The 72,089-nt window shown below is 36.6% G+C and overlaps 1 protein-coding gene across 2 annotated transcripts; it reads left to right on the top strand.

Annotated features, from left to right (window-relative positions):
* The first annotated feature begins 15,778 nt into the window (after positions 1–15,778).
* Positions 15,779–50,021, top strand: LOC131159393 (ras-related protein RHN1). 2 transcript variants are annotated; one of them, XM_058114274.1, is made up of 8 exons: positions 15,779–16,171; positions 16,301–16,378; positions 16,701–16,868; positions 17,151–17,199; positions 30,149–30,222; positions 34,027–34,120; positions 47,633–47,730; positions 49,608–50,021. In XM_058114274.1, the coding sequence occupies exons 1-7, from the start codon at positions 16,133–16,135 to the stop codon at positions 47,728–47,730; spliced, it is 600 nt and encodes a 199-aa protein (XP_057970257.1). In that variant the 5' UTR covers positions 15,779–16,132; the 3' UTR covers positions 49,608–50,021. The 2 variants fall into 2 exon arrangements, with proteins under 2 accessions (XP_057970257.1, XP_057970256.1); XM_058114273.1 differs by having other exon boundaries at positions 15,835–16,171; positions 49,580–50,021.
* Positions 50,022–72,089: the final 22,068 nt, after the last annotated feature.

Below are 72,089 nucleotides of genomic sequence, written 5' to 3' on the forward strand. Positions count from 1 at the left end.
TACTGCAACATCTTTATCCTTCTTTCTTTTATTAACCTTAGAGGAAGTTGCTATGTCAACACTTTCTATATTTTCTTTCTTAATCCTTTCCTCTTCTTGCACACTATGAGCAATGAGCTCATTCAAAGTCCACTTATCCTTCCAAGTGTTATAACTCACAACGAACTGACTATATGGTGTAGGAATGGAAATTAAAACTAAGTGCACGAACAAGTCATCAGACAGCTCTAACTTAAGTGCCTTAGCATTGAAGCGATGTTAGACATTTCCATAATGTATTCCCTGATATTACCTTTTCCTTTATACCTCATTGAAACAAGACTAGCCAAAAGGTTGCTTGCTTAAGCCTTTTCATGTTTTGCAAAACGTTTCTTTAGTTCCTCAAGGAATACCTTAGCATCATCCTCATCAATCATTGCACCCCTAAATGCTTCTGGAACAGAGCGTTTCATGATTATTAGACTCATGCGATTGTAACACTCTCACCTCTCCAAGTCCCTCTTCATATCAGAGGTACTTATATCCATAAGGGCATGAGGCCGTTATGTTCGTAGCGCAAGATCCAGATCCATACAGCCTAGAACAATCATGACGTTCTCCTTCCAGTTTTTAAAGTTGGAGCCTTTAAGCACCGGAATGGAATTTATGTTGGCAGAAATCGTAGTAGCAGATGCAGTAATTAAATGCAGAACAAAACCAAACAACATGCTTAGTTATAATATACAAGTCATATTATATTCCTAAATCAATTCCATATATACATGATAGGTATTGTCACGACCTGCTCATTTTTCATATATTTTTTTTATTATCAACATCATAAAATCAATACTACATATCCCACAATCCAACTCAGCAGGTCACCATCCACCTGGACTCGTGGGTACCAGGGATATAACAAAACATACAACAGAAGCCTATGCAGCAGAAAGTATAAAATTATATACATCTTATCATAATGTGCCCAATACGTACTAGAGTACTATAAACACTAACTCTCAGTATATATATACATCCCAAAATAGAATCTAGGGACAATTCCCACAAAAACCTAACTGTCCCTACCAAAAACTTACCCTTCGTAGAGAGCAGATAAACAACACTAATTCTGCGAGGCTTTTCCCGCTCTCCTATCCGGGGCTCCTGAAAAATGTATAAGATTTAGGAGTGAGACACCTCTTAGTAAGGGAAATAAACTAATACTAGTGTGTGGCAACATGAGTAATTCGTGTTCAACATATATTATATATAACACATTTAGTACTGTTTCATCAAATCTGGGAAAACATATATATATATATATATATAAATTAACATGGCAGAACATACTGCATTTTCATAACATATCTCAACTCATGTCATAATAATAATAACATAAAACAATCCTGGTAGGTTAGCTGGCTGCTGTTATGTATTACCCCCACATGACTGGGTTGTGTGGCCCGAAGGCAGGACCTGACAATGGTTGGCCGACCACTGCCAAATCAATAGTCTAGTTTGTAGGTTCGATGGGTCTACCCAGACTGGTCCGTACACTAGGGGCGATAACAGCACACTTCTCGAACATAACCACATCGACCATCCAATCCCACACCACTCCGTACAGCGGCATTAACACAGATATCATGATCACGAGGACCATGGACACATAGCAACGGTACCGTGCAAGTGCTAGCCTAGACCAAGCCAACCAGGTTCTGATATCATATACATATACTAAAATCGTGATACATAAATATCTCATATAATTTATTTTCACATCAATCATATCATTTCACATATATACGTGTATCATGAAAATCATCAGCCCGTACGCCAGTATTACACATTTTAACATAGCACGAATCGTACGCAGGCAAGTCACATAGCTCGACCCGTACGCCAGCAAATCACATAGCCCAGCCCGTACACTGGCAAATCACATAGCTCGGCCCGTACGCCGGCAAATCACATAGCACGACCCGTACGCCGGCAAATCACATAGCACGGCTCGTACACGGGCAAACATATCCATATATATATATATATATATATATATAAACATCTCGGCCCGTATGCCAGTTTTCCATCATAAAAATCCATATCATCCACATTCCTAGAAAACAACATTTCACAACATTTTTACTCATGCCACACAGTAGATTTTCCACATATTCAACATACAATCATTTTTCACAGTATTTTGCAAATATAAAACATATATATATAAACATATACATTTTCCGTAAATCAAATGATAACTATATATATATATAAGCACTTTTCAAAACAGTACTAGCTTAGTTTATCCCCTTACCTGATTCCTGGAAAGCCCCTAATAAAACTGCCCCGCACCCGTAGGGTTCCTAACTCAACACCCTGAAAATGAAAAATCCCAGAATTAAAGTTCAGTCTTTCGAGGCATACAATATTTTCCTCAACTGCCAAAAACCTAAATATTGGGTAGAAAGTTTTCACCCAAAAGCATTCAAGTCTAACTCCTGAGGGGTTCCCTGACCAATACTCCGAAACTGAAAACCCCCAGTATTAAACTTCAGTATTTTCATGCGCACAACATTTCTTATAACTAGCACAAGACCAAATATGGCTTAAAAAGCCTTACCTCAACTCTGGGATGATTTCCAACTAGCTTTCTCCCACGATCCACTCCAGCAGATTTGGAGAGAACTCCGTCAGGAGCGTCGTGGTGACTTCGGATCGTTAATCTGACGACTGGTGGGGCTGGAAACGTAGAGAGAAGGGAGAGAGAACCGTAGAGAGAGAGAGAGGAGAGGGAGAGGCTTCGTACAAAATGATATTTCTCCCGGATTTTTCATTCTTATAAAACAGGATTTCATCGACGAGCTCGACCTTTGTCGACGAGTCCTTCACAAATTTCGTCGACGAGACCCTGTATTCGTCGATGAAATTCAGGCTACCTCAGAACCTCTCTCGGTATTTTCTCCTCGACGAAGCCTTGTGTTCGTCGATGAATTCTCTTAAGCCTTCGTCTACGAATACAGGGGATTCGTCGACGAAGCCCTGAAACTCCCCCTTTTTGTTTTTCTCTTCTGAAATGCAATGTCGTCAACGAATGCTCCGCGTTCGTCGGCGAAGTCTACGGCCTCCGTCTGTTTCCAGTTTCCATTTCCCTTTCCTTATTATTTAAATTTCATTTTAAATTAGGGTCATTACAGGTATGTTAACAAATAAAAGTGGGCCCCATCTAAAGATACCTAGTACAACATTAATATTCTATCTTTATACAGAAATATTAACTTGTTAGTGGTGTCCTTCATTCAGTGATCAAATACTTACAATAAGTCCTGTTAAACAACAAGTCTTTCTTTGAACCGACTTATTATTCACATGGATAACCTAACAATTGTAACGTATTTATCACCGCAAGTTTGCAAGTTATTTGGCCTAACAATGACCTTCTTTTGGGCCGATTATTACTCGCATAAACAACACATATATGTCCCTAATGTTTTAGCATAAATGCATCTATATAATAGAGGTTACTTTAGCAACTTAATTACTTCAATATACTTATACTGAAACACTAAATATACACAAATTACCTTAAAAATAAATTTTTTTTTAAGGCACTGAACCCTGAAGTCCCTTTTTTTATTTTTATTTTTTTTATATAGCCAACGGACTCTGAAGAATTTCTTTATTTCCCCTTTTTTTTTTCTGTTTCAATTGGAATTACTCAAAATTGATCCCAAACCTTAAAAATCCCAAGTTAGGGTTGGAAAAACATGATTTTAAATATGGCGAATAAAATTCCTTTAACCCTAAAACATTATGATCCATAAAATCATGTAACAACACATCAAATCTAGGTTTTCTTTAAATTTTCTTATGCAAAACCTAGATCTAGGGTTTTAATACAATCAATATCAATCCTAAATCAGATCATGCACAGTTTTTTAATCAACAACATGATTTGGCTCTGATAATACTTGTTAAAAATAACTTTAATCCATAAAATCTAATAACCCAAGATCATCATGTTATTCAATTAATAAAACTAAACGCGGAATAAATACTTGAATCCATAGATGTGTTTAATTTGATTGTCTAATAACTTTCAGCGGAGAATTTTGATCTTTCACAGTCAAATCCTTAAATATCTCACTTGTGTTCCTCTCTTTTAGATGGGAAAAGAAAGAACATGAAACTACTTTTGATTTGACTTTAGGTTTTCCTTATATATTAGGTTATTTTAGAAGTCCATCAGTCATAAATTAACTTAGTGTTTAGTTTCTACATATTGCAAAGTCCAAACCCAATGGATGTTAAAATAGTTCAGTAACATAATTGCTTTTAAATATGTGAGCCTACAATAAGAAATTAAAATTTTCTAACATTATAAATATATTTTTAAAATGGGAATATTATTTTAAAATAGATTTGAGATAATTTTTAGTTCAAGGATAAATATTTAGTGATAAAAAATTTGGATTTGAACCAAATAACACTTGCATATGTTGCTCCCTTCCCCCTGAAAAATAGAGGTAAAAAGGGAGATGATTTATTTGAATTTTTGAAATTTAATTGATTAAATACAAGAATATGCATTTCTCTTATTTTTGAGGAGATAATGTGTAAAATATGAAAGATATTAGAAGATTTTTTAAAAATAAAAATAGGTAAAAAATAAGGATAATTGAAAATCATTGAGTATTTTGTTAATTAATATGAAGATCATCACATATTTTCAAAATTATCTTTAATGAGTATAATATCATTAATAGTGGCGCCCTCATATAGTCCCATGCATTTTAATTACATGTTTTGAAAAATATAAAAAAAAAAATTGATTATATTTTATTATTTATATATTTCTTTGCCTCTAGTAAAGAAAATTTGTGGGTACCCCACTACTATCATTATATGTGACAAAAAATACATATTTGTAATGTTATCTTTATAAGTTTTATATTATTATTTTAATTAATTATGGGTCCTCTATATTTTTTAATTTGCTATTTTTCAAGGGATAACGAAAATTGAAAAGATAATAAAAATTACTGATTATTTAAAATTTTAAAATTTAAATTATTTTATTATCTTTTCAATTTTTGTTGTGCCTTGAAAAATAGAAAATTTAATTACTAATATATCTATCTAAAAAAATACTATGGATGTGAAAGTTATAAATAGATTTTAATATTTTAAAGTTATGATCACATTTCTATTTTTATGACATGGCAGGCAAAGTTGAGATAATTGAGAATTATGAAAATAATGTTTAAGATAGAGTAGAGAAATATTTTTTTAAAATAGATTTGAAATAATTGTTAAATCAAAGATAAAATTTTAGTGATAAAAAATTTGGATTTGAGCCAAAAAACACGCTCCCCTCGCGCCCCCCCAAAAAAAAAATAAAAAAATAGAAAAAAAAGAGATGGATTATTTAAATTTTTGAAATTTAATTGTTTAAATATAACATTGTGTATTTAACCTTATTTTGAGGAGAGAATAAGTAAAATATGAAAATCATTGTAAAATTTTTTAAATAAAAATGAGTACAAAAATAAGTATAATTGAAACCATTGAGTATTCTCTTAAATGATAACATAGATTAGCAAATAGGTAAATTTCACCACATATTTCCAAAATTAACTTTAATGAGTAAAATATTATCAATAGTGGCAGGCCCATATTCCCCACTGAAATTTTAAAAATTTAAAATGGTAAACTAAGAGACCACCCTTATTAAAAATATTATTTTATCTTTTCTCTTAAAAACAAAAGTTAGTAAAACTTAAGAATTTTAAATTAACTGACCGAAATTGGTTGGTTTGGTCGGTTAAAAAAATTAATTCGGTCGATTCAATTATGCTTCTCCAAAGTTCGGTGAATCTGGTTTAGATTCGGTTAATAGGAAATGTTAATTCGGTTAATTGATTAACTGATTTAATAATTTATTACATTTTAAATATAAATTAGTATATGTTAATTTGTTAAAGGTGAGATGGGGGAAAAATGGTGGAGCGGAGAAGGGCTAGGGTTTACTGTTCTCTTAATTTATTCATTCACTGTTTTGAGTCCTCTACACCGTAGCGAAGCTTCTGGGGCTATTTGGGTTCTCCATCTCCATTCTCCACTAGTCCACTTCTTCCTCATCCTTCTCCACTTCTCAGTTTTGTGGTTTTCCCTCTTCGCGAATCACCTCTTCTTGGCTTCACCTAAGCCCCTTGATTAGATTTTATCTAAGTAGGGATAAGACACCTAGAATTCAAACTAATTTGGTTAAATTTGGTTACCCGAATAACTAAAAAATGTAATTCGGTTGGGTTCAGTTCGGTGAGGTCCCACGGTTCAGTCGATTCGGTTAATTCATTTAATTAACTGAATTTGGCCGAACCGATCGTTTACTCACCCCTATTTTAAATATTATAGGAAATTGATCATAACAACATATTAGGAAATCCATTTTTAAAAATATTTTAAAGTTAATGGATGATATGTGCACAGGGTCGGCTCTTTATAATATGGGGCCCTAGGCGAATGATTTAATCAAGGACCCTTAATATTTTGTTTAATTTTTATTTTTATTTAAAATTAATTTTTCTAACTTTTTGAGATACAAAATCACTAATTAAAGTTTTATATTCAAGATTTTCAAGTATTTCTTTTTCTATTGACAACATAGCCAATCCATTTAATATTTCTTGTGACATAGTTGATCACAAATAATTTTTTATGAGTTTAAGTTTTGAAAAACTTGTTTCTGCAAAAGCTACTGTCACAGGTATTGTTAATAAAATTCTATAAGCAATAAATGCATTTGGAAAACAATCTACCTTTTTTATAAAGTTCAATGTTTCAATTGGTATACTCGTTTCTTCCAAACTTTCTTTTAAAATTTTCAATTCTGAAAATAAATTAAAACCATTAATATCTGAATGTGTTCCACATTTTAAAATATTCTCAAGTGTCAAACATTTTTGTTTCAAATTAATATTCTCAAGTGTCAAACATTTTTGTTTCAAATTATTCTCATCTAATGATTTTAATATTTTTAAATCATATAAAAAACCAAAAATATTCTCATATGTTTGAAATTGTTCAAATCTACTCTCAAATGAAATAATGGCTTGATCTATTATGTATAAGAAAAAATTAATCCTAAAAGATTCCTCAACTGAGTGTGTTGTATCATCATTAGCATTCTCATAAATTATTTTTTCCTATTAATTATACTTTTTTTACGAAATATAGGTTCAATATTCATTTCAAATGCAATCTCTTTTACTAAAATCATAGAAGATATAAATCCATTATCCCTATAATTTTTTAGAAAAACAATAAGACCTTTTAATTGATTAATGGCGACATCAATACACATATCTTTTGATTGTAAATTTTTACTAACATAATTAACAGCAAATAGTATGTCATACCAAATAATCATTCCTAGTAAGAATTCAAAATTTTTCATTTCATAAGTTGCTATAGAATAAGATTCACTCTTTGTTTTTGGATCATCACTAGTTTTTTTCTAATTGAAGTAAAGCATCTCTAATTTGAGAAGCTTGAAACCTTATTGCCTTAATACTCTCTATTCGACTTTCCCAACGTGTTTGTGATAATGATTTTACAGTTAAATTTGGTACATATTCGGTTAAAATTTTCCATCGTTTCGTAGAAGAAGAAAATAATGTATATATTCGTTGTACTACTCCAAAAAAAAGTTATAACTTTAGAACAACAATTAGCCATATCATAAAGTACTAGATTAAGACTATGACAACCACACGAAGTATAAAATGCTTTAGGATTTATATCTAATAGTCTCTTTTGTACACCTTGTTGTTTTCCTTTCATATTAGATCAATTATCATATCCTTGCCCTCTTATATTCTCAATACCAAGTTTAAATTTTTGTATGACATTTATTAATTCATTAAAGAGTCATTCTCCTGACGTATCATCTACTTTTAGAAATTCTATAAAATGTTCTTCTATTTTAATTGGACTTGTAGAAAGATTCAAATATCATATTATTAAAGACATTTGTTCTTAATGACTTACATCCGGAGTGCAATCGAGTATGATTGAATAATATTTTGTTTCATTGATTTGCTTTATAATTTTCTTTTTAATATTAAGAATTAATAAATTTATCAATTCATTTTACATATTATGACCAAGATAATGATTATGAATTTCACCATGTTGAAAACGTCGAATATGTTATTTCATTATTGGATCAAATTCTGCTATTGTTGCAACCAAAAATTAAATGACCTTCACGATCCCTGATCACGACCACCTGAAAAGAGATAAATAAGCAAGGCTTGGAGGACCCGGGGTGTACTCCGGGGGATCGCTCCGATGCCTAAGTCAGGGATTGACTTGAGAGGTTTTTTATGCAACAGTAAAGTAGAGTTTAGAATGAGATACCTTAGCCTATTCTCTGAATCCCCATTTATAGTGATGGAGTTTGACCCAAGGGTGATGTGCCATTTATTAGCGAATTATGGCGCAAACGTGAATCGCTCCGATTGTTATAACGTTGGCGTAGATTGCTTTAGTCATCATGGAGCTGGCGTCAATTGCTCTGCCTGAGCAGTTGACTTAGGTGGTAATTGTCCTCATCAATGCTGAGCTCTAGTCTCCTTTGGATTTATGGTAAGTGATATATTTGGGGTATATCAATTTTCCCCCCTTCAGTTTCGAATTTTTGAAGCTGGCTTCCAAAGTTCGAAAGTTGTATTTTTTTTTTTTTTGTCGAGCAGCTTTTCTTGAGACATTTTGGGCTGCTTGTGGTTTCATGAGTCATGCTTTTCTTTTTTGTCATTTATGGCCTAATGAGCTGTGCTCATATTTTGGGCTGTTTTTAGGCCTCACGAGCGTTGCTCATCAGTTGGGCCAATTCTTCTTTGCCTAATGAGATGTGTTCATTTTTTGGGCAGTCTTCTAGCCCCACGAGCGTTGCTCGTCAGTTGGGCTAATTCTTCCTTGTCTAATGAGTCGTGCTCATTTTTTGGGCAGTCGTCTGGTCTCATGAGCGTTGCTCGTCAATTAGGCCGATTCTTCCTTACCTAATGAGCTATGCTCATTTTTTGGGCTATATCTTCAGTAACATTTTGATAATTTATGATGTTGGGATGGTTGTTCAATTCGACAGGTTCTTGCAGTTTTGACTTCATTGGGGTTAAAAATGTGAGGTCTGGTATTTTCAATATCAGTTAGGATTCTTAATCGGTTCGGGATGGATTTGTTTCAAAGGGTTTGGATGTGTATGCACCAAGTGTTTGATCATTTATGGCAAAGGGAACTGCAAGTAAGCGTGCAATGTTGTCTGTGTCATATGTGGGGTCTATAAACTCAGATCATTCGATTGTATCCCAGTTGATTCGTGAGTCCCATGTTGGATGGGGTTGTGAGTGCAGTGGTAGATTGAAGTTTGAGATTGAAATCTGCGAGATGTCTACCATTGATGACGGTGATTTTGTTACTATTTGTTTTGATTATGGTGTGGATTGTTCAGCTGATTGGGCTCCAGGTGCTCGACAGAATGTGACTAAGGAGCTTGATTTTTCTGTTTGAGGTTTTGCCGATTGTAGTTGCTACAATTGTGCAATTATAATGTGCGTTGTAATTTCAACTCAAATTCCCAATAGCAATTTCAAATTCATTATTCAGAGCACTGTTCAACGGATATGAATGTGCAAAAATCATTATTGCCAAACCCATGGTACATTCGGCCAACCCATTGGAATTTCAAAGTTTGGCTTTGTTTATTTGACTTGCAGTGCAGCTATCATGACCCCACTATGCATTTGGTGCATAGGTCATTGTTCAAATAATTAAATAACTTGAACATCCTATTAATTATTATTAGCCATTAAGATGGAGCTTTTCAAGGGTTGAAACTATGACATCTATTTGTTTTTTTTTTAGAATTATTATTGTATGATGGAGAAAAAATCATACCTTGAGAATAGGCACGTTGGCTACATAAATCTTGCGCATAGAAACATCAATTGATGTCGGATTCGTATTAGATCCGAAATTTCCAATATCGCAAGCTAGGTCCCGGTTATTGGTCCGTCAATTTTATTACTTGGCTTTTTCAATGCGAGTAAAGCGTCATTGACGTGCTTGAACGTAATAAACCGGTACCCTTTACTTTTCTCGGTGACCTTGCCAAGGATCGCGATGGCTTCTTCGAAGTCACCATAGGTGAAGAAGAGATTGTGGAGGTTCTTGATGGTAGTGTCCCATCCAATTCCGCAAATGAAGAGTTTGCACTGGGTACCAATTGGCGATGGATCGGATGGCATCAAGTACGTCTAGGTGTCGGACGGTGGTATTTCGGACGATCTTAATTGAGCCAATGCATCGACCTTCAATTATCTGATATAGTCATGATCAAGGATTGAAAGAGAAAACCTCTCAAGAAGTTCCCACAGACGGCGCCAACTGTTGCAGCCAAAAATTGAATGACCTTCACGATCCCTGATCACGACCACCTGAAAAGAGATAAATAAGCAAGGCTTGGAGGACCCGGGGTGTACTCCGGGGGATCGCTCCGATGCCTAAGTCAGGGATTGATTTGAGAGGTTTTTTATGCAACAGTAAAGTAAAGTTTAGAATGAGATACCTTGGCCTCTTCTCTGAATCCCCATTTATAGTGATGGAGTTTGACCCAAGGGTGATGTGCCATTTATTAGCGAATTATGGCGCAAACGTGAATCGCTCTGGTTGTTATAACATTGGCGTAAATTGCTCTAGTTATCATGGAGTTGGTGTTAATTGCTCTGCCTGAGCAGTTGACGTAGGTGGTAATTGTCCTCATCAATGCTGAGCTCTAGTCTCCTTTGGATTTTTGGTAAGTGATATATTTGGGGTATATCAGCTATCATTTCAATTAAACTTAAAAAAATTCCATTATTCTCTTGATAAATTCGTTCATTTTTCCCACGAAATGCCAAATTATTTTTAACAAAAGTTTTCACAACAGAAATAATTCTCAATAATACTTTTTTCCAGTGTTCTTTTTCTTTGTTAATTTGTTCTTCTATATTTTTATCAATTGTTGTATTTTTTAACAATCTTAACTCTAAATCAGCCCATTTACTCATATTGAAAATATGTTTTTCACTAATTTCGTGACTTTTAAGTTTAGTACTAAGATTTTTCCAATCTTTACACCCTTCATTAGCTAATTGTTGGTTATTTACTTTTTGACCAAATAACTTACAACAAAAACAAAATACTCTATCTAAATCTTTAGAAGATATAAGCCATTTTCTATCATGTTTCTTTCCATTTGATAATTTTCGAATATAATATATATTTGAAAAATGTCTTGAATTTTCATCTTTTGGAAAAATTAAATCATTATCCCTAATAGGACCTTTTTCAACTAGTAAATTTCGTAATTTGGTATCTATATTTTCCCAATATTTTGGATCATAAATATTATCATCATTAATTTTTTTTCTTCTATATTGTTAAAATGTTTTTCAAAAGAAATATCATTAGTGAACATTTACTGTATATCAATGTTATCTTTATCATTATAATTATTATTATTATTATTATTATTATTATTATTATATTAGATTCTAATTTCATCTCTGGAATTGATTGCTCCTTTCTTGGAAAATTTTCATCTTGCTCATTTATATTTTGCTTAGAACTAAAAATAAATTTATCAAGAACTCCCTTTTGAGATAACACTAATTCTTTTTTTTTTTCTTTATTCGTTTTTCATATTCGCATTTATATTTTCTCGTTGACATAATTAAATTTCAAAATTAATACTATAAATTGACAAATTAGGTAAACAAATAAAAATAAATTTAATAATTCTATAGAAATAGTAAATTGAAACAATATAATCTGATTATTATTATTATTACAAATCGATTGGTGAGCGAGACTTTAGAGATATCGGATTCTTTCCGGATACAACACTTTAACCTCAAAGCTTCCAAAATCTAAGAAAAAATAGAAAAAAAAAATTAGAGTGAAAATAATAGAAAAATAATATACAAACATTGAAATCAAAATTAGAGTTGATGAAAATTATAGAGAATCGGAGGCCCGAAGATGATGAACACAGTAGTTGGAGCAAAAATCATAAAGAGACCAAGAGATGAGTGTAACGATCCGAATTTTTAAAATGGAATTTAAATAATAAAGAGAGATGGAAATAGAAACAGAAACGGAAGGAGGCCGTAGACTTCGTTGATGAGAAAATACCGAGAGGGGTTCTGAGGCAACCTGAATTTTGTCGACGAATACAGGGTCTCATCGACGAAATTTATAAAGAACTCGTCGACGAGTTCCGCCGCCTATAAATATGAAAAATGCAATTTTTATTTCATTTTTCGCGCTCCTCTCTCTCCCCTTCGGCTCTCTCACTCTGTCTCTTCGATTTTGGGCTAGTTTTACGTCGGATTGAAGATCTGAGGCTACCACGACGCTCCTGGCGAAGTTCCCTGCAAGTTTGCCAGAGCGAATCGTCTGGAAAACGGAGTTGAAAATCATCCCTAAGTTGAGGTAAGACTTTTTAAGACAAATTAGACTTTGTGATAGTTATAGAAATTGATGTACGCACGAAAATACTGATGTTTAGTACTGGGAGTTTTGAGTTTCAGGATATTGAGTAGGAAATCCTACGGGAGTCAGACTAAGATTTTAGGGGGCTTTCTCAGTAGTCAGGTAAGGGAATAAACTAAAACAGATATTTTCCATGTAAGTTATTATTATTTATGAGCACATCTATTTTTAGAAAAGCCTATGTTATAATTGTTTATCATATATGAGACGTATGTTTGTAAAATACTGTCATTATGAGAAAAATGTATATGTATGTATGAGATGCCAGAAAATCATGATTTTGGTATGACTTTTAACAAGAGCATGTGTGGCATGAATATTATTTTACGTGAATGAGATAAGATATGAACGCTTTTACAAGTAAAACACATTTTCAGGTATTATGAAATGATGAGTTATATTGTGATGGTTTTGACGATCGTATGATGAACGATGTGTTTTCATAATGTATATACCTGAAACAATTTTGGCGCGAGGCCATATTTGATGTTATCGGCGCGAGGCCGTATTTATTGATGTTATCGGTGCAAGGCCGTATTTATTATGCTATCGGCGCGAGGCCATATTTATGTTATTGGCACGAGGCCATATATATATATATATATATATATATTTACTATGATTTTGGCACGAGGCCATACGTATGATTTCGGTACGAGGCCGTATCTATGTTTTCGACACGAGGCCGTAATGATGTTATGTATGATCATGTATTATATGTTATCACAACTAGGATGTTAGTTTAGTTTAGACCAGGAGCTCGGTACCGTAGCTATGGGTTGATTTTGGCACGAGGCCTTATTAGTGCTACTATCCCACGAGGGAATGTGAGATGGATAGTCGATGAGGCTTTCAGTAGAGTGTAGACGTCCACCTGACAGTCCGAACCAGGGTGCGGCGGGCCCATCGTACTTACAGACATAGTTGATTCGGCAGTGGTCGGTCAGCCATTGTCGGGTCCCGCCTTCGGGCTGCACAACCCATCATGGGGGGTAATACACGACATTAGCTAGCTATTCATCTTGGGTTGATTTCAGTATTACGAGTTATAACAGATGTTTATGTATGTTATGATTTATTAACGAATATGAAAATGCATGATTATTCAGCATGATATTATGATTATTTCCAGAATTATGAAATGTATTGTATATGTATAAGCACTTTAAATATTCATGTTGACACACAGTTGTATTTAGTTTACTTTCCCTTACTGAGAAGTGTCTTACTCCCATCATTATTAAATTTTTCAGGAGCCCCTGAGAGACCGGCGGGTCAGGGCCGCCGTTGAGTTAGAAAGATTACCCCGTGAGGAGGGTAAGATTCTTGTACTAGGGTTAGAGTTATTTTGTGTAACCCTAGAGATATTTTGATGTATATAGATATGTACAAGAATACAGTATTATAATGTTATAAAAGCTCTGGTATTATGTTTTATGGATGGATGTATGAATTTTTATGTTTACTGTTGCGTAGGTTTTCCGTTATGTATGACAGGAGTCCCCGTTACCCACGGGTTCGGGTTGACTATTTATTTGTTATGTTGTATTTTATTGAGGGACGTTACATTTGGTGTCAGAGCAAAGGGCTAGTTACCCCGATCCCCGAGAACTCTCGCTTATGAATGATTGTGGCGAAGTAAGACTCTCCACCCGGGGGCTTACTGAATTGAGGGACGGCGATACGTAACGCCTCAATCTTAGTGAGTGCTCTGATAGGTACTCGTTGTTGCCACAGACGCGAGGCCCACAAGGTTAAGTGACAACGCCCGAAAGGGGAATGTTACAATGAGAGTGTGAGAGATGAAAAAAAATTTTTAGAGAGACTAAGAGGGAGAGATGGGAGTAATAGATAATTTGAAATACAATAAATGTGTTAGTTGGGAAGTATAAGACTTGAAAAAAAAGAATTAAATTGTATTTATTTTATATTTTTAAAATATAATTTAATTTATTTGTTAGTTAGGAAGTCAATTATAGGAATAGAGCATAATAAATAATATTAATATTATTTAATTAAAAAAAATATTGAGGCACAAAAACTATATTATTATATTAAGAAAAAATTGAGGGGCCCCAAAAATTTGGGGGCCCTAGGCGGGTGCCTCAATTGCCTAAAGGCAGAGCCGCCCCTGTATGTGCACATTAGTTACATGCTTCAAAAATATAAAAAAAGTATTTATATTTTATTATTTATATATTTATTTGCTCCCAATGAAGAAAATATTTGGGTTGTGACTACTATTATGATTTTAAGTGCGTATTGGTACTAAATTAATGATTTATGTGTTGTGGTCTCGTGAGTCTGTGGCTGCTTGTAGAGGTGGCAAAACGGGTCAAAACCCTGGTCGGTGATCCATGAGCCGCCCGTTTTAATCAGGTCTGGGTTCAATACAAGTTGACCCGTTTATAAACGGGTAAACTTGAACCCGGCTCGTTTAATAAACAGGTTGGGCAGTTTGGGTCAGGCACCCGTCGAGTGACCCGTATATATGTTAAACCTAACCCTACTCCTCACGCCTCATGACCTCACTGCCTCAGCGCCTCACCCTCACGCCTCACGGCCTCAACTCACCCTGCCCTCTCCCTCTCCCTCTCCCTCAGTCAGTAGTCGCTCTCGCTCAGTACCTCACCGCACTGCCACAATCGTAGAGTGCCAGAGTCGCAGACTACAGACTCGTCACTCGACTCACTCCATAGGACCACAACTCCACTCTTTAGTTTGTGTAATCGTGTTTGAGAGTTCAAGACTCGAGTATTCGTCAGTTTGAGAAGGATTGAAGGTAAAATTTGGTTTTTCTTTGGAAAATTCAGTTTATGAAGTTCAATTTTCTAGGGAAATCAATTTTTGTAGTTCGATTTTGTAGGGGATGAGATTCTCCGATTTGATTTGATTTTCTGAGGCATCATAATGAATCGAACTAGTTGGTTATGTTTTTGTTGGTCAAAGCTGATGGGTAACCCTCATTCCCCATTTCCCCCCAAATCCTGTTCATCCTTTGACCACGACAATCAGTAGTTCGACGCTTAGAAAAGTGAAAACCCTAAACTAGTGAAACCAGTTCTATCATCTCGAAAGTTTTTTTTGTCTTGTCTTCTCTTACAAGTAAATCCGATACCAAACCCTTTTAATTTCTACTCATTTATGATCCGCTTGAATCCGGGTCGTTAACTCGTTTTACCACCGCTATCGGTTTGGATCAGCCCATATCCAACGGTCCGTATTTGGATCAGTTCCTCCAAGATGGGTCAACCCATGAGGTCTAACTTTTCGCGTGCGCGGATGCAGAAGTGCCGGTCGCCAGAGCTCCGTTGACCGCCGCGTCAGCTCAGACCGCGGGGCCGTAAACCAGAAGGAAACCAAATACTATTTGGGTCTTTCTGAAGTTTCTTTTTACTTCCCTTGCATAAAACGAAACGCGTTCCTCATTCGCATCTCCTTCTTCATCCAGGATTCCTGATCACCTCCTAATTCCTCTGTACGGATCACTTGGGTGAAAGAACTTCTCTGCGAATTTTCATCACTTTTCAACTCAAATCTTTGCTTGATTTTCCATATGGCCACGATCGGTCACAACAATCTCAATGCAAAACTTGTGAGTCCTGTGTATTACAGTAGGTTAGGGTTGCAGTGTTTTGTTTTTGTTTTGATTTTCCAATTTGGGGCTTAGCTTCTATTCTGTGGCACCAAAATTTCGCCTTGAATTCCTGGGATGTGATCTCAGGTTCTGCTCGGTGACATGGGAGCTGGAAAATCGAGTCTCGTCTTGCGCTTCGTCAAGGGCCAGTTCCTCGAATTTCAGGTGCGTCTGCTTGTCCTCTGTTTGTCCAAAAAATTGAGGTAAAGGATGGGATGTTGAATTTTTGAACTTTTGTCGTCTGTGTTGTTTGGATTTTCAATGAGTGAGAAAATCAGAAAATCACATTGGCAAGGCACTATATTTGAATCATGAACGATTGAGGGATTTCTCTTCCTTGTCTTCCAAATATTTAAAAGTACATCCTTCCATTTTCTAATTTCAGTGTCATTCAAAGACTGATCTCGCCTTTGACTATTTCTTTTGAATGCTTTTGTTCATTGACGATTATGATGATCATGCTAAGTCACGGTGATGATGATCTTAGGAATCGACGATTGGAGCAGCATTCTTCTCCCAGACGCTAGCAGTGAATGATGCGACTGTGAAGTTTGAAATATGGGACACAGCTGGGCAGGAGAGATATCATAGTTTGGCACCCATGTACTACAGAGGGGCTGCTGCTGCCATCATCGTTTATGACATTACTAGCACTGTATGTTTTACTTAGGTTTTGAATTTTGACTTTCTAATGGGATGTGCTTTTAGGTTCTGTCTATTCGGTGAGAGTTTTCTGTGATGCTCTTTGGTGCATTGCTTGTCATGCTAATAGTTTAGCTATTTCATTTGATCATGTCACCGGATACGACATTGTATTGAACATTGTTCACTAAATGAAACTTTGGATTGATAACTTGTTTTTTGTTACCTTTGAATGTTTTTGGAGATGTGGTCCTCTGTCCTGGCTGATTTATTTTCCCCATTTTTGAATGACCAGGATTCGTTTGAGCGGGCAAAGAAGTGGGTGCAAGAACTTCAGAAGCAAGGTGCTTTGGCTTAATTGTTTGATTTACTACTGAAAATATATTAGATGTAAAAGTTCCTTGGTTTTCCTTCATTATTTGGTCTTACTCTCTATGCTGTTATTGACAAGAGAAAAGAAAGAGAACATAAAATTCTCAAGAAATCAAATGTTTCATAAGCATTTTCTTTTATCTCTTTCTATTTTTGAGTTTATTCTTTGTAGATTTAATTTCCAATGTTTTTACTTGTGTAGTTGACTTTATAGTTGACATTCTAGAATCTGTAAGAGATTATCATAGGGAGTATGCTGTCTTTTTCATGTTCTTTAAATCTTCCAAAAAGAATCATTCCATGTTCATCTTCCTCCAGAAATAACTTCTGTGGGCGTATATATGAAAAATATTTCTGAACTGAACCCAATGAATAACTCTAATGAATAGTTTATTCTGTTCTTAACTGCAAATGAGACACAATTACCACCTTGCTTCCCACTCGAATCCCTTGCACAGGATCTTGCTCCACTGCCCTATCTATCAACCTACTTAAAACATCACGAGCAAACAAAAGAGGGACAAAGGATCAACTACCTAACGCCAGTTGAAGCTGTAAACCAGGTTTTGATTATCCATTAATGATGACTGAGAACAGAGCACTAGACAAGCAACCTCTTCATCCAAGACCTTCCTGCACGGTTGAAGTCCTTCATAAAATAAACTATATCTATTATCTAAAAAGCTCCAATGGACATTTTTGATCAATTTTTAATTTTTTTAATAAAAAATTGGACATAATCATATGCTTTTTCGTAAATCAACTCGAAGAGTAGCCCTTGTCCTTTTCTTCACATCCTTAACCACCCTATTCGCCACCAAAATGGCATCCAAATTTTGCCTACCCCAACAAAATAGTATTGCTCAAAACCACACTCGACCTATCAGTGTGGACATTGGCGATAATCTCATACACACTAGCCCCAAGCTTATAGGCTTTATATTCTTCAACTTAATATATCAACTCGTCTTAGGCATCAAATGATCAAAGTAATAAAATTCGAATTAGTGCTCTTACCAATCTTCCCATTTGCATAAAACTTGTTAAATACCTTTAAAGGCTCATTCCTCACGAAAAAATGCCATGTTAAATCCATAACCTTCCCTAACCCATTTAAACTTGGTTTTTTCCTCCAGCCCTTTTCTTCCTTAAAAAAAATCAAATAATCCAACTTTGTTATACAAGCAACATGTGTCACTGCCTCCCCTTCAAACCACCCCTAAAAAAATCCCCTCACCTATACAAGCTCTCAATCTCATTTAGAATATTAGTTTTCTTAAGTTTGACATTTCCAAGAACTTATAAATTCTAACTTTTCATTGCCTCCTTGCTTCAACTTTTTCTTCGACTTAAACCCTTTCCACATCATCATGAAAAGGTCTCTTCTAGTCTCCTAAACAAAGAATTGAAGGAGTGACAAGTCAACCACATTCTTTTAAAATGAAAAGGAGTAGGACCCTTTTTGATCTCACTGGATTCTAATATAATTGGAAAATGATCAGTATAAAAAGTACTTTTTTGAGAGAGATTAGGAAGCCTAGTGAGATCTTCAGTTGGAAAAATCTTTTGGGTTTGAGGAGGATCACAAAGGAGTGTTTGGGATGGAAAAGAGATAGGGTTCAAGGTGCATTTTTTGCCATTATAGTTGAGAGGTAATTAAGGATGATATTTCGGGGTTTTCTATTACCTTTATGGAAATTAGGTGGTTGGGAGGAGCATGAATTCTAGTTTTATCCCTCTTATTCCTAAGAAGGAAAGCTCTGGTATAATGAGAGCTTTTAGCTGTAGCCTGCATGGGATTGTAATTAAGGTTTTATCTAGGAGGCTTTGGGATGTATTAGAAGGCTTTGGGATGTATTAGAAGATATTGGGACTTTGGTGCAAAGTTCTTTCATAAAGACTAAACTGATTTTAGGTGCATTGTTGTGTTATTTTCAAATAGGATTTTAAGAAAGTCTACTATAATGTTTGTTGTTGCCGTCATCGTCGTTGTTGTTGGATTTTTTTTTTTTTTAATAATAGAATGGGGCATTAGAAAAGAAGATTTTCAGTTTGTTTGGAAAAATCTGTATTTTTGATCATGAATTGGTTGCCTAGGGATGGTTTAGTGTTTCTTAGGGGTTGAGACAAGGAACCTTCTTACTTCTTTTCTGTTCACTTTGGTGGTTGATATGTTGAACATAATGATTTCTCATGCTTAGGGGCTAGGGATGATTAGAGAGCCTAGAATAGTTAGGGATGAGGTTGAAGCACCCCATATTCCTATCTTCATTTTGTTTTCTTTCTAGAGGATAGCGTTGAGAAACTCCACGAGGTTCTTTATTTGTTAGAAATTTTTGAGAAATATTCCAAAATTGTAGATCATTGTGTCTTAAGAGTTGCATAGGCGGCCATTAATTTGGAACATTTTGAGTTAGAGGAGTTTATGTCTTTAGATGGGTGCATTATCTTGCCTTGGCCTTGTCTTCTTTAGGTCTTGCTTGAGGGGGGTAATTGAAATGTGACTTTTTGGGTTTTTGTGATTGGGAAAGTAGGTAGGAGATTTGAGGGTTTAAAAAGGGCATGGTTGTCCTTAGGGGATCACATTTCTCTTACTAGTGTTTGTCTTTCAAATGTTCCCATTTATTATTTTATCTTTTTTTTAGAATCCTAGATAGTCTTGCCAAGAGTTTAGAGAGGATTGTGATAGACCTTTTATGTTTTGGCATGGGCGATATTAGAAGGGATAAGAAATACTCAAGAAATGAGAAAAAGAAAAAGAACCTAACCAAAAACTAGATAAGAAAGCCCCTCTTCAAACTTTTTCCATTCTAATTCTCAAAGTAATGCAGATTTTCTAGTTTCTGTGTCCCTTGTTCAGCTTTCTTTTGCCTGCATCCAAACAAACTTCATTTAATCTAAAATTAAATGGTTACGAGCTCTCATATTATTCATCAATTATTGAGATTCAAAATCCTTCCCATTAACTTCCTCTGCAGGAAAATCCCGTCTTTACATTGCTTCTATTTACCCATTCAATTATCCTTTAAAAAAAGGAACACCCTCCAAACCTTCTGTGAGAAACACGAACTGAAAAGGTGAAATTCTTCGTTGAAAGGTTGTATTGTGTAGAGCTGAGTGTCTAATGTTTCTTTCAACATTTGGATTCTTAACTAGCGGGCTGGCGGGACTAACTTAGATTCCAAAAACCAAAGTAACCCTGACAAAAAAAGCCCGGAAAAAAAGTATCAAATAATAGGCTTGTCTCGCCTTGGCTGGCAGCCCCTTCCTAGTAAATCTCATGATTTGGAAACATAGCCATATTGTTCCTTAACCTTATCAAAAAGAAAACCAATATCACTTGTGAAGTCACTAGCATCATTACTATCTCTATCTAATGCATCACCCCATTTTTTCTTCTCCTTTCCGTTGCTCACCCTATCATTTGTAGCACCATGCATAATACTCACAGATTCCATAATATACAAATTTCCTTCATCTTTTCAGTTTTTGTTGTTATCCTGTCAGAATTTCCTATCTTTTTTTCAAAGATTTATTTTTATTATTTTCATTATTATTTTTTTTAATTTTTTATTTCAACGCCCATCTGCACTGCGATCTGACAAGTACAAACCTTTGCATTGCTAACCTGGTCATAAATCCTTCCCTTGCCCATTGACTTATCCCCTGCATCATCAACTTTACAGCATCACTACCACCCTTGGCATCACTGACAAACCCTGAATAGGAAGTGAACCATATCTTCTCATGTCAAGAAGAGGTCTTTAAAAAATTGGATTGAGCCAGTTCACTCTTCAAACTGTCCAAAAACGGTGAAAAAATGGTCATAAAAGGCCAATTTCCTTCAGTGCAAGCCTACAGCAAGCTGGATTATGGAATCAAGCCACGTTGCCAAAGTTTGCAAGAGAGGAGATCTTAAGATGTTGTTGGGTTGGTCAGCCAAATTGAAAATATCTTTACTGAGTGAGTTGTTAGAAGGTTTGAATGTCAGTTATTTGTTTCAAGAGCCTTGCATGTACCATGTTGTGTAGAAGATAATACGAGGCATATAATAGAAAATAATTCATCTTGATCAATTTTGAGTGAGAGATGCCCTTTAGGTTTTGTGTATTAGCTCACATGATAGAGATGTTGTATGTACATGCTTGAGTTGCACAAATTGGATGCTCAAAAATCTTTCCCTCGATACATTAGGGAACTTTGCTATGATTTATGCAATGAGTTGTAATCTTATGTCTTCCGCACAGTTGATCAAGCTGCTGTATTTGCTAGGACTGAGAGAAAGAGCAAATATTGGAAAGGGATACCTGTAGAAAGCATGAGTTCTACATTACCCACAACCTGTCCTCTCCAAGATTCAAAGTGCGGTTGAACACCTCTAATTGATTGGCTATAATTGTGGGCGGAGGGGCACTTCAATTAAAATTGCCCTACAAAGAATTGTGTTGTTGTAGTGAGAACCGAGCCTAGGACTACCACCCAGATTGTGAATACAGCAACAACAAACCAAGATTCAGAGTCCTTAGTTGGTTGGGTTGGCTACATGAATTCTTTTCCGCCAATTTACACTATCGTGGGCAATTTCCTCTGATAATTTAAGGGCTATTAAATTGTCACTATCTCATTCCTATTTTATGTCTACCCCTACCCCTCAAAGAGATTTTAGTTGAATCTTCATCATTGGTACACTATTTGGCCATTTGAGCCACCGTTTATTTTTATTTATATATTTTTTAATTTTTTTTAATTTTAAATCTTCCATAGGTGCTATGCCTTCACCGGAAATATGTCTGCAGTTTAATTTGTCTTTTAACATTATACCCCTTGTCCACCTTCTAATTCTGATTTTGGCAACTTTTAGTTTTTGGATGTGTTGTTTCTTAGTTGCCTAACATTCTGATCCATATAGCATAGTTGGTCTTATAGTCATCCTATCAAACTTTCCTTTTAGTGTTAAGGGAATTCTAATACAATAAGCCTGAAGTGTTTCTTACTCAACTTGCTTTAACTATATGCATTACATCTTCGATTTCTCTTCAGCTTGCATAATAAATCCAAAGTCTCAAGACTAGTGCATTAATTTCTTCATTGTTTTTTTGATGGCAAGAAGAGAAATTTCATTAATAAGAGAAGAATGTACAAAGAGGAGAAAATTCTGGAAAAATCCAGAAAAAGGAACTAAAAACACAAATAAGTACTTTGAAATATCAAAGCAAAAGATTCCTCCAACCTTGCTGAGTTTTCACTTGCTCCCTTAAAGCATCCAAAGCCAATGCACCATAAAGAGGCCAAGTAATGAATCTTTTCCCAAACCAGCTGCCTATTCAATTTTTCCTTGAGAAATGTGCATTGTGCTCCAACCATAAACCCCAAAGTATTGCAAATATACCACAATTCCTAAGTACGACCCTATCCTTCCTACTTCCAAAATGCTCAAAAGAAATAGCCAACATTCCTTCCACCGATGCTGGACAAACCTAAGCTTCTCCCAACACACCAAATAATTTATTCCAGTTCTCCAAGCAAAATCATAGTGTACGAACAAATGAGAATGCTGAGTCAGAATTTAAAAAACAGAGCACACAAACATTTGGAGATAAGGCCTTCAAAGGTCTCCTGGTTTGCAACAGATTATTAGTATTTGTTCTATTTAGCAGAGTCAGCCAAATGAAAGCCTTAATCTTTGGGGGAGCTTTGGCCATCCAATTACATGAGAATAGAGGAAAACAAGAGTTGGAATGGGTCAAAATGCAAAAAAATATCCACAAGAATGTACGTCGAATGATCCAAAACCCATGACTGAGTATCCCCAGGTGAAGAAAGATGACAATTTTTCAATAATGACAACAGGGAGGAGAGTTCCAGCAAGTCTCTATCATTTAGTGATCTTCTGAAATGAAAGTTCCAAGAAACCAAAGAGCTAACCAAATTAACCATAAAGAAAGAAATCATACTATCTTGCCTATTCGAAAGAGACGAGGATAAGATGTGGATGGAACATCATTCCTCATCCACGGATATTTCCAAAACAAATTTCTGAGTACCCCTCACAAATTAATTTGAGAAGTGAATAAGGGATAAAAATGAGAAATAGATCTCTCCATGGATTCCATGAAGAAATCACAAACTAACAATGGTATCTCACCTATTCACACCCAACCCGTGCTTACTAATCACTTTATGCCAAAGGGAATGATCTTCTAAGGGAAAACACCACAAGCATTTAGCTAGGAGAGCAACGTTTTTAGACACCAAATTTCTAAGACCCAGCCCTCCCTCCATTTTAGGCTTGTAGGCCTCCTTCCACCTAACTAAGTGATCTTGGAAATCCTCAACTCCAGCCTATGAGAAATATCTCTTTATTTTTTCAATCTTATTTGCAATCTCCACTGGAATTTTAAAAGTTGACAAATAATATAAGGGGATACTAGATAAACAGGCTTGAATAAGGGTGATTCTGCTCCCAAGGGAAAAGAGTGCCCCCTTCCAACCATCCAACCTTTTGGCCTCTCTTTCCACCATTGGGTTCCAAAATTCCATAGATCTAGGATTGCCCCCCAAAGGGACCCCTAAGTAAGTCAAAGGCCACTCTAAGAGACCACACCCCAACTCAAAAGCCCGCTTCCTTAGCACGTACAAGAGGCACGATGATATTAGCTAGATCACTTTTCCCGAAATTTGTTTTAAGTCCCGACACCCTCTCAAAGACATGGAGGATACTCAAACTATATCTGAAAGATGGCCTATGATCATCTAGAAAGAAAATAGTATCATTTGCAAGTTGAAGATGAGAAATTGCCACACCTTCTCTCCCCACTTTCAAACATTTCACCAACCCTCAATCCACAGCCCTATCCACCATATGCTCAGCACATCAACCACAAGGACAAACAAAAAAGGGGAGAGTGGGTCCCCTTGTCTAATACCTCTTGAGGCCCTAAACCAATACTTAGGTTTCCCATTCGCAACAATTGAGAACCAAAAATTAGATGAGCAACCCATTAACTGCTGGCATCAACGCTCACCAAAACCCTTTCTTGCAAAAAAGTTGTCTAAACAACTCCAACCAACTTTGTCATAAGATTTCTCAAAATCTAGTTTGAATATGAATCCCCTTCTCTTCCTTTTTCGAATATCCCCCACCACCTCATTAGCCACCAAAATGGCCTTCACTATTTGTCTAACACCCCCCCCTTCTCTCTCTCTCTCTCTCCCCTCCAAAAAAAAAAAAAAAAAAAAAAAACCCAACAAAAGCACTCCAAGCAGTAAAAATAGTCTTATCAAGCACTGCACTCAGCTTATTAGCTAGAACTTTGGCGATAAATTTTATATACACTATAGACTAGACCAGTAGGTCTGAAGTCCTCTATCTTAATGGACCTTGATTTCTCAAGCATAAGGGTAATAGAAGTGGAGTTAATGCTCTAACTCAAAATCCCATTCCCATAAAACTCACCAGAGACATTAAGCAAGTCATCCTTAATAGTATCCCAACAACCTTGGAAAAAGGTTATATTAAAATAATCCGGACACTAAGCCTTATACCTTTCCATCCCAAAAATTACCCACCTCAACTCCTCCTCAAAAGGTCTCTCTAACCAAAGCGTTTGATCTCTAGAGATGGGATTCTACTCTAAACCCTCAACCATCAGCCTACAAACCTCTTCTTGAGAGTAAAGATTAACGAAAAAATTAGAGATCTTAGAGGCTATCCTATCAGGTTCATTAATAATTCTCCCTCTCCGCACCTCCATCTCTCTAATCATATTTTCCCTCATCTTTCCATTAGATAGCCTTTGGAAGAATCCTGATCTAATCGATTTAAATTTGGTCTTTTGTCTCCAATTTTTTATTTCCTTAAAAATCACCTCTTCCATTCATTCTTTAAAGGAATCTATTTTGCCTCCTCACTCTCGGAAAGATTAGTCTCTTCTTCCTTTCTTTCCAAAAAATCCAGCTCACATAAGATTCTGGCTTTTCTAATTCTAACATTCCCAAAAACCTCTTTACCCTAAAATTTCAGATTCTCCTTCAAACGTTTCAGCTTCCTCATAGACTTAAACCCTTCCCAACCACTCCCTCTGTCCTCTTCTCATAAGCTCCTCACTAAGGGCTTAAAAGAAGCGTGTTCCAGCCACATATTCTCAAACCTTGAAGGAATGGGATCCCATGAACCCTACTTGGTTCCAGCATAATAGGGAACTGAATAGAAGTAGGTCTGAGGAGTACATCTTGAGAGAGGTCAGGGATTCATCCTCCAAGTCACTACAAAGAAAAAATCTATCCAATCTACGTGCCACCGCTCTAGCCTCTCCACAGACCAAGTAAAAGTAGCATTACTCAAAGGAAGATCTCTCAGGCCACACTCCCTAATAAATATATCAAATTGCTGCATACTAGCATTAATTATGGCCCCTATTTTCTTCTCCTCTGCAAACCTAACCACATTAATATCCTCTGCAACTATCCACCTAGGTGAGTGAAACCCAAAAATGTAATGAAGCTCATCCTAGAAAGCACTCCTAAGAGTTGGTCTAGGAGGATCATACACAAAGGGTACGCACCATTGGCGTGTCCCTTTCACTTTGACAAGAACAAAAAGGGAAAAGAACCCCACTAAATTATCCACTTTAGAGATAATTCGAGAGTCCCACATAAGTAGAACACCACTAGAGGCACCTTGAGAGGGTAAGAAGTCCCATTCCCTAAAATGACTACCCCAAATGCTCCTAATAATCCCCTGGTCGATCATCTCCATATTTGTTTCCTAAATCAAAATGATGTCTGGGGGGAGCACTTACACAACACTTCCTTGATCAAGCTCCTTGTCCTTGTGCAGCTAGATCTGTCACATTCCAACTGACAATCTTCATATCTTAAATCACTTTCCACCCTTCATAATCCTCTTACCCCACTAATAATCAATAGAAAAAAAAAAAAAAATCAAATTTCTTAGTTCTTTTTGAACTTTCTTCTTATGGGTTTTAGGGCTCAAACCCAACTTCACCTCCTTCCATAAGGGGTTTATTAGTTTTAGGTTCAACTCTTCTAGGAGCTTGCAAGAGTGTCAAGTCTCTCTCATCTCCCTTAGAGCTAAACTCACAGCCTTCCCCCTTGCAAGAATCCTTCCTCTGGCATAAAGTCGGAAGTACCATAGCCAATTCTAGAGGAACTGGATCCCCTAAAGAAGCATATACTTCTCAGCATTATCCACCACCACTTTCACCACACCCCCCCCCCCCCCCAACAAAAAAAAAAAAATACCCACCCTCCCCAGTGCCTAAGGGAGAAACGTCCTAGTTATCGACACAAGGAGATTAAACTCAGTGTTAGAATACAAATGCTCCCTATCTGTTTAAGGCTTTGATTGATTTGAAAAATGATTAATGGAGTCCTTAACTGTTTGTGTACAGTTAGGTTCCCCGTGTTGACAATTATGCTCCATTTGTTGTTAGGTGTTACCAGATAGTGCATTGTGCCTTGAGCCATACAGATCCGCATCGTTATTTACTCCTTCGAATAATTGAAATGACCCATTATCTTTAGCAAGTTCAAACTCAGATCTTATCTCTGATCGACTAAGAGTTCCTTCTTAGATTCACACTTGCTGCTCATATCCTCCTCCGTATCAAACGAAAGAGTCGAAATCTGTTTCCTCTCCAGGAATAGGCTTCTGACTCTCCTTAAAATCTGGGTGTAAAGGAGAGAATTGGTTTGTCAAATTTAAGTTCAAATCCTGTAAGGCAATCCAAGAGTTCTTGATAGAGTTGGAGCTTTCCTCCCTTCTGTGAGAAGGATCATTATGCACTGAACAATTGCCATCTGTTCTGCCTTCCTTATTAGTGGCTGCAGCTCTCTGTGCATCATAGCAATTCAGCCCTTCATGTGCGTGAGCACTCTTATATTCCCCCTCAGTAGAAGGAGAGATCCTCCTCTTCTCAAGCCACACTAGTTTAGTCTTCTTCGACCTAGGGAACTTGGGCCCCTGCACCCGATGCCCACTTGTTTCCAGTCCTTCAAACCCACTGCAAATAGCAGGTTTGACCAACCCCCATCAGCTGAACTGTGCTTAATTGCAGGGACTGATTTTGGACCTAAATCCTTGCGATTATGGGGTTCAGTGGTCTCCGTATTAGCCATCTTCATTGCTATAGTGCCCCTAATAATGTCAGCATAGGAGTGACTTGATGAAGTTTTTTGGGTTGCATTTGGCATTTCACCATCCTCCCCTACCTTATGGATGATCCACGACCCACAATCGATGCACCTTAGCTTGCCTTTAAGGATGTCAGCCTCAGTCTTGGTAAGCCTCGACAATTCCATCTAGGCTACTGGGAAAGACTTCCACCCTATACACTGCAACCCCTCTGGTATATGGATGTCCGATCACCTCCTCCATTTTTTTCCTTTTTCAAGAGGAGGAAGCTGCCCCTCTCATTTGAGAGAGGCCTAATACTAACTGATCTTCCCTTGTTTTTGGTGGTTTATGCCCCTTGACCTAAATCTTTTCCTCCGCCCCTTCACACAAAACCCCCTTCATCTTTTCACCCAAATAAAGTCTTCTTTTTTCAGTTCAACAAAGGGAACTTGGCTACTTGTGAACTTAGTGATGTGAACTGTTGAGAAGTCTAATGGATCATGTTGAGCACCTTTCTTTCTATTTTGACGTTAGAATGACCTCCTGTTTTTGATTCCCTAGGTGAAAGAGAGATGGAAGGTTGGCTATCGCAGGATCCAAGGAAAAATCTGTGCTGGAAGTCTCTGAGGCAGTATTGACGATAGGGAAGGGGAATAAGACCAATGGAGACAGGAGTCTGCGTGTTTATGAGTTCAAAAGGGAAGAGAGGACAAACTTCCCCATGTTCGAGTTCTTGGAGGAATGGGTTGCCAAGAAGAGATTAGCGTGGCGACAGTCGATGGAGAGCTCATCATCATTCTTAGAGAGTCATTGGAGGGCTCATTGTGTCTATAATTGTTAGAGAACTTGTCTTGCCGAAAGGCTCATGGAGTTGTAGGGCTTGAAGTGTCGCAGGGCTCAGTTGCAACCATGAAGTAGGAAGATGGGTACCTAGTCAAGGTGAAGCTGCTCTTAAACAGCTGTTGAAGGTGCAGTGTTTGTTATCGAACAATCATCGGTCATCAAGAGCAATTGTCGAGCAGTCGTTGACCTAGTCCCAAAAAAGCTCCAACTATTCTTGAGCAATCATTGAATAATTGTCAATAGTGTTGTTGAACCCCTTGTGACGGAAAATATACTTATTTTAGATCTTTGATCTCTCACTCCATTTGTCCATTTTGGTCCAATTTTTCGAAAGAAAATTTCAGAAGTAACTGTAATGAGGGTATGTAAGTGGGTTGGAGCTCTAGCTAGTCTTGTATTTGGAAAACAAACGAAAGCCTGACACAGGGAGGGGAAGGGGAAGAAGGAAGTGGAATAAGGAAGGGGAGGGTCACTAGTGCATTAATTTCTTGATCTTCAAGTTTAATATTTTCTCCATATTCGTCGGACTGTGATATATTCTATCGTATTTCTACTTATCTTGAAACCTCAAGATTCTAAAGCTTCTCTCCATAATTTTAACTGAGATTTTACTCCATCTCTAGTTTCATCAATCAAGACAACATCATCTACAATCAATGCAAACAGCATACACCAGGAACTTGATTATGGGCACTCCTAGTAAGCTCATCCATCACTAGTGTAAAAAGGGTAAAGGCTCAAAACACATCCTTGACATATACCTATTGTGATTGGAAATTTTCTAGACTTTCCACCTATTGTCCTAGTACTAGTTATTGCTTTATTATACATATCTTTGATGACAAATATACCTGCTGCACTCCTTGTTTTTCTAAAACCCACCACTGAACTTCCCTAGGTATCTTATTATAAGCTCTACTTAGATTGTGAATGCACTTGATTATTTTGGGGGTGAAGATGAAGAGGGTAATGTTAGTGTGTCTGCTTAAGGTTGGGTTCTTTACTTGTTTTGCAACTGGGGAGATTGTTGCAGTCAACATGAGGAATTAATTTTAATTTTGATTTATGTAGAGTATTTTTATTGGGAATGTATCTTCAAGATAAGATACTTTTGAAATCTAAATAAGCTACCATAAACATTGGATGTAAATTATGCTTATATTGCTTCTCGTCTTGATTTGGTCTTATTCTTGGTTGAATTAGCTTGAACTAACAGAATACGAACTTTGCCAGGACAATAGGGTACATTGTGGCTGATCAATGAGCTTTTTGGGCTCATTCTGGAACCCTATTTTTCTTTAAATTGATATAGTTTGTTTTTAAAATTTGAGGTTACTTTGCTCTCTCTCCCCCCCCCCCCCCCAGCCCTCCAAAAAAAAAAAAAAAGAAAAATTTCACATAAAAGATGGCAATTCTGGTCAATAGATTAATGCACATTCCTAGGTGATGGCTCATACTTAGCGTCCCCAATTGTCCTCTTTAACTCAGTAGTGGTCGTCTACCCTTGTTAATATAAATTAATGAAGGTATGATCAATTTAGTGTTTGTTAGGTTAGACGTGAAGGCCCGCATCTCTCCCATTGACCCTAAAATACTTGGAATGAGACCTTGATTTTCAAAACATAGTTTGTCAAGAAAAATTCAAAGCATAATTTCAGAACTTGGGCTTTTGAAAAAATGAAGATCCCTATTCTAGTATTTTCCCCATTTTGAACATTCCTTTTTTCAAGGGAGTTTCCAAACTACAGAAGAGAGAACTTTTCCTTAGGCTTCATGGCTTGGCCCTGAATCACATGACCAAAACCATTATTTACTTATTAATTTATTTATTTTGGGAAGAGGGGTTTTAATGTGTTTGTTTCCTTTGTCATTTGTAGAAAGACATGCTTTGTTGTTCTTCTAAGTTGCACATTTCAATTATGTGCTTTTGTTTTTGGCAGGTAATCCTAACATGGTTATGGCCCTTGCTGGAAACAAAGCTGATTTGGAAGAAAAAAGGAAAGTGGCCGCTGAAGTAAGTCCCTATTCTATGTTCATTTGTCATAATTGGTTCTTATTAGTTCTTTCTTGATTCTTTCCTTTTATCATAGCTATTATTGTGCTTACTGATCTACTGCCAAAGGCTTGATTCTTTCCTTTTACTATATATTATATAATTGAGGTGCAATCCTAGTTTAATCTGTTATAACTATCTACATGATAGAATGACTTGGACTCGGACAACACTCAAAGATTCAGGTATCTGTCTGGGTTCTTCAGAGATTGAAATCAATAAGCAAAACCATAGGCATGTCCTTCGAAGGATTTGAGGACAGAGCCTTACAATTGTTTGAGGATATTGAAAGAAAGAGAAGAGAGGAGGTGGGAAGAAATCACAAAAACTCATCGGGCAGTATCAGAAAGTTGGATAATCAATGGGAATTAAAGCACTTGGAAATAGGAGGATGCTTAGAAATGGCACAGGCATGCAGTAGCCGGAGCCTTTGTATTAAATCATGTTAAGGAAAATATTTTCCTGGAATGTGAGGGGTCGTAATGACAAATCCAAGAGGAGTGTAATTAAGTCCTTTCTTAGGATTGGAGGGGCGTTGTGGTGTGCTTGCAAGAAACTAAGGTGGAGCAGTGGAGCAGCTCTTGATCAATGACCTTTGGGGCCATGTGCTTGTCATTGGATATCCCCTGGAGCAGTAGGCAGCTCATGGGGTATTCTTGTCTTGTGGAAGCCTAGTGTTGTGGAATTGTTGGACCACCATAACTCCTCAATCTCCTATTTGTTCTTGATAACTTTCAGTGGATTTCCACATGGGTTGTGAAGGACTCTTAAGTCTATTTTTTGGAATGAGAGATTAGGAGTTGATGGGATGTTGGATCATTGGAGGTGATTTCAATATGACTCTGTATCTGCATGAAAGAAATGGGGGCAGCCTTGAAACCAATAGCATGACAATTTCTCTGATGTCTCTAACTTCTATCTCTTTCTCTTATTCTCCTTCCCTGCTCCTCTCTCTCTCTCTCCCTGTTCTGTTTCTGATCTGGCTAATCCTCTTGTCTGTGATTTTCCTCCTCTGTCCTGTAACTTCTGTCTTGCTGTCTTTCTTCTCTTCTCCCTCCCCCCACAAAAAAAAGAAAAAAAAATTGAAGTACAGCCTCTGCCCTCAAATTTCGAAGACCACTTTCCCATAGTGAATTCATGACACTACCATCACCAAACAAAACAGAAACCCTTGATAGGCCCTCCCCCAAAATTTTATCACCTTCCAGCCTGCCATGTGGCCCCACGCACCAGAGGAAAGTCCCTCAGCCATTGCCCCGTCGAAATCCCTAAGTTCTTGGGATTATTTCTGCACCACCTCCACTACCACTGCAATTAGCTTCCTCTGATCCCTTCGCTCTAAACTTCATCTCTGGAAGGGCACTGCTGGTGCCTCACGCGCCTTATGTGCTGGAGATGCCCATGTCACCGAACCAGATTCTCTTGCATTTGGCAGGTTCACGAGAAATAGCTCTCATCCGTGAGATTTTGGGTTTTTCCCATGATATTTTCATTTGCAGCATAATATTTTGGTTCCAGACATGATATATTACAAACAAGTGTGATATTTTGATAGAAAGGCCCTAAATTGAACCATCAGGCTGCATCAACACTTTGGAGCATGGATTTGTCATTGTCAGCTATAAAAACCAGTTTATGTTGCTGCATTTGTGAGTTTCTATGTGAATTTGCATGCGCTTAACATTACATGTGACAGCTTACTTGAAAAAGAATGTTTCTTCTCACATTCTGAGCATAATATCAAGCCATTCCATACCTTTCTCTAGTGTGGGGAAAAAGTCTGCAACTTCATCATTGATGGAAAATGTTCTATGAATGTGTTGTCTAGAAATGGAGTCACAACTTCATCTGGAACCTCACCTAGAGCCTTACAAGATATATATTGGGTTGATAACAATACATGTATGCGAAAGATGTTTGATTCCTATGCAAATGGGCGACTATTTTGATACTATTTGGTGTGATATCATGCCCATGAATAGTGGCCATGTACTCCTTGGTTCTCCTTGGGTGGATGATTTGGGTGTGACTCGAGGACATAAGAGCACATGTCTTCCACTATAATGGTAAGAAAATCATTTTGATGCCTATTCTATCGACCAACTAGAAAGGAATATAACATTATTGATCATGTCAAAGTTATTTAGCTTGAAGACACTACAAGTAAGGAAATGCATGTGTTTGAAGACATCCCAAGTCTTTCAAGCATTCCTATTGTTGAGTTTGTCATTCTGATGTGTTCATTGATGCCAATTCTCAATTCAAGTCTATGGTGCTGCCAAAGGATTGTGGTTTATTGCATCACTCAAGCACCAGCTCTCAAAGAGTTCAAGTTCAAATTTGAGGCCAAATTTTTCTAATTGGGGGAGATTTGATGTAGGACAAGCAGCCAAACCATGGGTTGACCTTGTTGGAGATTAATGGAGAAGAATTGGACAAGGATATTAATTAGTATATTAATGTGTGCCTGGTTTAATTAGTATAATATTATGTTTATTTGGGGGGCTTGTTTGCAATATTTGTGCAACTTAAGGGTGTATTTGTAATTTCATCTAGTTTTAGGGATGTATGTGTAATTTCTTGTGTTACTGAAGAATCGGACAAGGGTTGTTGTCTCTAATTAATTAGTTTATTTTATTTATTTATTTTAATTAGAATAGTATTATGTGCATTTAGTTTAATTAGCATAGTATGTGTATTTGGGGGCTTGTTTGTAATATTTGTGTAATTTAGGAGTGGGTGTGTATTTTCATCTAGTTTTAGGGGTATATGTTTAACTTCTTATGTTAAATAGTGTGTGAAATCCATGTAGGAGTAGGTTATTGATGAATTTGAATTGATTAGTTAACGTGTGATTCCCCCTCCCTAGTCCCTACTGCTGGCATATTTTCTCTACCTGCTTCCTTTTTTTCTTCTCCTTTCCTCCTCTCTATCTGTCCGACATTCTCCCATGACTGCAAGTCCTTGATGCTGTCCTGCATCAGTAGGGCTTGGGCATGGTTGGCTTTTATCTTGCGGGCTTATCTGTTAGTTGGGGCCAGTTTCCATTGGGTTTTGTTGCTGTAGGTCCAATTGTTTGACTAACTTGGTTTTTGAGTTACTTAACCTCCTAATTTACTTGGTTTGTAAATTATTCCTAAGACACGTGGTGCAGCATGCTCCATGAACCTTAAGTGAGGGCAGCTGGCTGTAATTGTATTTATATTGCATTTCAAAGCTAGGAGGTAGAGGAAAGGATTAAGGTGAATTATGCGGGATGTGGAATGCTTTGTGGTTAAGCAATTTGGTTTCTAAGTTTGACTAGAAACAATTCAAAGAAATATGCAACATAATCTGCCAAATAAGAACATTACATCTCATCTTAATAGTGCAAAATTTGGCAACAAAAATACTTGGTACACATTTTTGCATCAAAATTTGACAAGCAAAAAAGTATAGCCTTAACTTTTGTCTTGTGAAGCAAGACGACTGTAGTGGTGTCTGCTTGCAAAGAACCTTCTTCCTGCTGAGGAGATGACTGTAATGAGTGTTTATTTTCTGCATTTATTTTCTCCATCTATTTTATTGTTTCTGTAGTTGGGGAGTTAGCAAATGCTTTTTTATTTGTTAAATAGCTTACACCAACATTTTTTCCTGGAGTTGCTTTATCAGTAATTTGATTTTAGTTTCATAGACAAGTACCAGGCATTGTTGCATAAACTATGTAGTTGCTTTGCAAAGCTTTGTGATGATTTGGAGTATTGTGTTTCAATTTAATGATTGTAGGAGGCACGTGCATATGCCCAGGAGAATGGTCTGTTCTTCATGGAGACTTCTGCCAAAACTGCCATCAATGTCAATGACACATTTTATGAAATAGGTACATATTATTTCTCTGTACTGCTGAATGGTGGAACTACATAGTGTTGGTTTTTATTTATATACTTCTGAAAAATATGTGATATGATCTGTATTTATCTTGGCAACTATGTGGTGTTCTTTTCTTGATACTTTACTCCTGGATGAAGGTTTTTGTGTTTGTTTTACCGACATTGAAATAGACCTGGCCTTATATGCAGTCATGTACTATTTTGGCTGTCACACAAACATTGATTTCCCGCCGCGGGGGGTGGGGTGAGGTGGGGGATCTCTTTTCCACCAGAATAGTGAGAGCTCTGTTTAGCATACAGTTGATACTTCACCCTGTGCTAGGAGATTTATTTTGCTTTTGCTAGCTTTGGCATTAACTGTTAAGCATTAACCATACAACTAGTGCTGAGGGCAGACTGGTCCAGCCCTTTCAGATGGTTTAGTTTTTTCATCTGACTTAAAAATTAGCCTTTCGGATTGCAGATCAGACAATCAAAGCCACTAATCAGATCTTTTTCTTTGCTGCACTCCAATTTTCTATGGTAAATAGACTTGAATGGTTAGGTATGTACCACTATTATAATAGAAGGGTGCTCTACTAATTCCTGTTGAATGGATATATTATAGAAAACATGTTCATAATAGCTGCAAACATTATGATATTAGGAGCTATAGAGAGGCATTTTTTGGAATTATTCAGAACATAAACTAGCATGTCTGCTTGGATGATGAACATGGATTAATAGATTAGGCAACTAGATGGGAATATGAAGGGAGTAAAGTGTAAGGGTAGAAAATAGAATAGAAGCAGTGTTTTGAAAGTTGAAGGTGTAAGGTCATTTGTCTTAAACCCTAATGAGGTTAGTTCTTAGCCTCAAGGCACTAAAGCTTTTTGAGAAATTTATTTTTATATAAAAAATATGTAAATAAATTACATATATATTGAAAATAAGAAAAAAAAAAAATTTAAAATTACTAACAGAATTTGAGAAAAACGAAATTCAAATAGATTTGGCAGACTAATCAATGGTCTCTCTAAGCATAAAATCTTAAATTCACTCAAATATGCCATGATAATCGATAATCCTAGATGTAACTCTCAATTGTTTTGGAAGGTTTAGGTTCAAGAGTTTAGAGATTCACTCAAATTAGAGCATTGCCTAATTTTCATATAAACATCTAAATAAATTTTGATGGCCCTTCTGCACCAATCAAATCTAACTTAAAGTTAGAAAAACCCAAAATGCATAAGCCTTAACCTAAAAAGTGCAGAAGGGGCTCACATTTTGCACTAATGTGTAGGCATTGATGTATTATGTGTTTGCCTTTCAGTACTTTGGTATTTTAGATTAACCCTTAGGGTGTTCTAGGCATGCCTTGTCTTTAGGTGAGCCTCAGGGCAAGCCTTGGTTGTGCCTTTTAATAATTGGATAGAAGTATAGAGCCACAAGAAAGCAATAAATCATGTCTCGCATGTGATGTAATCAATTGATAGTGCTTGCTTTGGAGTGGTTTTAGTTGGATGTGGCTGCAGTAGTGGAACTAGCCCTAAAAAGTTTGTGCTTTAAACATGTGCTATACATGATCTTTCAACTCAAATATTAAACATTCAGAGAAGCATCTTGATCTATTTTTTTTATCTACTTGTTGTCTTTAAATGCAGGAGCATCAAACTCCCAAATGAGGGCTAATGGGTCCAAGATTTACTGTTTCATGCTACTGCAGCCATATTTACTTTTTTTTTTTTGTTGCTTCTTTTTGGGGGGCCCCGGGGGGGGGGGGGGGGGTGTTACTATTCATGCTAGTGATATTTTCTCGGGGCCTTTATTTTGTCTTAGTTTTTAAGTAGTTACATCACGGGCATCTGACATTTTTAAAGGAAAAAGGAGCTGAGGTCAGAGCTTCATGAGAGATTAAGGGCTGAGACTGTAGAGTTTTCTGCAGCTTACTATAAAACTGCATTATGACAGTTCTACTCAGATTCATTCAATAAAATTCTTATTTGGGTTTTCGACTAGAGTTACAAACCTACAAGCACATTTATTTTGATAACAATATGTATATATATATATATATATATATATATATATGTATGTATGTATGTATGTATGTATGTATGTATATTAAGAAAGAGAGGAAGATACAGCTCAGGAGAATGAAGAGATCCTCAGAGCAAGAAAGGAAAAACACAAAAAAAGAAAAAAAAACAAAGTAAAACCAAACCTAAAAAATGTAAATGCTAAAACCCCTCTTTAAGCTAATCCCATCATAATTTATAGAACTCTGTAAATTTGTGAATTTACACTAATCTTTCTTTGTTTGTGAACTTCATTGCCTCCCAGATTGGCCAATTCTGGATCCATCTAATCCAATAATTTTTGAGCTTCTACATCCTTCGTACTAACCTCCTCCACTGGGTAGGGAGAGTTCCAGCCCTACATTGCATGCTCCCTATCAAATATTTATTCAAACACCCCCCCCCTCTTCAAAGGTAGAAAATCCTTCAAATCGGTTGTGGAGATCATCCCCAAAAAAATTTTGAAAGGTCAGAACCATGATCAAATTGATCGTGGAGATCATCCAATGATAATCCACTATCACAGGCAAGCTCACTGTCACTGTCAGAAATATTTCTCCATTTCTTTTCTTTTGCAACTTGACTATTCCCTTTTTCCTTCTCTAAGACTGACTTATAACGGTTTTGAGATTCTTTGACTCTGCAGAATCTTTTTTTTTTAAAAAATTGCATGGTTTGAGTTTCAATTGAGTATTAACAAGAAACCTTCTTACCTGGTCCTTCCTGGCCTATGCTGCTTAGATCTTCATATCCTAAGACATTACATGCCTTCCTTGCTACCCCAAGATGAACAAACCACCTTGGTGCAATCTGCTGCTGATTCGCTTCTCACCCTCTCCCCAGAAGGAAGCTGCTGCTCCACCTGGGTTCTTCTACTGTTAGCATCCTTCACAGGAAGCTCTCTCACCATTCTGATGAAAGAAGATCAGACCCAGCTAATCCACTGCTCTTACCTCCTTTCTTTTCCATAAGACATCTTGCCACTATTAGAAGCACAATGAAAACTGTACTGTTCCTTGTTCTCAATCTTTTGGCCAGGAGCAGTAACATTGAAAGCCTTCTGCTTAGATCCATGAGTTTTGTGACCCCCACTTGGGCCCTTGTTAAACATTTGATTTGATCCATGGGCTAATTTAACAGCCTTGGGCTCTAAAATTAGTGTTAGAAATTTGGGCCCGTTAGCTTAAATGACCTAATTGAGAATTAATTTGATGATCCTTCCTTTCCATAGCCCGCGTCACGAACTGAGCTTGTTCAGGGCATTATGTTTGCCCGTGATCGCTTGTCTTGTGAGTTTGGAATGGGTTTCCATCATGCAAATACTAGTATAGGGTTATTTTTCAGAGATAGTTTTTCCCTATGCTAAAAAGGGGAGTGACTCTTCAATCATATTGATGTTTCCTAGTGCCAGAGTGACATTAGCATAGAAAGCTCTTTAGGGGGAGGTTGGGTGTCCATCAAATTGTAAAACTCACTATCTTTTGTCAATGTGTTTAGCCTACTTGCCTCCGTTGCTAGACACACGTTGTTAACGGAGGTGTTAATAATGAATTATGTTGCTTCAATGTACTGCTTAAGTGCCATTGCTTTCATAAGTTGCTTATTGCTTCCGCTTATATTTGCTTGAGTGACAATGATAGTGTTCCATTGATGAATTGTGGTAAACGTTAGACTGGCTAGTTAAACAAGAGGGCTTTAGCTTGCACCGCACGGTCCTTTCACAAAGGTGTGAAATATTCGGCTCGTGACAACTGGTATCAAAGCTCGATTTGTTGCTAGGTGAATTCATTTTCCTTCGTTGTGGGATTGGCAAAGCTTTGGTAAGTGACCATGCCGACCAATTCCCAGAAAATTAATGTGCTGGAAGCACAGGCTAAGTTTTTAGTTGACAAAGTAGCCGAAGTATGGGCCCAACTGAGGGAACGTGTTGATTAATTGGAGGGATCCAAATGAGGTCAACAAAGTTTGATGGTGGAGTTGTTGGAGGACTTCCACCACATTACAAAGAAAGGGTAATGGTTCACAAAGGTAGGTAGGGTGAACGTTGCATGCTTTGGTAAGTTAACATTGCGAAGAAAGGGTAATGGTTTACGCTAAGCACACAGAAGAGTATGTAGGGTGTCATGCCAAGCGCCCAGGAGGGGTAGGTAGGGTCTCACGCCAAGCGCCAAAGGGTAGACAGGCTGAACGCTGCATGCTCTTGTAAGTTAATCTTGAGGAGAAAGGGTAATTGTTTACGCCAAGCGCCCAAGATGGTATGCAGGGTGCCACGCCAAGCGCCCAGGAGGGGTAGGTAGGGTATCACACCAAGCGTCAAAGGGTAGGTAATCATACGTTGCATGCTCTGGTAGGTTAACCATGAGAAAAATGGAATGGAATTCTTGAGGGGGACTAAGGCAGTGCTGATGCCTTTTGCTGGTTCCTTATGTCTGATGGGAAATCACCCTTGCATGGTGCAAGCTGTTGCAAAGAGATGATGAGAAGTTGCTTTCAGCCGTGCAACTCAATAAAGGATTGAGAAGGGGTGAACAGACGTATCTCGCCACGGTGGTGGTAGAGGAAGAAGTAGGCAAAGAGATGGTGCCTACTACCATCCAAGTTGTGTTGGATGGGTAGAAAGAGAAGTGCTCTTTCGCGTAGCGGAGCATCGGATTCCTTGGTCATGTGATTGAACAAGGTCATACTAAGATGGATATGGAGAAGGTGAGAGCTATCGAAGAATGGAAGATCCCAATGACAATGAAGGAGCTGTGTTCCTTTATTGGTCTTGCCAACTATTATAGGTTGTTTGTAGAAGAGTACTTAAGGAGAATTACTCCTTGACAGAACTACTAAAGAAGGGTCAAGGGTGGAACTGGACAAAGAAGTGTCAGGGAGCCTTTGATGACTTGAAGGATGCCATGATGAGAGACCTGGTACTTGCTCTTCCGAATATCATGAAACCCTTCGAGGTACAAACAGATGCATCAGACTATGCCCTTGGAGGAGTCTTGTTACAGGAGGGACATTGCATATGAGATTCGTAAGCTTAGTGAAGCGGAACAGAAGTACACAACTCAAGAGAAGGAGATGCTTAGCGTGATACATTGTCTCCGCGTGTGGCGACATTACTTAGGTCAAGGTTTGTGGTGAAAACGGATAACTCATGTATTAGCCACTTCTTCATGTAGCCAAAGTTGACACCTAAGCAAGATCGGTGGCAAGAATCCTTGGCAAAATTTGATTTCTCATTTGAGCACAAGGCAAGGCACGTGAACCAAGATACTGATGCACTAAGCAGGAAGGCCAAGTTGGGGGCTTTACAGATGGTAACACGCTTGACAGTGAGTACAGTTACCATGACGATGCGGGAGCGCATCAAGGAGAATTTAGCCTAAGATCTAGTTGCGCAGTACCTTATGAAGCTGATAGAAGAGGGGAAAACACATTAGTTCTGGATGGAAGAGGGATTGATGATGGCCCATGGTAGCCGACTCTTTGTGCCATGAGCTGGAGATAGGAAGACACTGTTGAGAGTGTCACGATGCCATATGGGCCGGACATCTAGGATGCACTTTGGCATTACTGCAACAGAGGTATTATTGGCCGCACATGCATGATGATGTGGTTTATTGTGCCCGGACTTGTCTCACTTGCCAACAAGACAAGGTGGAGTGGAAGAAGATTGCAAGGCTGTTGAGGCCCTTACTAGTATCATCCAAACAGTGGGAAAGTGTCTCACTGGACTTCATCACGAACCTACCCAGGGTGGGAGATGCAGGGTGACCATACTTGTGGTTATAGATAGATTTTCGAAGTACGATACGTTTATACACGCACTGAAGTATTGTACGGTAGAGGAGACGACACAATTATTAAGAATATTGTGAAGTATTGAGGTATTTCGCAAGATATTGTCAGTGACCGAGACTCAAGATTCACAGGAAACTGCCAACCAGAAGAATTGGGTGCAACTACTTGATGTGATTCAGTTTTGTTTCAAAGCCCAAAAGAGCTCAACAACCAACAAGAGTCCTTTTGATCTTGTTACAAGCCAGTAGCTGTTGTTACCTCACACAGTGGACGAGCTGTATAGAGGAAAAAGTCCCAGAGCATACATCTTCACCAAAGAATGGAGACAGAATGTAGAGATTGCCCTAGCCTACTTACAGAAAGCTTGTAAGGGGATGAGGAAGTATGCACTTCAGGTTGAAGACCGCAACACTTTAACGTAGGTGACTTGGTGCTTGTTAAGCTTATACCTAAACATATTAGGTCACTATAGGGATGGGATAGGAGTCTGTTTCGTAAATATGAAGGATTAGTCTCCATATTGGCCAAAGTTGAGAAGGCCTCGTATAGAATTGACCTTCTGGCTTGGATGAAAGTGCATCCCGTGTTTCATGTCAGTTGCCTCAAGTTGTTCAACACTGACATCAAAAGATCCAAGCAGAAGTCAGTCAGCCAGAGCAGAATTGAAGATAGTGCAACCCAACAGACGAGAAGTTGAAGACATCCTTGTAGACATAGAGTTCTATCCTCAAGGAAGAAGTGGCAGGAATTATTAGTGAAGTGGATGAAGTGAAATCAGTTGGGTTTCTGTGGAAGATATGCAACCATCCATTCGTGGAAAAAGTTGAAGTGTACCTAGCGTCAAAGTCTATAAGGACATAGACCGCATAAGTGGGGGAGTGTCATGAGCTGAGCTTGGTTAGGGCGTTATGCTTGCTTATGACTGCTTGCCTCGTGCGTTTGGGATGAGTTTTCATCGTGTAAATACTAGTGTAGGGTTATTTTTCAAAATAGTTTTTCCTTAGGCTAAAAAGGTGAGTATGACTCCTCGGTCATATTGATATTTCTTAGTGGCAGAGCGAGAATAGCATAGAAAACTCTTTAGGGGAGGGTGATGTCTATCAACTTGTAAAACTCACTAGCTATTGTCAATGTGTTTAGCCTACTTGCCTCCCTCTCTAGACGCACATTGTTAATGGAGGTGTTAATAATGAATTATGTTGCTTCAATGTTTATTGCTTAAGTGCCATTGATTTCATAAGTTGTTTATTGCTTCCGCATATATTTGCTTGAATGACAATGAAAGTGTTCCATTGGTAAATTGTGGTAAACGCTAGGCTGGCTAGTTAAACAAAAGAGCTTTAGCTAGCGCCGCACGTTCCTTTCACAAAGGTGTAAACTTTTCGGCTCGTGACACTTGGCCCAGTTCCAAACCCACTACAACCTGGTCATGAGCTTGTTTATGATATTGGTCCAAATACAAACCCATTATCTGACCCGAGTCCAAGACAACCACCAGACATCCAGGCCCGCTCCACCCCAAACTTTGTCGCCCTATCTTCTACAAGAGAAACCTTAGCCACACCTGTACTCTTTGTTGTCTTTATAATTATTTCTTCTGGAATATTGTATTTGATTGTTGGAAAGCATCTTTTACTTTTTAGTGGTTCATCACTCTAGTAAGGACTTGCGATGTTTGGCACCTTTTGTTTGTTTGTTTCTTTCATTTTTGAAACACATCTTCACGTCATTTACAATATAATGAATAGATGCTAGTGTAAGAGACACTGACCTTCCTTGAGGTTCTTGAGCCTCCCTTGACATGATTTTTTATTTGTTCTCCTTGGGCTTAATAGTACATTAAACCCAACACCACCCCCCCCTCCTTCTGTGACGGTGTATAATTGTGCAAGTGTTCCAAAAATCAAATATCAAGGGAGGTCTGTGGGGCTTTTGGAACCTTGGGCGTTCAACTAAAATTTCAAGGCTTCAAAAATATGGAAAATTTGATCGAATTTTCATTGTAGATGTAAATTTTTCATTTTTGATTTTGAAAAATGATGGCAATTAATAGTAAAGCATTGAATTATTTAAGGAACTTCATAAACTATTAATAGACATAATAATGTAGCTTTTAGATTTAACATATCATAGGGAATATATATCAATGACAGGTAAGTGGTGTTTATGGTGCCATAACTATGACCTAATAATTATATTAAACATGTTCAATTAATAAAAGAAATTCTTAAATTACTTGGACAAATAAAGATGATTTGGATACAAATGGTCAAATAAGATGTTGTAGGTAATATATAAGTTCAATTTTCATATGCTTCCAAAGGTCTGGAAGCTATTCATGTCCATCTTCCAATAATGTTTCATTTCAATAAAGAAGATACATTAAGAGAGAAATTTCAATTCCGGTCTTAAATCTTAAATTTGAATTTCAAGGAAATTTCATTCTATTGTTAAAAAATCTAAACAAATTTAGCTGAATTTTTGAGATTTCGATAAATTTCATGTGATTCGTGCAAATTTTGATGAATTTTTGTAATTGACTGACATTCTAATTTTGAGGGTGGTGAAAAGCACAATTTCAATCATTTCATGGAAATTTAGATCATAATTATAAAACCCTTTTATGGAGATAGTTTTACACACATTCATTTCAATAAAATTCTTATTTTTCTTTCGGGGCGACAACCTACAAACACATTAACCTAGTTCCCTTTTGAAGCTGTTTGTATTCATTTGCTATGTTTCTATTTATTGCTCCTGGAATATTATATTCAATTGCTGAAGAGCATCTTTCACTCTCCTGCATTACATCATTGTATTAATGAATTGTGATGTTTGGCACCATTTTTTTGCGTCTTTCTTTTTGTAAACACAGCACTGCTGTTCATGTCATTGACAATAGAGAGAATAGATGCTAGGGTAGAAGGCACTAACCTCTAAAGATTTGACAAAAAAAAAAAAAAGAAGCAGATCTCCCTTGAGGTTTGAAAAATCCCATAGACCTCCCTCTAGGATTGGCAAAAAGAAGCAGATCTTTTTCGAGGTTTCAAAAATCTTTAGACGTCCCTTGATATTTGATTTTTGAGACGCTTCGACTCCCTCAAATAAACCAAGATGCTCACGAGCAGCTTAAGAGCTCAGCTCAGAGCTTGTTTGGGCTCATTCATCATATAAATGTGCAATTCCCAAGTCCAATTTGGAGGCTTATTTAACAAACAAGATGACCCTGAAAAGGAGCAGGCTTAGCTTGTTTTGGCATGTGAGCGGCTTGGTTACATGTTTGGTTGGACTTGTTTAATATGCTTGGATTAGACACATTGATTGGCTTATGTAAGAAGGTCGAGCTAGGCTTGATAGATTGTAGTTGGCTTAAAAGTAGGGTTTGTTTGGGCTTGGTAGGGCCGATGCCCAAGGTCAATAGGTTGGCTAGGTGGGGACAGAAAAATCTTAAGGCAGTATCAGTAAGAGCCTGTTTTCACCTTTTGTCGAAAAAAACTCTTAAGATCCTCTGAAGAACCAAATCATTTGTGAGCTTCTTAGTAACTCGGCTCAATAAGGACTCGTTAGCTCATTCATTTGCATAAATGAACAAGCTTGGGCAAGTATATTAAAGCTTGATTTGAGCTTGGATCAAGCTCGAGCTTGGTTAAAAATTTGTTAAACAAGCTTGAGCTTGGCAAAGCTCGGCTTAGCTTGTTTACAGCCATACCTGGGCTTATAATGGTAAATCAGTGGAGGGGGTAATACTGTAAATCTCCTAAATCAAATGTCAAGGAAACTCTTATGGGAATTTTGAAATCTCAAGGGAGTTCCGTAGGAATTTTGAAACCTCAAGGGAGGTCAATTTCATTTGCGTAGATGCAAATATGCTATTTCACTCAAAATGCTCAATTAAATTTCTAACAATTGCTTGCCAATTCTGAATTCTGAAAACTAAAGTGAGCAATGAGCTGCTTAATGGATGCTCGTTTTTTAGCGGGAAGCTTTTGTCCAGGCTTTCTAGCCTGCACCCAAGCTGGATACTGTGTTTTTCCATGAATATTTTATTGGTGGGGTTTAATGCTTTTTTGATTAGTGAAGAGAAGGTATATTACTAGGGCACAAATGAGCTGCCAGCTTGTAAATTGAAGAATTGAACTGAGCAGTTTAGGTTGGTTTGGTTCTTTTGAGTATTTGGGTGGGTTCTGGTTCCAAAAAGCCATGGAATGGTATGTCTCATTTTGGTTCATGTTTTCCCAATAAATGGAACGAAACTGAACTATAAACTGAGCCGAACCATCGAGAACCAGATCAAATCAGACTCAAACCTATCCAAAGTAAGCTGACTTAAAGGAACTACATTTTAAAATTTAAAATAAAATTACATTTATGAGAAATGGTGAAGTTGAGACTTAACTCTTGACTGAGGGACTCTTTCAATGTATAACCACTTAATCCATATGTGTTTTGTATTTATATTTGAGTATTCTACACACACACACACACACACAAATTTATTAAAACTCAGAAAGATAAAATCATAAGCTGTCTTGGCCTAAGACTTGAAATGGATGCTTTGTCTTGCTTTCTCTTTTGCTTTAAGTTGTTGCTAATGTGATCTAAAATTCGAATCTGGATTTTTGGACATTCATATTGGTGTTAGTTTAATTTGTTGTTGGGTTGTTACATTTTTAACAAACCTTTAATAGCTAGAATATGGAACATTTTTTTATATATAACTCTAAAGGGCAGCCCGGTGCACAAAGCTCCCGCGTATGTGCCAGGGAAGGGGCGGACCACAATGGGTCTATAGTATGCAGCCTTACCTTACATTTTTGCAAGAGGCTGTTTCCACACCTTGAACTTGTGACTTCCAGGTCACATGGTGACAACCTTACCATTGCGCCTAAGCTCTCCTCTTTTATATACAACTCTGCAAGCTTGAAATCTTTGGACTTAGTAATTGAAATTTATGGGCGCTATTCTTTGTAAAAACAATTTTATTATCCATTTCCAATTTTCAAATAATTACAAAAAAAATGCCACCTTATTTTTTAGTTGTTTCAAATTTGTCTAGGAAAGTTGGAAAATATCATTTTATTGTTCTCTACATTTCCTATATAAATCTTGGAAACCTAGAAAACAAGGTGTCATTTTTGTAATCATTTGGAAATATGGAAATGGAAAATGAGAACTGTTTTGCACAACTACAGTCCTGTAATTTTTTTTGTGTAATTTTTCTGGTCTGGAAAGTGAGTGCGCTTTCAATGGGCTGGTGAGCGAATTAAGACTAAAGTTTCATACTAGGTCACGAATAATTTATTATCATTGGGCTCTTTGTTGGGCCTATATAGTTATGGGCAGTATAATGTTTGGTTCACCTAGAAATTGAATCGAACCAAATTGAGAAGCTTTGATTCAGTTTGACTTAGTTCAAGGTTTGGTTGGGTTCTGATTCCGACTTTGTGGAGATGAATTAGCTTGGTTCAGTTCCAATTTGGCTTTTGAACACCAAACTAAACCTTACCATTTACATTTTACACCCCTGATGCTGGCCCATGTTCAAGAGAAGACTCCTTTGCAAATAAAAAAAATCAAGCTAAATCTGAAATGAAATTTATGTGAGACCAAAAAATGGACTAACTCTAAGATGGAATTTATGACGACATCACAGTTCCTGCTATACCAAAAATTTAAACTCTGTACCCATCTTACTTTTGTGCCTTGAGAAATTTCCTCTTGTCAAACACTCCTCTCTTCCTGTACCCTTTTGTATCTTCATCTGTCAAATCAGCTTTGCACATAGCATATTAAGAAAACTAGAGCAAGACAACTTCCTTGTCTTAGGCATGCTCCCATAGTTGACATTTGGAACTATAACATCATGCAAAACCATTTCACATGAAATTACCCAGGCATTCCTTTACTCAGAGTGGAAGGTTTCGTTTCTTTGATTTGACTGCCTAATTTTATTTATTTATTTATTTCGTAGTTCCTTCTAGTTTTAGTGGGCTTCTTGCCTCCTTTTATGTGCATTTTTTTGTTTGTAAGATTTCTTCAATTAAAAAAGAATTATTAAGACATTCATGTCACTGCAAACAGAAAAAATCTCAGGGAATTGAAGCTTCAATTAATGCTTCCCGCACCGCTGATCATATAGGAACCAGCTCTCTGTTGCCATCCCACCACACATGATGATAAGTCTTGAACTAACTCACCATATCCAATTCTATCAATCACATTTAAGTAAAGATTCAGAGCACATGTGATGTGATGATAAGTCTTTGCTATATTGTGCTTGCATGTAAACCCTGCTCCACTTTTCACTTTGGGCATGAACCACCTCCTTTACAATTGAGTGTTGAGAATTTGTCATCCTTTATACCAGTGGATTAATCACTTTCCAAACCACTACTTTGGAAATGAGCTAACTGGAGAGAGATCTTTAATGCTAACTCCCTAGTTCTTCATAGGTACTCAAGCCACAAAATTTTATTTAGAAATTCAACTGTGTTGCAGATACCATCAAAGACATTCATCAATCCCTTTATACCCTGTCTAAGTTCACTAGACAAAAAGCTACAGTAAAGTTATCTGGGCCAGAACTTTATCTCCGTTGCACTTCTTCAGCGCCTTTACAATTCCCTCTTAATTACAAGGTCTTTTTTAGCCAATTATTTGATTCTTCCCTAATGCTTTTAGACTTCATACCTTGTATGAGAGGCTTCCTAACCCTCTTTATGGTAAAGTTCCTTGCAAAAATTTCCAATAATATTCATCCCTTTCTCCTTTCAAGACATATCTCAATTAAAATTCATATGCTTGTGTTTATATTTTGCAGCTTTGTAGTTTTGCAAAGAAGTTTACTTCGACCAGGGTTAGAAAGCCTCTCCTCAGAGGTGTGAAGTCTGAAAGCACTGGGGGAGAATTAGCTTCTTTGGGCAGTTCTATTAACATTCACGTGCACACGATTTTCTTCTAATCTAGTTGCTTGGGTTCCTTCTGCTGCTTATTGTGATGATGGGTTGATTCTATACTTGCTTTATGCATTTGCTACCTTTGTCCTGCTTATTTGTTACCGTCGTTTGATGGATCAAATTTTGATTACCAGCATTTCTGTTACTGCATTTGCTGATGTTTTATCATCGTTGAACTCTTTTTTGCTTGTATGATACCCTTTCACTAATTTAATCATTCTAACCCTTGCTTAGACTGCAGCTCATTATAAAAATTACAAATAGCATTTGTGATCCCTTTTCCTCTTAAGTTCTCTCTCCATTGACTTTCATATGTTTAAACCTGGCATCATTGTAATATTTGTAAGGAACTTTATTCTTAGCCACTTTTGGAAAAGCATTGGGGGAGAATCAACTATGTGGCTAGTTCTACTAACATTTATGTGGGCATAATTTTCTTTTTCTCCATTTGCTTGGACTCCTTCTGCCACTCATTGTGATGACAAGTTGGTGTTGTACTTGCTTGATACAATGCTTTGCTTATTGCCTAATTATTTGTTACCGTTATTTGATGTATCAAATTTTGGATATAATCATTGAGCTATGAATCCTTTTGCTGATATTTTTATCATTCTTGTTGAACTTTTTTTGTTTTTGGCTTGTGTGGTAGCCTTTTCAGTAAATTTTGACATTCTAATATTCTTAATTGTGGCACCAGCTAAAAGATTGCCCCGAGCTCAGCCACCTCAGAATCCAGCTGGCATGGTTCTTGTGGACAGACCTGCAGAGAGATCTCAATCTGCTTGCTGTTATTAGGTATACTAAGTTTGTTCAAGCATCTTTTAATTTTCTTTCCCCTGTTTCATGGTTCTCTTCTTTAGCATTTTTGGTGGATATGTCAAGATTGAAACAAATATTTGCAAGTAATTGTGCATTAATGATGAAGTGTCTTTTGAGTAATGGATTACATCTTGTTTTATTTTATTTTATTTTATTTTTAACATGAGGGTGATACATTAAGTATGTAAAACATTCATGATCATACATTGGAGACACTCATAAATTGGTTCTAATCTTCTGCTCCAAAAAGTTTTTTAGTTGATGATATATCCATTCCATTTGTTTAAGAGGGAAAAAAACCAATTTATGGAATGCTTGTAGCTCTCTGGGCAAACAGAACCAATTTTGTTCTAGTTGTTTTGGTTTAAAAGAGGGAGATGCAACATGCTGTCTGGGGCTTAAGGTTGCCCCCTGTGTGGTAGGTTGTCCGTGTTGCTTGATTATGAATTAGCTGAAGCTGGGATGCCAAAAAGGAAAAACAATGATATAGGACTCTTATGCTAGGTCTGGTTGTTATGGGTGCAAGGTGCACTAAGGAGCGTAGGGAACTTGGAGCCTTGGTATGAGGCACAGACAAAGGTAGAGGCACAAATTTATTAAAATTGTGTGTTAAATACCCTATTGGATTCTCAAGCTGAAATACATTTGGACTAATACTGGAAGAAGACAATTGCCTGCATCTTCGCATCAATATAATTAGTGCGCATGCTCACACAAAAAAAATTGTAGAGGACTTTTACTTTAATAAATAAAATAGGTCCATTTTAAAACACAGTAATAAATCTTCAACTTTTATTATTTCTATTGTAAGCACGCGAGACTGAACATTTTTTTTTTATTGCCAATCCTTTACATTTCTCTTTCGAAAAGCTCTTATGCTGCATTTGGAACATGGATTCTGGACCTGGATTTGGATTTGGGTGAATTTGGACAATTTTCAATACAATTTAAATTACATCTTATCCAAATCCAATACAAATTCAAATCTAAGACCTCTCCAAATATAGGGTTAAAGAACTTTTTTTTGTAACCCTAAAGTAAATACTATAATATTTTTTACGCTGCGGTTTGGTAACTTCATAGGAAAGGGGGGCCCGTAGGCATTAAGGAGTGTAAGCCTGCAACAGAATGCTTTTGCTAAAGAAATCATTTTTTGAGGGATATATTTTTGGTTAACAGGTGCCTTTTTGTTTTGAGAGGGCTGGCCTTGGATCAACGGTAAGGTTGTTCCTTTGTGAAACAACCTCTCTGCATAAAAGCAGGGGTAAGGCTGCATATACTATGGCGAACCTTCCCCTACCTTCGCAAAGCTGGTAGTCTTATGGCCCAGGGACGCCCTTTTTAGATGCCTTTTTGTTTTGGGCTGAATGTTGGCCATACCCATGTAAAAATATTGATAATTTGGGGTGGCATCTCACATTGTAGCTGATTTAGGTAGTTGTTAGAATTCATGTGCTGGCGGTAAGCTTTTGGATGGTGGTGGCCTTGTGGGTTCAATCCGGGACAAGTTTTGTGCTTGGAGGGTTACATAATCCTTTACAGAGTATGCAAGCTATTGATTTAGTGTATGGAGGGAAAGAAATGGGGTGGGTTTGTGAGAGAGGAACACTCTCCCTCCCTTCTCTCTAAAAAATAGTTGGCTTTAAGGTTTTTAATTTATGGTTTGGTGGGCAGAGTTTTGTGTATTCGAAGGTGATCCCTGAAGGCTACTTTGATATTGTTTACATCTTCTTGTAAATTAGTTATTTTTTTTATAGCTGTTTTGGCTCCTCTTCGATCCCTGACTATATACATTGCTCTGATATTTTGCTCGTGAAAAAAAAAGGGGTGATGGATGTTGCAATTTTGGACAGGAATTATGCTGTCATTGCCTGGCTCCAACCCCGTGGTTGGGAAGTGTGAAGAACTTTCTGGGCGGTTGATTGTTAATTGCTTGGCTAATATTAAGGGTTCCAATCTAACTTTTCGCCTACTGAGAATACTTCTTTTGCTACATACTGTTACTGTGAACGAATTTACGGTGGACAAGCTTCATGTGTAGAAATTGTAATGTGTTAATTTGTATATAGAACTTATGGATGCCTATCATCAATGTATACTCGAGCAGCTGGCAGACTTACCCCGCCCCCCACAATACAAATCCTGCCACTCCCCTTTACCCCTATCTTCCTTTTCCCACCAGGAACAAAGGGGAAAAAATTGTATTGAACAAGGGTAACAAAAGACCTGTTAAATGCATAGGCGATTAATAATTGCAAATCCAAAAATTGGAGTCTTATATTTGGAGTTATATTGAATTTGGATAAGATGATTTATAAAGTTGTATTAAAATTTGTTTAAATCCATTCAAATTTAAATCTAACGTCCCAAAGTCATGCCCCAAATGGTACCTTAATATTTTCTATGGCTTGGTGATTGTCAATTAAACCTGCTACGGCTTGAATGGTTTGTGTTTGGTTGCATGGGTTTCATGCTTGAGACTTGAATCTTATGAATTTAGATAAAATTTAGCATGACCCAAAATTTTAACCAAATCTATGCATCTAAATTCAGGGTTCTAATTCTAATCTCCGGAGGGAGGTGTGCTTTATTCTGTATATAATGATTATGAAGTTTCATCTTCTTTCAAGCCGTGTTGTCTGACGAGCTATCAGCTATGTACGAGTAATTTCTGTAGTTGATTTATAAATATTCTTTGCCGTTAAAAAATTGCCATTTGCCCAATTAACCTCCTAAGGTTTGTTCGGGGTAAAGGATTTTATTTGAGAAAAAAGAAAGGAAAATAAGGTAGAAATGTATTTTTTTTATTTATTTTCTTTCTTTATTAAATTTTATTCTAAATAAATTTTTTTATAAATGATTAAAATTTAAGAAAAATTAAATATTATGATGTGTAAAATTAAAATTTTATTTATAAATTCAGTATATGCTTTTTTAATTTTTTTTCACTTTGAAAAAACAGATTTTTCAATGGGGGCTAAAAACCAAACAAAGCCTGCTAGTTTTAAAATTTTAAATACCTTTTTCGCTCTGACGAAGCTTCCGAAAGATACCTAAATGTTAGGAAACAGAACTACATTCCTTAGATTCCATCAAAAGGTGAGAGGCGTTTAATTTCTTTCTCACAGGCTCGCTGTGTCACCCCATATGTTTGAACCATGGAGAAAAGCAGTGTAAAAAAAATTCATGCCAAGGCAGAGCCCCTTGCGGAGTTTTTATGTTTCATTTTGGTTTTTCAAAAAAATTTAAAAAAGGGGTAGTTTAGAAACTTTTCATTTCATATCAGCAACAAAATCAAGCCTTAATTTCATTAAATGGAGTCGGTTATATGAATTATTTTTCATCAATTTATGCGATTATGAACTATTTTTTTTGATAGATTCAAGGATATTAAATCTTTATTCACTATCTCCTCTCAAGTTATTTTAAATCTATCCTTACCCCTTCTATTGTCTCCCACAGTAATTAAGTCACTCTTCCTCATAGGTGCATTATGTGACCTATGTTGCAAGTGTCCATACCATCTGAGTTGTCCCTCCCTTATTTTATCATCTATAAGAGTTATACCTAACTTACCACGAATATGTTTATTCCTTAATTTTTTTTTCCAATGTTATACCATTCATCCATTTAAGCGTTCTTATCTTGGCAACTTTTACTTTTTGGATATTATGTTTCTTCGTCACCCAACATTCCGATCCATATAGTATAACTGGTCTTATAGCTGTCCTATAAAACTTCCATTTCAATTTTAAGGGTATTTTACGATCACATAACACACTTGAAACACTTCTCCATTTTACCCAACTTGTTTTAACGCTATGCATTACATCATCTTCAATTTCTCCTTCAACTTACATAATAGATCAAAGGTATCGAAATTTACAAGTGCTATTTATTTCTTCACATCAAGTTTAACTTTGTCTCCAATATTTCTTCTATCATTACTAAAATTACATTTCATACATTTTGTTTTATTTTTATTTATCCTAAAGTTTTTGGATCCCAAAACTTCTCTCCATAATTATAACTCAACTTTTACTCCGTCCTCAGTTTCGTCAATTAATGCAATATCATTTGCAAACAACATACACCCTAGAACTTCCTTTTGAATACTCTTAGTCAATTGATCCATTATTAAAGTAAAAAGATAAGAATTCAAAGCAGATCCTTGTTGTACACCTATGGTGATTGGAAATTCTCTAGTTTCTCTATATATTGTCCTTACACTAGTAATTACTCCATCGTACAAATCCTTAATGACATCGGTATGCCTATAACATACACCTTTTTTTTTTTTTCTAAAACCCATCATAGAACTTTCCTAGGTATCCTATCTTATCCTTTCTCAAAGTCAATAAAATAAATGAACAATGAGCGGTTTTGACATTGTTAGCTTGTAAAAATAGTTTATTTTCATTTTAAAATTTTAAATACTTATAAAATATTACTTTATTTTTTAATTTTTTAAATTTATATAGAAATTTTAAAAACATATTTATTATTTTTTTTAAATTTTTAACTTTTACTTTACATATGGGAGCATGATCGGCTTCTTGAATTTTAATTTGTGTAGACATTGTTATTGTAAAGAATTTTGTCTAAAGTCTTACAAAGTCATGTTCAAGCCTCAAAATTCACGATTCTGAATATTACTTTTTAAAAATTTAAAAATAAATTATCTCTTTTGTGATTATTTTTCCTTCTTGCTCTTCCCAACAATATAGCTAACCTATTTATTCTTGATGGTCTGTCCATAAGAGTTTTTCCTTATCCCACTTGTGCAATGCTAAAAGTGGACAAGCAAAAGTGTTCTGACTTGATTTACAAGCTTGCCTGCAAGAGTAAGAAGCTGCGAAGGAAACCAACCAAGAGACCGCCAACGATGACCCCTGGAACAATGAAAGGGAAATGGGTTTTGCTGGTCTTTTGAATGGCTGGCTGAAAGAATTTCCCTCCGGCAGTCCTCAAAAAGAGGAAAATTGTTTGGAAACCCAAAAATGAGGTAGAAAAAAAATATTTGCCTTAGTTTGACCACAACAACCCCCATCCACACCCGAAAAAAAAAAAAAAAGAAAAAAAAAGAGAAAGAAAGAAGTGCTAACGTCTTCCCTAGGGTTGACCTACCTCCTTTAGTGTCATTAAAAAATTGATAGGACAAATCGTACCACTGATTATTTTTTTTTATGGGCTTCCTTATTGTGTTGTCGACTTGACCCTATACTCAATCACATTGGTTCAAGGTTTGATGGAGATGTTGAAGCTTGTAGATGAATCAACTACATGGCATCCTAGATGGTTGAGTATGAAAAATTAAATCGAGTTTGTGACGAAGTTGAAGGATGCCCTCTCTCATATGAAGAATATTGATAATCAACATATTGTAGCCAACTCTAGGGTCACTACCCTGCAAAATGTTTAGTAGTGTTAAAGGATGGAATCAAGGGAGTTGAAGGGTGAGTTAAGGTTAAGAAGAACATAATAGAGAAGCTAATAGCGAAGGTCGTTGGGAAATGATAAAGTGCTAAAAACAACTAAATGGAAGTTGCAACTCTTTTGTTGCTCTTTTGAAGGGTTTCCACTCTTCAACTCAAATTCCAGCAAGCAAATCCTATGCTTGTTACCTCTAGTCAAAAGTCACTCGATCAAAAGCTCCTCATGGTAGGGAAAAGAAATTTATCTCTAAATAGCCTTAAAATTTATTAAGCTCCTCCTCCAGTTCTCTTTTTATCTGTAAAAGTTGATTTTGTGTTAAAAAGTAACTTAATTATTGTCCTAATTTAACCAAGTTGGATTGTACAACAAATTTCCTTTCAATTCTACCATTGGCTTTAAGTTCACTTGCTTATATCTTTTGTATGTTTCTTTAACATCATGATCCTATAGATTGGAAAATGGATGAGTAGTAAGCTAAAATTTGTTTTTGGCTAACCTTAGATCTACTCATTTAATGGTAACTTTATACCTAAGAGTGGCTCAACAAGTTGCTTAATTGCTTGAATATACCTTAATAAAGTTTAAGTGTGTTGCCACTTCCATAATTAAACTCTTTATATATAACTAAGATGTGCCTTTCACTTCTATTAGGCGTAACTGAGTGTAAGGAAATAGAAATTCTAGTGGATTAGTACGTTGAGACGATCAGAATTAGAATCTATCGCAGTGTCATACTTTATACAAATGCAATGTCAACTCATCCTTCTAGAATGTTCTTACCCCCATTAGTGTTATTCAAAGATTGAAGGGATAATTGTATTGAACAAGAACATAAGAGCTACTTTTAAATGTCTTGCTACCCAACGAAGCTAAGCTACTTAGTAATGGGAACTTATGAATTAGTAGGTTAGAATGATCATCATTTACTTAGGGTAAGTTACTCATTATTATACATATGTTTTTCTATAGGCTTCCTTATTATATATGTCGTGACGTCCCGAACGGAACTAGGTGAGTGAAAAATGTAATTTTGATTTTCGGGAAAAATAGGAATGAAGTCGCCACTAGCCTTTTAGTGTGGTTAAAACACTTGATTACTACCAAATCAAGGGTAGAATCAGTCTGTATTACCAAAGTAGGGATCGAGAGTTCGGTTATGTAAGGGGAAGGTATAAGCACTCCCTACGCGCCCGTTCTTACGAACGGTACCTAATTAATCGAAAATTATCCCACTAATTAAATTTAATAAGTCTTTAAAATTACTCCCTTTCGTGAATTTACAAAATGCTCATGCAAAGAAATAAATCACACAAAAATGTACATAATATATATTCCCTCAGAACTGGGATACGGGAAGCTTTAAAAAACTCATACCCTTTCTTTAAAATCATAGGGAAGAAAATCGAGAAAATAGATTAAGAAAATACACTCTTAGGATTTTTTTGAAATTTGTAGGGTTTTTCTAAGTATGAAAAATAATATTCCGGGATGAAAAATTTGTAAAGATAGATTTCCAACTTCAAAAATATTTCTTGTGTTTTTCTATAATTTTTGAACTTTTATAAAATTTTTGATATTTTTCCCCAAAATTTGAAATAACAAAAAGACAACTAAAGAATTACCATGAAAATTAAGTCAAAAATATTTTTGGAGTTTTCTTATGAATTTCTTGAATTGTATTTTTTTTTTCCTGATTTTTATCTTTTGATTTTTTAAAATGTTTTTATCTATTTTACAACGCAAATAAAAAAAATATGAAAATATATGAAACCGGTTCAAATCACTAAATATGCATAACTATGCACGAAATAATTACGATCAGAAATGAAAAATAACAATAATAAAAAAAAAACTTTGATATTGTATAATAATAAACATGATATAAAAAACCCTAAATATCAAACATACAACATGAATATTGCCTATTTAAATAAATACAACCAAAACCCTAAATATTAAACATACAACTTGAATATTACATACTTAATAATATATGACAACAAAAATTAACACATTTAAATACTAAACAATATAATACTTGCCACAACAAAAAAAATCCTACAATAATGAGAACAAATCAATTAATATTTACAATAATAAAAAAAAAAAGATGATAATAATAATAATATAAAAAAAAACATCTTCACAATAAATATTTTATAATAAAATAAAATAAAAAAAACAAAACAAAACAAAACAAACACGTGCATGCGTGTGCATGGCCAGAGTCGAGAACCTCACTAGAATGCTGTTGGGATCTGGGGGACTGAGACGCAAGGGCTACCGGAGATGTTGAATCCTCCAGGCGACGACGACGGATGCTCCAGCTACTTTCTCCGGCGACGAAGATCCTGTTCTTTTCTGCGTTTGGCGTTGCTGAAGACGATGACCTGCACGGGCGTTGATGCTGTTGGTACGCTGGCTGTGGGCGAGACGAGGCTGACGGGAGTGAGTGACGGTGACGGAGATGGGAGCGAGTGACGACAACAGTGTGGTGGCGATGGAGTGTTTGACAATGGTGCTGCGGCAACAGTGCGACTGTGCGATGAAGGGCAAGTGAGGATTTGCGCGGTGACTTCAAACCAGTAGAACTTCATCATTGGAGGAATACAAGGAGGTGGCGAGTGAGAGAGAGGGTTTGGAGATGGTGGCAGAGGCAGTGGCTATAGGATAGGTGGTGTTGTGCCTTGTCAAACAGTTGGGTGGACGTGGAGTTAGGCTGTGAGGCTGGTGGCTGCCGGTTGTAGTGAGGCCAGCTGTGGTGTGGCTGGTGGCAGGTGGAGAGGGTGAGGGGAGTGTGTTTGAGGTAAGGAAAGTGCAGCGTGCGTGAGAGAGTGCAGCGAACTCACTGCGGGTGTCGTGAGGCTTGGACTGTGCTATGCTGGCCAAGGAGAACTTACCAACAGAGGGGTTGCAAAGCGTCTGAGGGAGAGATGGAAGGTGAGGGAGATGAGCTCTTGGCTGGGCTGTGGTGGAGAGGGTGAGGGAGATGAGAGGCGAGAATGGAGTGAGGAAGGAGAGAGAGGCCATGAGGGTTGTGTGCGGCTGCCCTCCTGTGCGTGGAGAAGAGAGGCTAGGTTTTTTTTTTGCTTGGTTTTCACGACCGTGTCCTTCTTTTCTTGTTTACCTCCCTATTTATAAAAAGAAAAGCAAACCTTAAATATCTAAAACCCTAAACTCTTTTTTTTTTTTTCTTTTTTATTATTTTTATTTATTTTCTTGCCAACATAAAGCTCAAAAAAATAAAAACAAAGACCCGATCTAAAAATTTCGGGACTCAATTAAAATTTTGAAAGACTCAATCTTAAATGTCCAGACTCAATTTAAAAAATATAGGGACCCTAAAAATAAAAGATTCATTTTTTTTTTTTTTTAAATTTTGGGATTCAATCTAAAGCACCCGGGACTCGATTTAAGTACTGGGACTCAATTTAAAATTTTGGGACTCATTTTAATACATCTGGGATACAAAGTCAGCTTTTAAGTACATCAGATTTTCTCATAAAGGTCTGGTTAAAATTATGGTGTCTATAGCTGCCTCTCTTTACAGACTTTATTGTTTCGAAATAACAGTAGGAACTCCCCTACGTTATCTACTGCAAAAAGCTTATAAAGATAAAATACATCTATTTTAACCAGGCAGCACAACTGCCAAGGTTTTTTCAATCAGGTACTTGTTTGCGTCTTCTAATCAAGGATGATAGAAGAGTAACCTAGGACAATATGAGAGTTTTAGCACAATTGTGGATGGAAAAGTGTATACTAGAATGAATGAGATAACCCCGACTTACATTTTTGAATGGGATCACAAAGGTTTGGTTAGAGTTGGATCGCAGAAGGGTCAACAAAAGTTGTAGAGGATGACTTACATTGAATGTAAGAATCCAGACGGAAGTATGCAGGGTTAACTTGCACTGAATGTAAGAATCCATGCTGAGGTACACAAGGATGAATTGCACTGAATGTAAGAATTCAGGCGGAAGCACGCAGGGTTGACTTGCACTAAATGTAAGAATCCAAGCTAAGGTACACAGGGAATCTTTCACTGAATGTAAGAATCCAAGAGGAAGTACGCAGGGTTGACTTGCATTGAATGTAAGAATCCAAGTCGAAGTACACAGAGATGACTTGCATTGAATGTAAGAATCTAGGTGGAAGTATGCAGGGTTGACTTGCACTAAATGTAAGAATCCAAGCCGAGGTACACAGGGATGACTTACATTGAATGTAAGAATCCAGGCCGAAATACGCGGGGTTGACTTACACTGAATGTAAGAATCCAGGTTGAGGTACATAGGGATGACTTGCACTGAATGTAAGAATTTAGGCAGAAGCATGCAGGGTTGACTTGTACTGAATGTAAGAATCCAGGTAGAGGTACAAAGGGATGACTTGCACTGAATGTAAGAATCCAGGAGGAGCAGATACGAGGATCCAAGCCAAAACAACACAAGGATGGCTTGCTGCGAATGTAAGAATCTAAGCCATAATGGATACGAGGATCCTGAGCCAAACAACACAAATTGGCTTGCTGCGAATGTAAGAATCTGAGCCGTAGTAGATACAAGGATCCAAGCCAAACGACATAATGATGACTTGCTTTGAATGTAAAAATCTGAGTCGTAGAGGATACGAGGATCCGAGTTAAACAACACAAGTTGGTTGGATGCGAATGTAAGAATCTAAGCCATAATTGATACGAGGATTCGAGCCACACAACATATGTTGGCTTGCTACAAATGTAAGAATTTGATCCGTAGTGGATACGATGATCCAAGCCAAACAACATAAAGATGGTTTGCTGCGAATGTAAGAATCCGAACTATAGTGGATACGAGCATCCGAGCTAAACAACACAAGTTGACTTGTTGCAAATGTAAGAATCTGAACCATAGAGGATACGAGGATCTGAGCCAAATGATATAATGATGGCTTTCTTCGAATGTAAGAATCCGAACTGTAGCAGATACGAGGATTCGAGCCAAACAACACAAGTTGGCTCATTGTGAATGTAAGAATCGGAGTCGTAGTGGATATGAGGATCCGAGCCAAACGATATAATGATGACTTGCTTTGAATATAAGAATCTGAGCCGTAGTGAATACGAGGATCTGAGCCAAAGAACACAAGTTGGTTTGCTGCGAATGTAAGAATCCGAGCCGTAGCGGATATGAGGATCCGAGCCATACAACATAAGTTAGCTTGCTGCGAATGTAAGAATCCGAGCTATAGCGAATACGATGATCCGAGCCAAATAACATAATGATGGCTTGTTGCGAATGTAAGAATTCGAGCCGTAGAGGATACGTGGATCCGAGCCAAAAAACACAAGTTAACTTGCTACGAATGTAAGAATCCAAGCCATAACGGGTAAGAGGATCCGAGCCAAACGACATAATGATGGCTTGCATTGAATGTAAGAATCCGAGTCATAGCTAATACGAGGATTCGAGCCATACAACACAAGTTGACTTGCTGCGAATGTAAGAATCCGAGCCGTAGCGGATACGAGGATCTGAGCCACACAACACAAGTTGACTTGCTACGAATATAAGAATCCGAGCCGCAGCGGATATGAGGATCCGAGCCACACAACACAAGTTGGCTTGCTGTAAATGTAAGAATCCAAGTTGTAGTGGATGTGAGGACCCGGACCACATAACATAAGTTGGCTTGCTGCAAATGTAAGAATCTGAACCGTAACGGATACAAGGATCCGAGCCACACAACAGACTAGTACAGTTGAACAAGTAAGGGTTAGTCTTATGTGCAGGTCAGGTCAGGTAAGTAAGTTTATTTTGTTAGTTGTTATGAGTTTATGTATGGATGGTCTCTGGGAGAAATATGTATGGTATTGTGAACTCCCAAGACATTATGTGTAACCACAGTATTCCTCCTCCATAAGTGAGGGAATCTAATAAACTTGAGACGGGGCCACTATGTGGGTGGCTATCGACTCTTTGGAAGAGACAAATCGTAAGTCTAGGAAGTAATCAGTATCAGTTTGCAAATTTCAAGGACGAAATTCTTATAAGGAGGGGAGATTGTAGAAGCCCAAACCCGAAAAATAGAAGAAAATAAATATAAAGGAGAGGAATAAAGGAAAATAAAAGAAAAAGGAAGAAATTCAGCTGACAGGACCAAAATCGTAGACGATTTTTGAGAGCAGAGAAAAATCGTCTCCAGTTTTGGGTCAACTGAGCGAGTCAACCAGAAAATCGACGACTGTTTTATGGGAACAAGGGAAACAAGCGCATGTTTTCTCTTGGGTTGCTCACCTATAAATAGAAGTGAGCTCATTTTTTTAGGAAATTTCAAAATCCTTCTTTTGGAGCTTCGCTAGGGTTACAATTATTTTTCACTAAAAGGCTCCTACAGGCTCTCTCTTACTCCTGGATCACTCTCTCCCTTCTCGGTTCATAGGATCTCGTAGTTTCACCAATTCAAAAAGCTAGGGTTTCGATTTTTTCGTCAGTTTTGGTTTTTTTTTTTTAAAATCAGGTAAGGGGATTAAGTTAAATCAGCTCTTTAATGAATTTGAACTGTGCAAAATGTTTTTGGAGTAAGTATATTTATATTTTTAGTTGATGTTTAAAAGAAAACCAACCGTTCAAAAGACCCTTTTTCAAACCTAGGATATATGTTGTAGACACCCCATTTTTACCCAGGCCCGATATGATGATTATTATTATTATTATTATTATTATTATTATTATTATTATTATTATTATTATTTACATTGTTATTATTACTTCATTTTTATTTTTATTTTTATTTTTTGCTATAATTATTATTATTATTATTTTATTATTGTCATTTTTACTATTACTATTAGTATTATTATTACTACTAGTCTTATTATTATTATTTTATTGATAGTATCTTTATTATTTTTACTTTTACTACAATTATTTATTATTATTATTATTATTATTACCTTATTGATTTTATTATTATTATTATAATAATTATTATTACTATTACTATTTTTATTATTACCATAATAGTAAAAGCAAAAAAAAGAAAAGAAAAAGAAAAATAAAATCAAAAAGGAAGTTTTTTTTAGGGTTTACAGAATTTTTTTTTTATAAAAGGGGGGCATAGCCAAGCCAAAGGGGAGAGGGCACAGACCAAAGAAAGAAAAACCTCACCTTGCAGTCTCGTGCGGCGGCAATGGAGTCGTTGGCATTTGCGCAGTCAACTAGATGAAACCAATCGAGCAACGATTTCTTATCCGATTAATGCGAAACTTTATGAGCTCTTTCCTAACCCTTTCATCTTACTTTTCACCGTTCAGATTCTTCTTTTGCGTTTTCTCCCTTTGTGTTAATATCTTGCACAGCCGTATCACCGCCGCAGCAGTGGAGTCATTAGCGTCTGCGCATCCAACTGGAAGAAGCCAATCGAGCGGCGATTTCTTATCCGATCAATGCAAAATTTTACACGGTCGTTTCTAACCCTTTCTTATTAATTTTCACCGTTCAGATTCTTTTTTTGAGTTTTCTCCCTTCGTGTTAATTTCTTGTACATCCGTATCACCGCCGCAGCAGTGGAGTCATCGGCATCTGCGCATTCAACTAGACGAAGCCAATCGAACGGTGATTTCTTATCTGATCAATGTGAAACTTTATGAGGTCTTTTCTAACCCTTTTTTCTTAATTTTCACCGTTCAGATTCGTCTTTTAAGTTTTCTCCCTTTGTGTTAATTTCTTGCAAAGTCGTATCACTGCGGCAGCAGTGGAGTTATCGGCGTCTGCGCATTCAACTAGACGAAGGCAATCGAGTGGCGATTTCTTATCCGATCAATGCAAAATTTTATCAAGTTGTTTCTGACCCTTTTATATTAATTCTCACCATTCAGATTATTATTTTGAGTTTTACAATTTCATTTTAATTTATTACACAGCTGTCTCACCGCCGCAGCAGTGGAATCGTCGGTGTATGCGCATTCAACTAGATGAAGTCAATCGAGTGGCGATTTCTTATTTGATCAATCTGAAACCTTACTCGGTTGTTTCTAACTCTCCCTTGTTAATATTTACTGATTTTATTAATTTCTTTGAGTTTCATCTCTTGGACAACTTGTCCACACACACACAAACACACACATGCATGAGTGATGTTTTTGTAATTTGTTTATATATATATTTTTTTTCTTCTTAATGTTATTTTGTATATATATTGTATTATTATTGTTTTATTTGTTCTAATATCTAATGTTTGGGGTTCTTTTTTTTTTTTTTTTTTGTTTTGTAATCATTGTAATATACTTATTTTTATTGTTACATATTATTTAGGATGTTTTATTGTGTAGACATTATTTAGGCTTTTTGATGTATTTAGGATATTTGTCATATTTATTGTTCATACGGTATTTAGGGATTTTGTTTATTATTTATGATTGTAATATTTATGCACATCTAGGATTCTTGATTATTTACATTAGTTTCATAATACGACCATTTAGGGTTTTGGGTTATTGTTTTATTTTAGGGTTTTGGCTATTTCACGTTATTAGGGTTTTGAGTAGTGTTTTATTTAATTTACTTTATATTGCTATTGTGTATATATTGATGTTCATTATTGTTTATTATTTATTTATTTCTTGTATACGATTGTATTATCATTTTGTCGTGTTCATAACATTGTTGTGGAATTTTTAATGCTATAATATTTATTTGAATAAATGATATTTATATTTAGCAACTTAGAATTGTAAGTAGCATTATACATTTAATTTAGTATTTTAGGTGACCGTGTACATTTAGTAATATAGCATTTTAGGTAATATTATATATTATTATTATATTTTTAGTATGTTAATATACAAGGTATTAATTATTATGGTAAGTTTAATATTTTAGGTAATATTTTTGGTGTTTTGGTATCATGCTATTATATGGTATGTTTAGTATATATAGTATTATAGTAATCTATTACGTATTATATTATTTGTGGATATTTGTTATTATTATCGTAATTATGTGTATTATGGTATGTTTAAGTATTTTTGTTTATAACGCACATGTAGTATTTTAATATTTGCTCATTATCTTAGTCTATATTATTGTTTATATTCTACTATTATTGGTATGTTAGATATTTTAGCTTCTATTATATATGTTGATTAGTACGTATTTTGGTATCCTAATATTCTAGTTTATTACTATTATTTATTTATTTATTTATTTATTATGTTTAAATTATTATATCTATTATTAAAACCTCCCATACTAATATTTTCCTATAAAACTTTTACTTACAATTTTAAAATGTGGGAGCGTATTTTCTTAAATAATTTTGATTTTATAATCCCTATGATTTTATTGCGGGGGTATGAGCCTTCGGGCATTACGTACCCTAAGCTCTGAGGGAATATATGTATATATATATATTTATTTATTTATTTATTTTCTCCATGTATTTATAAACTTATAAAAAGGAGTAATTCAAAGGATTATTAGATTAACTTAGGGATAATTTTAAATTAATTAGGTACCGTTCGTAAGAACGGGCGCGTAGGGGGTGCTCGTACCTTCCCCTCGCGTAACCGAACTCCCGACCCCAACTCTGGTAATGTAGACCGATTCTACCCCTAACGGGGTAGTAATCATGTGTTCTAACCGCACTAAAGGTTAGTGGCGACTCCTACACCATATTTTTCCTGAAAATATTAAAATGATTTTTAATTTCGCCGTCCGGGGCACACGCGCTCCCGGGACGTCGCGACATATGTTATTCTATTTTAAGTACAAATGAATGGTGGGAAGCCTGGTTTTATGTTTTAAACCATATATGCTATGTTTCTTGGTTGCCTATGGGCTATGTTCAAAATACAGGAAATTGTGTGGCAGGTAAATGATATGTATGTATTATTTTATAACCGAAATGATGAATGCTTATGAGATACTATAACTGTTTATGAAAGTACATGAATATATTTACAGCCGCGAGGGCCAGAGTTATGTTTGATGCCGCGAGGGCCATGGTTACGTTTAATGGCCATGAGTCGAGTTTTATGTGACAGACGAGGGCCGAGAGTTTTAAATGATAGGCTTTATATGTAATGGATATGAAATATGATTTTTATATTACTTAAATTGCATGATATACACTAGGAATTCTAAGGACCCTTATGAGCATGATACCATTGCTAGAGGTTCTTTATGTGGCCATGTGCGCCCACACTGTACTGCGAGAGTAGTGCTGGTGGTTTCAGCCGATTAACCTCAATAGAGGGTATACCTTCCTTGGAAGCCTGGACTTTCAGCACTTGGTAGGGCAATCGGAACCATGCAAGCAAGTTTCGGATGCCTGCATAATCAGAGTAAGATGGGAATGTATGTTTAACTTTGTCTGGGTTGATCACCCTAGGCTTTGTCCAGCCTTCGAGCCGTACAACCCTGATCACGGGGGTTTATACATGACATTTAGTCTTAGGAATTGTCTTTTATGCATATCTATAGATTTATGTAAATGATATTATGTAATTAATGAATTGTTTATATCAGGAATATGAAGCAAGTATTTCCAACTGTATCAGTACGTATAATATAAAGTAGCTATTTTTGGTTAAATGAAGAATGAATGTTTTCTGTAAGCACTAAATGCATGCTGCCCACACACTGATATTAACTTGATCATTCTTACTGAGAAGTGTCTCACCCCAATATACAAATCATCTTTTCAGGAATTAACAGACATCGTGCTTAGTAGGATCAGGGGGTGAAAGTTAGAATAGTATTTTTGTGAAGATCTGTATGGTCTCAGGTGTATGTAAATTATGTTGTAAGTCTCTGGACTTGTATAATGGTCGTATGGACCGAACTAGTTGTCCTTTTTGGGCCAAATTGTAATATGGATGTTTGGAAACCTTTATGTATGAAAGGAATTTAGAACTTTGGTAATGTATGTTTGGAGAATGTTTCATTACTTCCACTGCATTTATTATGATAAATATGGTATCAGGTACACAGATGTCACTAAAGTAGTACCCCGGGCGGGTTGGGGCATTATAGAAATGAAGCTCAAGATGTAGCTAGGGTTTTTCTGGTTTTTGAAAGAAATATGCTTGAATAATGAACTTAAAAAAATTCTCAACAATAAACTGCATTAATCACAATTAATCTCTTTTCTAAACATGTTTAGGGATAGATATTAACATTTGAATTCTAGCCATTGGGCATGTTTAAGGGCTTAATAATTGAGAATCTTAAAGATTTTATGGCCGTTGTGATAATTATCCCGCAGTCTTTGGTTGACTGAACTGTGTGTTCGGTCGCCTGAACCAATTGAATCTAGAATTCCCAAAAAGTCAGTACCCACTCGATCGACTGAACTCTAAGGTTCGGTCACGAGAACCAACTAAGTTTGGAAATTTAAAATGACAGTAGCCAGTTGGTCGACTGAACCCTGAGGTTCAATCGCTCGAACTACCTAGAGCTAGACCAATGTTTAGACATTCTACATTCGATCAACTGAGCTCTTTGCATCAGGAGTTCGAAAATCCTGGAACTACAAAATATTTATACTTCATTCCAAAAATGATTTTTCACAAAGTCTGAACATCCTAGAACTGCAAAATACTTTATATTTCATTCCAAAAATGATTTTAGCATTTTGAAATACATTTTGTACTTGTATAGAAGATTTTTCATGAATTTTAAAATACCTAGAGTCCAACTAAATCACCTAGAAGCTTTGTCACAATGTTCAAATGAGGTGTACTTACATAATGTCTTAGTGCAATATACATAACAAAATTCTTCATGCCTTTAAGCTTGGTCTTCATACAAGCTTTATGTTTATACCCAAATACCATCATCTTATATGCTTCAATGTAATGCCTCGGACCCGCCATGTGGGGCCTAGAGTGTTATGAGACCAATCTTATGTCTCTGATAGCATTTACTCATTAGAAATAATTAAATAATCGCAAACAAAATACCAAAGTTCTATATTTACATATGCAGACCCATAAAATACAATCTCATTCTTCATATTACAAAAACCAGAATAAAATATATTAAACATAAAATTAAATACATACCCGTTCTGATATCCACTCACAAAAACTATTCCCGCCCTGGAGCTATCTAAGCTCAATCACCTGGAAGACTTGAAAAGATTAAATATTCGCCGGGGTGAGACACCTCTTAGTAAGGAAGAAATAAGTTACAACAGTGTGTGGCTGAAGTGTTTAATATATAAATACAAAATATACAATTGCATTTCACTATCAATAGCAGCCAAGAAAACGCATTCATAATCACATCATTGTCAACTTCTCTGTCTCCCAATCGCATGAACACATACATAATTATTTTTACTGATAATTCCCGAGAATAGGGAAGTCTACTCGCCCATATAAGTAGATTCCCTCTACTCTAGTGCTAACACCAGGGCACTCACCTTTTTAAGTAAGCTCTCGAGTTATATCTAGGTAAAGTTTCTGAGAATAGGGAAGGTCACTTCCCATACAAGTGACTTCCCTCTGCTCTGGTATCCACAGATAATTTTTAGAGCACTCGCCTTCCTTAGCAAGCCCTGGGGCGGAGTAATCTACTTTACCATAAATACTTATACCATTAAAGTTAAACGTAACCAACGCTAATCATTTCACAACTTCCACATGTACACATACCACAACCAATCCATATAGGATACACACATAATCTTCTTAACCACACAGGTTATAGCACAAGCTTCTCAATCACACCCACAAAGGGTCCATAACCACGCAAGTATCATAGTCCACACATAATTACCCACAAAATATTCATTCACACCCACACCCACACAACCTTGTTCAGCATAAATAGGTAAAACAAACTCCTTATACCACTGCCAATGTTTTACCCCCATATAATGACCTCCTCATACCATTTCCAATGTTATATGACTATTTATATCAGACACGATATAACGACCTCGGCATACCACTGCCAACGTTATATCATAATTTATATCAGGTACGATATAACGATCTCCTCATACCACTGCCAACGTTATATTGCAATTTTACATGTACCACAACACAATACACATCCAGTACAGGTTAACACATCAACGCATTTCCTTTCACAGAATTTAATCATCCAAATAGCATCACAACCAAACAGTATTCACAATCCAAACAGTATCCACAAGCGAACATCAATCAAAATCAAGCAGCACCCGTAGCCATTTAATTATCAAAGTTGTTTTCATGCCACATGAATTTTCCCAATATAATATATAATTAAAACAATATTTTCAATACCTTCACTGTTTAGAAAATTATTCCTAAATTTATAGAATTTATACCAAAATTAGCCAGTTTAAAATTAATAAAAATGCTGTTATAAAGTATTTTCCCTTACTTGCTCCTCGGGATTCTGCTTAAAATCGAACAAATATGAGACCCTGTATTCCAAAAATCCCAACTTACTCAAATCTTAGAAAAATACCCATTCAATACTTCCTAAGTTCCACATACCTCAAAATAATAATAAAATCCTAAAATATCTTACTTACCCTGATTTTGGGATGATTCCCCAAAACCCTAAATCAACGATTCGCTCCAACAGCTTTGTAGAGAACGATCCCACGAACCTTATGGTGATTCCGGATTGTCAAATTGGGTCAAATCCATCTCGGAATCGAAGGGAGAAGGAAGAGGGACTATTTCTAGAGATAGAATGTGAAGAACACCAATTTTTCTCGCTGAAAATGAAAGCAAACTCTATTTATAGGCATGACCTCGTGGATGAGACACATGGACTCGTCGACGAGTCCTAAGAACACCGTTCGTTGATGAAACCGGAAGCTCGTTGACGAAATTCAGAATATCTCAAACTCCTTGGCAACTCCTCGTCGACGAGATATGTGCCCTTGTCGACGGGTCAAGGAAGAACGCTCGTCGACTAGACCAGTTGGTTCGTCAATGAGTTCTCGCTAACCTTTCTTTAAAAATTCCTTTTCCCTTTTCTTCTATTTTTTTCTATTCCATTTATTATCTTCCTTATTATTTCAAATAGTTAAAATTTTTTGAGTCGTTACATTCTCCCCTCCTTTAGAAAATTTCATCCTCGAAATTCGTTAATCATCCATTTTCACAACCAAAAAGCTAACTAACCACATTCATTCATTTCAATCAATTCAAATGTATATAACACCGAATCATGCAAAGTCAAACAAAATTAATACTAATGCTAATGTAGACATATTACCTGCGCCTTTAGTGTTGTCCTCTTCAAGTGTACCGAATATATAAACTCGTGTCGGGGCACCACCGCCGCGAGGCACCGGGTTATTCTTTTGATTCTGATTTGGAGTAGGTGCATTGTTCGGAGGTTCTTGACATTCCCGGGCTATATAACCGTATTTTTCGCATCTATAGCATATGACAGCCCTACTCCGGCGTTCTCCCCAATGCCGCTGGTTACATCTAGGGTAGTGGGGGCGTGATGAATTGCCCTGTCGTCCTCAATCATTCTTTTCTAACCCCTGACTTGCAACATCTCTATCTCCCATCCACAACCTTTGTCTGACATTTTTTTGGGAGCGGGGAGACACATGCCTTTTCCTTCGTTTTGATGTCTCTGCACCTCTCTACAGACTCGACTCTGCAACAATAGCTTTCTCCACCAATTCTGTGAAATCTTGAATCTGCAAACACGCCATATGCTCATGAATCCTCTGATTCAAACCCCTTTCAAACCATCTCGCCTTTTGGTATTCATATGGAACCATGGAAGGTGCAAAGCGAGAAAGTTCTAGGACCCTAGTAGCATACTGCTGAACAGTGAGGCGCCCCTGAGTCAAGTTGAAAAATTCCTCCACCTTTGCATTTTTGGTGGTGGCGGGAAAATATCGGTCGTAGAAGACCTGCTTGAAACAACCCTTGGTCATCGCCAGCTTGAAGGTGGTGAAAAGAACCTTTTGTTCCTCAGTGCAATTCAACACTGCCATTATCTTCTCCATCTCTTGTATCCATGTCTTAGCCTTGATCAGGTCAGTACCACCCTCAAAAGATGAGGGTTTCAAGCGGGTGAATTGATCAATCGTGCAACTCTGGTACACTGGTGGGTAGCTTGATCCCCCGAAGTCTCGTCTCATCTTTTCCCTAACCTGAAGAGCAATTCCTCACAACATTCGAGAGGTGTCAATCTCATCCTCGCTGGAAGCTCCCAACCCGCTTCCTCCTCCTTCATCCACGCCTTTGCCTCTAGAATCCATCCTTGAATGTATATATAATAGAGGCAATTTAGAATCTCTACATCTTAATATATCTGACATAATCATAAAATATGAAACCAATTTAATATCCAAATCCTCAATTAAATATCCATCATCCAATTATCCGCAATCATTTTAACTTCCAAATTAAAATTCCAAATTTCAGTTTCTCCGCTTGGAAGCATCACCTTCGATGGATTTACCGTGATTTTCTGAAACCGTCGATTGATTTATAAAATCACAAAAGTCCGTCAAAAGATTTCTGCCTCCAGGCTATGAAACAAACTCAAATTCCTGTCAGTACCTTAATCTATCCGTTCCTATCCTTATTCATCTCAAACCCATACTCTGGTATTAATCCTCCTAAAGTCTGCAAGACCGTTATGCTCTGGTACCAACTGTAATGCCCCAGACCCGCTACATGGGGTCCAGAGTGTTATGAGATCAATCATACGTCTTTGATACCATTCACGCAGCAGAAATAATTAAATAACCTCAAACAAAATACCAGAGTTCAATATTTACATATGCAGACCCATAAAATACAATCTCATTCTTCGTATTACAAAAAATAGAATAAAATATATTAAACATAAAACTAAATACATATCCGTTCTGATATCCACTCACAAAAACTAACCCTGCCCTGGAGCTATCTAAGCTCGATCACCTGGAAGACCTGAAAAGATTAAATATTCGCTGGGGTGAGACATCTCTCAGTAAGGAAGAAATAAGTTACAACAGTATGGCTGAAATGTTTAATATATAATTACAAAATATACAATTGCATTTCACTATCAATAGTAGCCAAGAAAACGCATTCATAATCACACCATTGTCAACTTCTTTGTCACCCAATCGTATACACACATACATAATTATTTTTAATAATAATTCTTGAGAATAAGGAAGTCTACACGCCCATACAAGTAGATTACCTCTGCACTAGTGCTAACACAAGGACACTTACCTTTGTCAGTAAGCCATTGGGTTATGTATCTAGGTAAAGTCTCCGAGAATAGGGAAGGTCACCCACCCATACAAGTGACTTCCCTATGCTCTGGTATCCATAGATAATTTTCAGAGCACTCGCCTTCCTCAGCAAGCCCTTGGGCAGAATAATCTACTTTACCATAAAAACTTATACAATTAAATTTAAACGTAACCAACGCTAATCATTTCACAAGTTCCATATGTACACATACCACAACCAATCCACACAGGATACACACATAATCTTCTTAACCACACAAGTTACAGCACAAGCTTCTCAATCACACCCACAAAGGGTCCATAATCACGCAGGTATCACAGTCCACACAGAATTACCCACACAATCTTCATTCACACCCACACCCACACAACCCTGTTCAGGGTAAATAGGTAAAACAAACTCCTCATACCACTGCCAATGTTTTACCCTCATATAAACGCCCATATAATGATCTCCTCATACCACTGCCAATGTTATATGACTATTTATATCAGGTACGATATAACGACCTCCTCATACCACTACCAACGTTATATCATAATTTATATCAGGTACAATATAACGATCTCCTCATACCACTGCCAACGTTATATTGCAGTTTTACATGTACCACAATACAATACACATCCAGTATAGGTAAACACATCAACACATTTCCTTTCACAGAATTTAATCATCCAAACAGCATCACAACCAAATAGTATTCACAATCCAAACAGTATCCACAAGCGAACATCAATCAAAATCAAGAAGCACCCGCAACCATTTAATTATCAAAGTTGTTTTCATGCAACACGATTTTTTCCAATATAATATATAATTAAAAACAATATTTTCAATACCTGCACTCTTCAGAAAATTATTCCTAAATATATAGAATTTATACCCAAAATTAGCCGATTTAAAATTAATAAAAATGCTGTTATAAAGTATTTCCCCTTACCCGCTCCTCGGGATTCTGCCTAAAATCGAACAAATACAAGACCCTATATTCCAAAAATCCCAACTTACTCAAATCTTAGAAAAATACCCATTTAATACTTCCTAAGTTCCACATACCTCAAAATAATAATAAAATCCTAAAATATCTCACTTACCCTGATTTTGGGATGATTCCCCGAAACCCTAAATCAACGATTCACTCTGGCAGCTTTGCAGAGAACGATCCCATGAATCTCGTGGTGGTTCCGGATTGTCAAACCGGGTCAAATCTAGTCTGAAATCGAAGAGAGAAGGCAGAGGGACCATTTTTAGAGAGAGAAAGTGAAGAACCCCAATTTTTCTTGCTGAAAATGAAAGTAAACTCTATTTATAGACAAGGCCTCATCGACGAGACACGCGGACTCATCGACGAGCCCCAAGAACACTGTTCATCAATGGAACAGGAAGCTCATCGACAAAATTCAGAATATCTCAAACCCCTCAGCAAATCCTCGTCGATGAGACATGTGCCCTCGTCGATGAGTCAAGGAAGAACGCTCGTCGACGAGACCAGTTGGTTCATTGATGAGTTCTCGCCAATCTTTCTTTAAAAATTCCTTTTCCCTTTTCTTCTATTTTTCCCTATTCTGTTTATTATCTTCCTTATTATTTTAAATAGTAAAAATTTTTCGGGTCGTTACATTCATAACTTTTCATTTTACATCTGTATTGTGCTTTAATATCTTAATGCATGTATATAAACTTAATAGTACAATTAGATGCCTTGGTTTATCATTATCAAAATGGGATGAAAATAATAGACTATTAGTGATGAAAAATTTCGTCGCGAATATCTGATAAATTGTTACTAATATTTTCGCATGATTGTTCGAGTGGGAAAACCTACTTTTAGTGACAAAACTATTAGTGACAAATGGGAAACCATCACTAATAATGCATTATTAGTGACAGATACGAGATTTGTCACTAAAAGCTTAAATAGTAATGACGAATTTTATTTTCATCACTAATAGCACATTATTAGTGACAATTTTCGCTTCGTTACTAATACTTTCATCACTAAAAATGCCATTTTTTACAGTGGAAGAACGTGTTATTATTCTTCACGTGGTTTTTCATATTTTAGAGAGGTCTTACAATGCTAACGAGTTACCCGATGGTTGCAAGGTGAAACAATAATTGAAGACATGGTAAATAAACTCAATAAAATACTCCCTTTCTCAAATTTTAAACCATGTTGCTCCGTGTAAGTATGATTGCATGTATGTTTAAGAAAGGATCTAATGGTACAATTAGCATGTTTTAACATGTTGTATAATTCATGAGATTGAACCATATTTGCCAAAGTTATAACATTTAATTAATGAATTTGACAATGGATCCCCGAAGTATATGCAATTTTTTTTTCCATATGGTTCTTGAGGTGAGGAAAGCCTTACAACTTTGACATGTTGCCTGATTGTTGTGAGGTAGAATAATATTTAAAGGAAAGATAACCTAACTTAACAAATATTCAAAGACTAGTCTTGATCCAAGGAAAGGTACCTTCCTCTTGTATAATCGAACTCCCAAATATGATTCTGTAACATGGACTAGAGACAATTAGTTCTTCGGGACCTTAGGATTAATTAAAGACCAATTAATCATTAGCAATTAGGTGGACTTAATCATAGTTAGGTAAAAAAAAAGTTAGTGGCGACTCAGTCAATCTACAAATTGCAAGATAGATGACATTTAACACCAT

The sequence above is a fragment of the Malania oleifera genome, chromosome 7 (genome assembly GCF_029873635.1).
Source record: "Malania oleifera isolate guangnan ecotype guangnan chromosome 7, ASM2987363v1, whole genome shotgun sequence".
In the NCBI taxonomy this organism is placed as follows: Eukaryota; Viridiplantae; Streptophyta; class Magnoliopsida; order Santalales; family Ximeniaceae; genus Malania; species Malania oleifera.

What these genes read in the sequence shown, in the direction of transcription:
- LOC131159393 (XM_058114274.1), top strand. Translation starts at nt 16,133, where the DNA reads ATGGCCACGATCGGTCACAACAATCTCAATGCAAAACTT. An exon ending in ACAATCTCAATGCAAAACTT is followed by an intron (nt 16,172 to 16,300) that starts GTGAGTCCTGTG and finishes ATGTGATCTCAG; the next exon opens with GTTCTGCTCGGTGACATGGG. An exon ending in GCAAGAACTTCAGAAGCAAG is followed by an intron (nt 17,200 to 30,148) that starts GTGCTTTGGCTT and finishes TGTTTTTGGCAG; the next exon opens with GTAATCCTAACATGGTTATG.